At 39.8% G+C, this 60,948-nt stretch overlaps 1 protein-coding gene across 1 annotated transcript; it reads left to right on the top strand.

The window, feature by feature from the left end:
• The first annotated feature begins 1,191 nt into the window (after window positions 1-1,191).
• On the top strand, window positions 1,192-19,492 carry LOC124171012 (protein gooseberry-like). Its single transcript, XM_046550140.1, has 7 exons — window positions 1,192-1,600; window positions 4,122-4,435; window positions 6,204-6,339; window positions 8,832-9,003; window positions 11,892-12,127; window positions 16,096-16,513; window positions 18,468-19,492. Exons 1-7 carry the CDS (start codon window positions 1,546-1,548, stop codon window positions 18,688-18,690), a joined length of 1,554 nt encoding a protein of 517 aa, XP_046406096.1. The 5' UTR covers window positions 1,192-1,545; the 3' UTR covers window positions 18,691-19,492.
• Window positions 19,493-60,948: the final 41,456 nt, after the last annotated feature.

The following is a 60,948-nucleotide window of genomic DNA, read 5'->3' as shown; positions in this document are numbered from 1 at the left end:
AATAATTCAACTGTGCCAAAACCAAGATTCAAAAACAGGTTACTTACCATTTGAAATACACCCCTTTCCGTCATAAAAAGGCATAGGCATAATATATATTCAAGAACATATTCTGAATTCATCATATGAATGTAAGTTCCGTGTTCAAGTTTAAGTGAAGTCGAGAGATGTTTTCTAAGATAAGTGCTTCCTTTGGTTCACTTGATTTTAAACAAAATAAAGTCATCTCTACTAAAAATATGGAAACGAATGGTGCGAGAAATAACTAAAAGTGCTATGAGTGAAAATTGAAAGTGCGAAAAAGTTCAATTGAACAATCGTCGCAAGGTATGGCCGAAGCATATTGAAATAAATACCAGGCATCCCCGACAATATGTTGACAATTACTTTTATTAATGATATTTATCATCGAATTCAAATGATAATTTGTATTACGATTTTTAGTTTCCTAAGAATGTTTCTTACGAAACCTTTTGATCGATTTGTTCTGAGTAACGTGATAAAGCTAATTACAAAAGAAATGAACGATGTTTCTGCACTTGAACTAAATAGAAAAGCCCAAAATTCTGTCCGCAAATGAAAGTGTACCTATAAAAAATAATAATGACGGAAAGCTCTGGAAATCGCTCATATTTGTCTAATAATGGGTGATTTCACTATCAAACCTCTGAATTGAATGGATATCATCCCTAAATACTGACTTATAATGATAGAACGCTTTGGAAACTGCATAAGTTCATTCGTACGCCTCCATTAACTGACAATATGAATGATAAAACGACATTAGCCCACTTGGCAAAGATTGAGGATGAACGTTTCTCTCGTATATTATATTCGCTACATGAGCTTTCACTTTGAAAATATGGTATCATACCCCATTCACGGTGAAAAGTCGCATTTACCTCTTTCGTAAATTAATAAGTGTAAAGAAAAAGTAGTTTGTCTCAAAACTTTGCTGAATGGACAAATGCTGTTTTGAAAGTCTTCAATTGCTTCACCGCAACCAGCCGGAGAAGAGGGCAGGGCTGCACGGGAGTGGGAGGAGCCAGGGCGAAGCACCGCCCCTGGGGGCGAGCCAACCAATGGCGTCGCGTCCTCAAGGATCAAAGGGACCGATTCCGAGGAGGAAGACCTCCGGGGAGGTCGTGGGAGTGGGCCGGACGAAGCATGGATCAGTTGACGAGAGGACTGCAAAGCAGCCGGTCAGTCCCACGGCACCCTCTTGTACCACCACAGGTGTTCTGTCGCCCTCCGGAGACTTGGAAGGCTCCCGCGAACCCCGGAGGAGAAGCTGCGACCGCCGAGGAGTCGCCCGCCTGTTGTTGGTTGGATAGTTACGGGCAATCCGTCGCCCGAAAGACAACTCAGCGCGTGTTTCGCGTAAGGCGCAAGTTTCATGTGCTCTGGACTTTTCTACTTACTCTTCTCCAGGAGTAAAGGTGTGCTTTTTATCACGAGTTACGCATCGTATCCACCTCAAAGACATATCCGCAAGAGGAACCGAGCGACGTTGTACGAAGTTAATCCCGAGGGTGATACAATTTAATGGCAGTGTCAACTCTAAATATGGCGCCTTATTTTACCGGATATCCATTTCAAGGTAATTAGTAAATTAACTTTTGATTTTATTACGAGCTGGGATTACTATTTCACCGCGAGGATTTCAGGAGAGTTCAACGCCTGGGCTAACGAGAAAGCGAATAAAGATAATAGAACGCTCTTGTTTTCCCAGGATTTGGAGCATTTTTTTATTTACAGTAAAATAATAAGTTAACCTAGATAATGTGTTCCCGTGTAGATAATGCCAGGTTCAGATGAAATCATTGCCAGTCAAGGAAGAGTTTTCATGAGAGACTACAGTAAGAAATGCATACAACACTAAATGAATTAGTCGTTAGCTACGCATACATTGAGCAGCTTCTAGCGACTAATCTCATAGATACTATTTCATTGACCTTTAGATGCTCATGTCTCCGATACATAGGCTTTCATTTTTCACCTCAAAACGCTAAAATTGCCGATATATCGGCCCCGGGTTCAATCCAATGTAAAAAAGTAATTTATAATATTTTGAGTCAGTTTCACTTTTATGCAATATTATATAACTCTTTATCACTCCTGATGAAATTCAATTTCTCCTGCAGTATTAAGTGCTCTGTTCAATAAAGGAACATTTTATGTGCAATTCACGAAAATCTGTAGCGTTTTTCAATGGAGCAGTGAGTGAAAAGGGAAACAGAGTGCAAGGGCGAAAGCAATAGCCATCAACAATAACGATGTTTAACATCATCATTGTTGATGGTCATTGCTTTCGTTTACTTTTTAATTTCTGTCCATGCCATATTTTACTGGCTGCCTTAATACTCCTTCAATCCTTGGTGCTATTTTGAAAATTTCCTGTATCACAGCGCAAAAAAACTCGCGTTCTCAATGCCACTTAGTATTTCAGTTCACGTTTAAGTTGAACAAAAGGTTTTATAATGTGCAAAGGAAACTGTGCTAAGAGCTGAGACTCTATGGTAAACTATATGCCGTCGAAATATCGTTACCAGTCCGAAAGTAGGGGTAAAGCCGGATGCCTTACACCAAGTCCCTCACACCCCACCGCCATTGTGTTGAAGCCTATTTCAATTCTTCTTCTTCCAACTTCATTTTGCAATCTTCACTATATTAAGGTCCTTGGTAAAGGAAATGCTTCAACGGCTAGGCAAACATTTTATAAACAATTCCACCTTTATTATCACAGGAAATAAATGTACTTAAACAATAACTATTCCATGTTATACTGCGATATCTCATAGGATAGGATAGGAACAGTACCTTAAGACTGCATCTCGCACAAAACTAGCACTTTATCGGACCCAAGTCTCCATCAAGTCGCAAAAAAAGCTGACAAAGAAACTTCCCACAAGACTTCCGTCTTTATCCGTAATAATTCCGATGAAATTGATTATCTACGCATGAGAAGACTTGCTCAGTGTCAGTGAACGCCACTGATTATAAATATTAACAATCCACAAGTGCGATTCCTTAGTAAAATATATTTTTTATCGCGGAAATGCACGAGTTTATGAAATGAGATAAAGTCCTCATAGGTCTCTGAATTAAAAATAATGGGAATACTCCTAGGGCTGCAATAATTTACTGGATGAAAAGAATTACGTTTTCAGCAATTTTTCCGATTTTAGTTTGAAGGCGGTGGAATTTATTCAGTTCTGATGACTCAATAGTTACAATGTGAAATGAAATGGTGAGCTATAAGTTTTCGGGTAATGAAAGGGTACGGGTTTATTACGAGCATAGGGGTACTCCCTTTCATTCAACTTCAGTGGATGGTGTCCTCCATATGAATCCATTGTGCGTGACTAATAAGAAATTAACTAGTCGCCCATCTGTGAAAATAATACCCACTGATGAATGAGCACTGAACTTGGGACATGATAAATCAGAATCGCTTGTAGTAATGAAATCGGACAGACGTTAATATTCCTTATGAAATATTTGGATAATTCGAGGAAAGTATTAATTGCGAATTGCGTAATGAGGTATTTGAAAGTAGTGGAATAACGTACCTAGGTAGAGGTATTGAGAGTGAAAATATGTACCAATTTGAGCGAAGTACCTTAGGGTTAAAAATGTTTAAAATACTAATGTTTAACATATCACTTTACCCAACGAAACATACGATATTTCCATTCATTATAAGGGAGTAAGGAGTGACAACTGAAAACGTTCTATCAAATACCTTTGGTATGCTTTAAAATTGTTTAATTTGACGTTTCCAAATGACGATAATTCTAGTCAACCATGGAAAAAGTGTTGATAATAAGTAGTATGAATGACTTTTTTAAATTAATACCTTATACTCATATATTAAATCACGGCCATAGTCTTGACGGTTAACGTCATCTTCTGGTGACCAGTTGAAACCATGGTCATGATTCAATAAAATATTCTGTTGAAAAATAAATGTTATGTTATTCATTCAAAATCTTCAATAAATTCCACAAAGTATCGCCGGAAAACATTAATTTTCGCATGAATGACTTGCATACATGATGCCTAAGTGTTGTTGTGCTCAATGCAATGTGATAAAACCACCGCGCTTTGTCTCGGAGCAGGCCAGGGCCGCGTCAACCAGCTGGGCGGCGTGTTCATCAACGGCCGCCCGCTGCCCAACCACATTCGGCTGAAGATCGTGGAGCTGGCGGCGGCGGGGGTGCGGCCGTGCGTCATCTCGCGTCAACTGCGCGTCTCGCACGGATGCGTGTCCAAGATCCTGAACCGCTACCAGGAGACGGGCTCCATTCGGCCGGGCGTCATCGGCGGCAGCAAGCCACGCGTGGCCACGCCGGGCATCGAACGGCGCATCGACGAGTACAAGCGCGAGCACCCGGGCATCTTCAGCTGGGAGATCCGGGAGAGACTGATCAAGGTGAGCGCCCACTGCAAGCACGATTCCGCCCTCTGCTCCGAAAACAAAGGGACAGCATACGGAAGCCACCGCTCCGTTCCGTGAAGGCTTGATTCACGTTGACACTCTGCGCGCTTTTTAACCCATCATAACCCAACGATGCTTCCAAGCAACGTCAAAAATGTATTCGTTTTCTGTTCTATTGAGGAAATATCTAAACTATGCATTATTTTGTGACGTGAATTGTAAAGACGAAATATATAGCTGCCACGATAATTATTTATGAGCGCAGAGTTTTTAAGTTTTCAAAATGAAAAATCTTGAAATTTGATTTCCCCTTAAAACAGCTCTGGGTTAGAAAGGGTAAATCAGTTGTCAAAAATATTCTCAGCGTGTCTTTGAGTGCAAAGGAATGTAAATTCTTTACTTTTACAATAGGGAATTGGCACACGTGAGGATGATAATTAAGAAGTAACGAAATGGGGGAATAATGTTACACAAATATAATATCTGTTAACGGTCCTAGTAACAGCATAAGCTTGCGTAAAATTCGGATCGCTTAGCCGTCGGTTTCCTTAGTGCGACTTTTATAAACCTTTTTTTAATGCACCGCGGGTCAGAGCACATTCAGTGACCTATGGTAGAGTTTTCAAATGTAATATTAATGTTCAATATACTCGTAAAAATTCCTAAAAAATCTTGGATCCCTCCTCTTTTGTATTCCAAAAACGAGCAAAGCAAGAATTTTCCCCATGTTTTTGGACACCCCCATTATTTTACATGATTAATCCAGTCCTTATCCGAAAATACACTATGAAACAGTCGTTAAAATACCCGGACTACTTTCACCGAAAGAGAAAGAATCTACCCAGTAAACTCGGACCCTAGTCGATGCATTCACTCAATATGAGGATGTGATGGGATACGGTGACATGAAATTTCCATGATCAAAATTAATCGATGCGTAATGATGTTAATAATAAGCACAGAAAATGTAATACTGAATCCACATTCATTGACGCCTGTAAGCCCCCGTCTAAACGCTAGGGGTAGGGGAAATCTCATCAACAGAGACCAGCAGATTTCAATCCCGCAACATCAGAAATGAGTAAACGGTTTAGCGTTTGGAGGAAAAAAATTCGTCTGACCCAGGAATAAAAAAAACAATCTTTGTCTTTCCTTGAAGATTTCCTTTCCAACAAATTTAGAGAACTTGGGGTCCTAGTTATCTTACTGGTCTGTAAATTTTCCGAAAAATACGTATTCTACGGCTATACGCTCAATCCTAGAAATTTTCATTTATTTTAGTAATCATTCGAAAATGCCTTGACATTATAACCGAAATTTGTTTTATTTCCCCTCTATTCATTAAGCCTTCTTGTTGCTAAACGACACTCGGGGGACTTCACATTCTGCATAGATTGATAGAGTGATTCAGACAGTAATTTTATCCGAGAAAGGGAATTTATCATTTGATGCCACAATATATTTACAAACTCACAGCGGTGCGCGCGCCCCTTGGAAACCCCAGTTCTGACTTCGCCGTCTAATTTTGTGGGTTCCCAAAGAATATTTATTCGATTAATCTGACATTCCGCGTTGGGGGCGCCACGCCGCCCGGAGTGTACAAATAACAATGTAATCAGGGCTAAACAATCGCCGGATTGAAAGGTACAAGAAATTTTAGCTTTCATTGGGCCAGTACGTCAGCCTCTAGTCATTGGGGCAATACGTCGGTGCTTTAGCTTTTTGGTTTGATTAGGTAATCCAAGGCCTATTTTATTTTCAGGAAGGGATATGCGACAAAAGCAACGCGCCATCCGTGAGCTCCATCAGCCGACTTCTCCGAGGAGGCGGAGGGACTTCGACCCGCCGGGAAGACGGCTCCGACCCACACACTAACCACTCCATCGACGGCATATTAGGTAAGTTATCGGGAGCTCAAAGGTTTCGTGACATTTTAAGCCCAGAATTTTGCTCACTTCGATAACCCCTCTGAGCATATAAACACAAGAGCGATGTTCGGCTTGTGCGTATGCAACTAAAATTTTTAAAAATGCAGGTAACTGGTATCACCGAAAAACGCTTGTTTGGTGGTCATAATATTATTATTAACCGATCAAGTTTTCGGAAAACTATATAATCCTTACCTTGAAAATCACTTTTTCGATGAAACCCCCAAATCGTTTTTTAAAGCTTTCCCCAAACTTCAACTTGAAGGCTATTTCATGGGTTTAAATATATACCTTACCGGTTACGAAGTAATTAGAATGCGGAGTACGCACAGTTCCATTCGCGAATCCGCAAGTAAAGTGCAAATATATTTACAGAATCGGATCATGAACAAAATGTGAATGAATTATCGTCGTTTGAGTCTCTAGTCTACTAAGTTGGAAAAATAGTCGAATACAAGATTCGTAAATATATTTTTTACTAAGGAAAATGAAATTATCTATGACGTGAATAGAAAACATGTCATTTATAAAATGATTTATCGTAGTATTGGTCTGAGAAAATTCGAGTAGGTAACTTTGATAAAAACGCTTCGAGTAATAGTAATAGTAATATATATTCGAGTAGGTAAATTTGATAAAAACGCTTCACCAAACCAAGTATCGTCCATAGCTATATTCAAGATTTGATGGCGAGAAGACTGCTACTTCAGCAAAGGCTGTAAATTGTATTGGTCCGGTCCAAATGACGGGGGGCGTGTGTTTGACTAAGGCGGTGGCCACTTCACTCCGCTCAGCCAGGAGACGCAGCAGAGAATGGACTGCAAAAATATATTGCCCCTGGAGAATCAGCGCAAAATAAATGTCGCCTTGAATGGGAAGAGGATGGAATCCACCCGCCTGGGCACGCCTTTCTGAGGTCGACCCCACTTGCCACAGTCGAGGGGAGCCTATGCACACTTTGCCTCTTCAAGAGTATCATGAATACAGGGAAGTCACCGTCACTTCACAAGCTATTCAGCAAAATGTATCCCTCGAAAAAAAATATTTTGAAAACTAGCTTTAATCTTCTGCCTCTGAGATAATATCTTTAATTTTATTCGTACTCAAAATTGTACCATTATTTGAAGAACCGAATGAATGTTTGTCAACTACTTTCATTTCGCTGTAGTTAAAATATTATATTCATGTGAGTGCTCGTATTGATTTCGTTATAACCTTTGAATTCATATATTTCGTATTTTTCATTCTCCATATTTCGTCTGTTAGGTATTTATCGTTTCCGAGCAGAATATGGAAATGTTATTTGCCTTTTGCTCTAATAGATTGCTAGGGAGCACAAATAAACATTCATCCAATATTATATATGTCACTACCGTCGAGCCTGATAATTTGATTTTTATCATATCCTAGCTGCCTTGGTTCTCCTTGAATTCCTTAGCCAAAGGGTATCACGCATCACTGATCTAGCAAATCTTAATTATCATTCCATTGAGCGATACCAATTTATTTAACAGCCATCAGCAATGAATCAAGTATTTATTTTAACCACAAGTGGGATAATGAGCCATTTCAGGCAAGAAAAATTACTTAACCCTTGAAAAACAGTGGTATGCCAATCATATTTAGGGACTTTTCGTAAATTCAAGTCATAAAGTACGAAGTAACGGATTTTCTTTTCTAGTTTAATAAGCAACGATAGATATACGATCTCACAATAATTAACAAATCAAAGCAATAGGATTTGAGATTCAGGGTTTTAGCCACCTTATGTCTCCAAGAAGTAAGGAATAATAACCGTACATACGAAGAGTAGAGAATATAATGCATAGATAAACATGTACTAAGTCTACGTACCATTATAATTCCTTGTGTCAGGCGCAAATTTATGAAATCCCCTTAACATAATGAAAAGTAAAATACTTCATAATTCCACATAAATCAACAAAATTTCAAAACAATATCTCACAACTATATTTATGTGGATTTGCAAAGTTTTCATTACATATTTTTCATTAAGAAGTATAATTACTTTTAAGTAATCATCGGTATTAAGTATCATGTTTACAGGGTATTAAACACTTCAGCCTATGCGTCCTTTGAATGTTTTGCAATATGACCGCAATATACAGAAACGGAGAGGGAAATAAAATATTTCATTTTGACTCCATCCAAAGGGAATCACCCAATACTATCAAATAAGCTCATACATTTTGTACTGTATAATTAGTAGCCAGTAGAAATAATTTGATTTGGATGAGTACCTTATGGAGCGTGAGAAATTTTTATTCTTTGGTTTAGGCCAGGGGATATTTAAACATAATATGGGAGCGTTCTTGCCCTAGCTACCCTTCCATGCAGCGGCCCAACCCCCTGGAATGAAATTACATGTTTGTGTTGACTTGCTCATTTTTAGGAGTGTAATTCCATATCTCTCATTTTAATGATAACAGTGTCCTCTTCAGGAACCAGCAGCAATGAGGACTCGGACACGGAGAGCGAGCCGGGCATCCCGCTCAAGAGGAAGCAAAGGCGGAGCCGAACCACTTTCTCGGCCGAACAGCTCGAGGCGCTCGAGAGGGCGTTTGAGCGGACGCAGTACCCGGACGTGTACACGCGGGAAGAGCTGGCTCAAAAGTGAGTTGCCTCTCCGCCAAGAAAATTCACTCACCTGCTATTCCATTTTAAGGTTTCTAGACTAGATAGCTGTTACTCATCCCACTTGTTTATTTTTTAAGATGTAGCTGTTACTTTTACCAACTTTTTAAGAAGTGGTATCAGCAACAGTTATCCAACCAAGAAACTTTTACGCAGAGAGTTGTCTCAGGCTTAATCTGGTGGGATTCTAACAAGGGATGGTCGGATCGGATACCTCGGATCAAAATATTCGCGGATATTGCCCTTCATCGGATACATCGGATCCAAAGTCGCGGAAGACATCGGATCTGGATCCGAAATTTTAAATAATAGCTTCAGTGAATGCAACGCCCCATAAGGGTGGAAAGAGTTCCGATTCTATACTCGAATGCACCGTCGCATGTGATTTTTTTCCTACTCAGGAACCGTTTTGTTTGAAAGTTCTCGCAGAGGTTACGCAGAATTTCAGCCGTGGAAAATAATGAAGGCAAAATATGACTGGCACATAGTGTGACTTTTCCCAAGAGATTGAACAATTATCGGGGGAATCTCAGCGTCAGGAATTTCGAAATGCATTATGATCCGAAAATAACCGATCCGAAAGATCCGGCTCCGAAAAAAATCCTGGATCCGTCCATCCCTAATTCTAACTCACTCTTTCGTTGATTCATCTCGAATGTTGGTTTGGTTAGGTTAGGGTAAAGCTCACCCCAGACTAGGCCACAGGCGTATGAACTTCTCATATTCTGGCTAGGGAGCAGCTCCTTTCCCTGGGCCACCATGCACTTCGAAGATTTTTATTTGGGATTTTTGATGGCATCTCAGGAATTTGAACCTGCTCCCCTCGATCAGCAGCAAGTGATCTACCCAATAGCATATCATGCTCTCCGGGATTCTAACATATAAGTCAATTGAAATTCGTTTCACAAAAATTGCTACTTTAATTTCACTACACGACCGGTCTAAATACATTTAGTATTATATCGAATATAATAACAATTATTTCAGATTTTATTGTAATGCTGACTGATATGTTCATCTTATGCAAATAAATTTCACATTATCTCTAGGAGAACAAACTAACTTGGTAAAATATGTTTTTTAATGTCCCGAAGGGGGAAAAATATTGAAACCGGTCATCAAATTTGACTTAAGTATTTGTGGAAAACTGCCAGCCAACTTATATTTCACTAATTTCCTCCCTAAATGAAAAAAATCATAAAGAAGAATGCTTGCGTTTGGTTCCCATTTTATAAAAATAATGTGTGATTAAACTTTTTACTCACGAATAGATCAACATCAAGGGAAAATTATTATTCACACATTATCATAGAATAAGAACTCAGAGCCTTAAAAAGCACTATCGAACGAAAGATAGAAAATCGAATGAGAGCCGCTGTACACTCATCTTAATTTGAAAATACTCCGCATTTTAACAAAGAGCTACAATTTTCAAATTGGCGTGGTGTAGAGACAAGTTATTTGTTATTTCATTATACGAAAGCCAAAGAGAATATAATGTTATACTCTGTTATGACATATATTTTTTTTATTACAACATTAGCGTACTCCGTTGTCAACCAGAAAATAGTCCTTGATGCCCTCAAAATAATGCCAGGGATATGTATGCTTCTTTAAGTGCAACGGGGACATGATTGGGTGTTATCGACTACGATAAGTAAAGCAGCTAAGCTTAAGCCGATGCGAAAACAGCAGTAGTATTCTGATAACTGCCGAGCATAGTAGAGTCCTTTACATACAGATATAATGGTTATATTCATACTTTTACCCCTTACCTCAGTTAAGAGTCAACGGACATTTTGAATAATATCAGAGAAATTAAATCAGCAAGGTGACAACCTTGGAACGCTAAGAGCGTAAATAATGTCACTCATTACATCAAAGAGGGGATGTCAATTGTTGCAATGACTTTCAACTATGGCGATTCAACGCACGCGTATCGCACATGGTTTCCGTATTGTCTTTGGAACGGTGAACCAAAAGCGATAGTCAATCAAAGTCACAAGAGAGCTTACACGGTGAAGAGAATAACACTCACTTGGTAAGACGCTTAGGAACACAGAAACTTCAAGTCCCCTTCAAAGTTTGCCGAGGGTTTACATCATATTCATGGAGTTAGTGGTTTGAATTCCACATTCCAACCTTTCTGAGACAGATATTGTTAGCAATGACCGTAAATAAGCAAGCTCCTGTTAAGGCATCAACTGAATATTTTCAGTCTAATTTGAACTTATTTATGAATGAACGTGAATTTATTCAACGGAGGAAAATTGATCGATAATTTCAACTCCGCCGATTTCAAAATCGCATGAACAATCAAGAAAGGATATACAGAGCTTGGTACCAATTATCTGGATCCCGAAGGCCAAAAGTTTTTGTTCCTACCGTTATTCGTAAACCACAAGGTATCAGTTGCAAATATCAATGCATGTTTCAATATAGGTATCAGCACGTAATTTAGCTACACGGGGTGAATTGTGGTTCCAAACAGGATTTGGAAGAAATAATGCAGTCATTAGTAATAAACGACATTGAAAATATTATTTTTTCTAACGAAAACAAATTTACATTACATCAATATTTTAATGGGTACGTGTCGCCCTCAAAAGGAAACGATCGTAAGAACACATTCGGAAAAAGGTAGGTCATTGAGAATGATGGAATAGCGTGGAAGGGGTTGAGTTTAAAATATATTTCGTGGATTATTACGCATAGAAAATAGATACATTTTCGAAAAAAATAAATTTTCCCCACTTGCATCCTTTTTCAGCTCCATTCATTGATTTTCTGTGAAATTGACTGTATATAATTTTAAGTGTAAGTGATATATCCCATGTCATAATTTAACTTGATAATTCCCTCACCAGGACTAAGCTGACGGAGGCGCGGGTGCAAGTGTGGTTCAGCAACCGGAGGGCGAGGCTTCGCAAGCAGCTCAACAGCCAGCAGCTGAGCGCATTCAACTCGGTGACGTCGCTCCACCAGTCGGCTGCCTTCCCGCCCACCACGCAACAAACGGCCTCACAAGCCTCGCAGTACACTTCAACGCCGTCCACCGACACCGCCTCAGCCGCCGTCAACTTCCAAGCGGCCGCAGCGCACGGTAAGCTGAAATCCATATTCATATTTGTATCATTCTGCTCACTTCCCTAACACTTAAAGAGGTTTTCACAGATAGATGGAAGAGTTTCATCCTCAGGATTATACTAAAATGCTGGTTTATAGAATATAAAATATCAATAAATTTTTCAATGGGATCTTTTCGCGCCAGTTTCCAGTACCCATGCGTTAATGGCGATGCACATAAGAAAAAATAAGCCAAATTAAAATTAAAAAGGTTTCCGAGAGTTTAAAACATATTCAAGGAATTATTCCATGTAATTTTGTAATTAATTTATAGCATATATATACATTTATGACATAAATATATTGTTACTCTTTTAGCCGCGATGTGGTGGAGCTATTTCACTATTCTGAAGGAATTAGGATATCTATCCAGCAAATTTCATTTCCAATGCGTAATTCGTTGGATAAACAACCGTCCATACCCCATTGACAATTTTGCGTGCATTTAAAACGCAATAATTATCGCAAGGTGTGGTTCATTTTAAATCAAGGAGAAAATTAGCCAGGCATTTCAGGAATATGCAGTGCCGTATTCACCCTTTTTTTGCGCTTCGCTTCCGCGTTTCATTAGTTCTAACCGTGAATCATGGAAGATGACTCCTTGGAGCGAAAAATAACGTGCATATTGTCTGATATTGAGAAGTAAACTCTGGAAAAGATATCGACACAGCTAATAAACGACTCAACTAATTTCAAGACCTTTATCCGAAATATTGCAGTCGTAGTTCTGCAGAAGAATGAATGATGGCGTCCAGTCCATGGCAATTTATTCTATAAATGGCCAAAAGCTGTGTACTAAATGTTTTCGTCAAGAACCAATTTATACTTATTGAAGTATTTTTAGAAACTGGCCTTAAGACTGCTCTCCTTAAACTACTTAGTAGACGAATAGTAAAAAAATCTTAGGATTTCAAAGTAATTATTTCTAGAAAATTCATTATTAAATCAGAGTGTTATAAAGCCCACCATAGGTACCCCTGCCTAAAGAAAACAAGTATAGAGCTAGTTCCAAAAGGAATTATTTGTGTCAAAGAAACAAAAAATTATAGTTAGGTTGAATTACAGCCTCCTTCATTCCAAACAAGTCTAGAAGACTTATAAAATGATCGCCTATGCAAATCCAGGAGAGAAGTATATTTTTTTGGGGAGCCTGCGTCTTTATGAACCAGAAGAAGTCCTTTAGGCACGAAGCGGTTAAGCTAGTTAATTATTGTGAAGGAATTTCTATTTTTACCCACCTACTTTTATTTCTAATACGTAAACCGTTGGATAATTAACCCGTCTAAACATTATTGAAAATTTTGCGTGCAAACTGAAATATGTTCCGGATGAAATGATGAATGGTCAAAAACTCTCAGGAGAATATTTCAATTTCTGACGATCCCAGTCCAAGTATCGATGCAAATTAAACCTTTTTTTACTTTCATTTGCGTTTTCCGGGGCAGTTACATACCTTAAACACATTCATGGATGATTGTTTAACGTGTGCAATGCCATCATCGAAAGAAAACCATTTACTCATTTTCGTTCGCAGACGCCTGGCATCAGACATAAAATAATTCTAGCACATACTTTCACGTATAATCCAACATTTTCAGACTGCCTTGAGGCTTATATTCCGTGCTAAAGTGCTCGCAACTGTAGTTTTACCACGCAACGAATGAGAATATTTTATGGACGAAATTTTTTCCAAAATCTCCCAATAGACATCTCAGTGGTGCGCGTAAATCAAAGGATTACACGCCCAGTGGTCCTCATTAGGAAAAAATTGTCCTTCGGAAATCGGTATTTAAATTTCACTACATAAGTTCAAGCTTAGTTACCGATGATAAAAGCTAGAGAAAATGTTGCGGACTTTAAAAGCATTATTTTGGACGTCAAGTATGGTTTCACGGAACCACTATGTAAACATTATTGATAACGACTTCCGACTCCCAAAAATGATCATTCTTACTTCCTTTGAAAGACATAATTGAAAAAGGAAAAGTGGGTTCGTCCTACATTGCACACGTACTCACAGACTCCCCATCTCCATCTTTGGAGAGCGCATGTCCTCCACGAGAGAAAACCGGTTCACATTTGATACACAGACGAGGATGATGGGGTAATTGAATGGGTAGACGTTCATTGGGTGAAACAGGGTAGCCCTGGGTAGGGAAGAGGTTCAGATCACACCCGAGGGAGGAGCTTGGCAAAGACTTGACATCAAAGTAGCGCAGCGCATATGGAAGTGCAATGTAGTTGCCGCGCCCAGACGGCTGTCCACTGGCAGGCTTGATTCGCGAGTCTCAATGGAAAGATCCTCCTAAGAGCTGTGCGATACACGGGAGGATGGCCCAACCAAAAAAGGAGAAATGCTAAAATACGATGACCAGGATCTTTTTTGGAATGGGGTAGGGTTCGTCTCAGAAATGCTTGAATTTCACCTCGAGAGCCCGAGTTCACATCTCGTTCCGATTTTTAAAAGGAATTTCGATCTCTGCTGCAGTGAATTTTAGAAAGTACGTTTTTCCAACGGTACGTTGCACCGAGGTGGCTTTGACGCATTTGGCAAGAGGTAGGCAGGTGGTGACGTAATGTTTATATCCAACTCTCCAGTTTTGTCATCAGTCTCGATCATGTTCTTTCGATAACAGACCATTCTGTAGCCTAGCTTTGTATTCCGAATAAATCTTCGGTTCAAATGGATATTACACAAATGTAACTAGTTAAGAGGAGAAAAAGAAACCTACTTTGATTTTCATTCGCAATAATGTCAATAAATTACTTAGCAAGGAAGATATAAAATTTAGTTCTGTGGTTTTTCTAGTCATTAGATCTGACTTAGAAACGAAAAAAATATTGTAAGCCAGCTGCTGCCTGCAGAATATATTTATACCAGCCGAATTGACTTGAGTACAGGAAACGTGTGCTTGAATCGTTTAATAACGATTCCATTAAATGCTCAAGGATTCATCCAACAATGAAGAAATGAACATCCTGGATTATTGCGTGCTACAATAAATCTCGAACGATTTAAGCACACCCTCCCAGATCAGCAAATATCATTAACCCTCAGTATAATATTTGTAACTCGAAGAAGCTAGGATGATCTCTTTATAGTACACTCATTGAAAACATAATCAATGTTCTCTAGGCAGTTAATTCCTACGACAAAAGGAATGTTGTTGGCGCCTCAAGATCGCCAAATAATCCCTTTGCGCTGAATACCAGTGATGAGATTAAAAAATGGATCTTTTTTCAGTAATCATACTTCAGCACTTCACAGCCGAAAACTTACACTCTAAAGGATAATCATCAAACTACTCTGTGAAAGGCTATGGATGTGACCAGAAAGAGCCTAAACTTTATATCCCACTAATAAACTTTTAACTTCGTCAGAGAGAGGGCATGCCTTAAACTGTGCCAACTCTGGTAGCTCGCAGCATAGGTTTGACAAGTTTCTAACTGCTAACATGTTAACTACATGCATAATGAGTTCGACGTATTTTTTCTGTTTTATGGCATAATAAGGTCAAATTTGGTTAAATTAGATAACATGTTCTTACAAATAGTATTCCAACAAAATTCCTGGAAAAGTAAGTTTTCACAGTCCGGTGATATTTAGTAAAGGTTTTACCTCAAAGCTTTACCAAGTGTAGGAAGGATAGTATTTATTGCGTTCGACGCCGAATCTGTGCACGCACATTTGAAACTTGGTCCCAGCGCTGTAGCTTGACATTGCGTATAGTCGTGTGCAAAAAGAGACCAAAAAAAGCCTTCCCACAAAACAGGAGACAAACGGCAAGCCACAACTAGGCAACGCCCGGTAGCGCAGCAGAGTCAACCTGACTGTGGGTTCCACAGTCAGTTTGGCTCTATTAGTCGAGATAACGATGCTAGTTGTCAAATTCGCATCACAAGCATAGTGCTACATCGCTGAGTGCCACTCTCCTGTTTTCACAGCAGCGGCTGGCCACGTCTCCAGTTGGGGCCCACCGCATCACGCCGCTCACCATCATCAGCCGCCCCCGGTCGCCACGGGTGCCACTAGCGCCACACCCTACGACGCTCCACCGCCCGCGGCCCTCAGCTACAACGCGTACGCGGCGGCTGCCGCGGCCGCAGCCGCAGCGGCTGCTGCTGCCGTGGGCGACCCGGGTGCTGGCGGTGCGGGTGGCTCGCAGCTGACAGCCTACCACCACGCGCACCACCAATCGCAGCAGCCGATGGTGATGTCCGGACAGGCGCAGGCACCCGGCATGGCACAGTCCGTGGTGCAGGGCTCTTCCCAAGGCTCCGCATGGGGCCGGCCTGCAAGCGGCAAAGTCCACACGGCGTCGCCCACGGACGCATGGCCCGGAGCACTCACAGATAACTATAGGTAAGTGTGCGCAACACAGCGTAACAACAGTCGTTGACGTCTCCAACACAGAAAATATAAGAACGCTTGAGGCATTAGAGAAGAGTTGAATTTAAGCAACTTGAAGTCAATTCATGTAATTTCCGATACCTTGATTTCAAGGTAATAAGAAATGTTGGTAATCATTTCAAGGTTAATTAATCTGGAGACATTGTATGTCAAAAAATTAAAATTAAATTTAGTTATTGCTTGAAATGCAAAAAAATGAGCCTTTCTAAACGCTCCTTACCAACTTCGCTCGAGAAGTATTGATGGCATGTTTCACCCGCATTTTTTTACGCTTCCCAATCACAGATAAGATCAATTTCTACTCTCACCTTCTCAGATCTAAAACCATTCACGGTGAAGTGACGGGAAGAGTATGTGAACCCAGCTATGCACCTCACTTGTTTAAAATTTAAATAAGTATAATATTTACCACACGATTAACTTTTAGAGAACGTGAAGGGTAAAGAAATGCACAACATGACTTTTCCTATCATAATTTGGCAAGAAAAAAAACGAACGCACCTGATACATTTTGACTCAGAGTAGAAGAAGCGAAGTTCCTTAAGCCTAAATAAACCACACTTCAGTTCCACCATGTTTATATATGTATGATTATAGAGCAGAAAGAAGTATGCTTTCCATAAGTTGTAGACGCTCATTATAGCCCTTTTTAGAATAATGGAAACAAATTCGTCGAACCTGATACATTACCACGGTTCACTGAAACTTGTGCCTCTAGCTAAGAATAAGCGACTCTTTGAACTCATTTTGTTAAAGTTAGATGATGTCACTCGCTTGATCGGTCTTTTTCCAGTCACACTGCTTGTTGAACATGTAAGGTGTAACATAATGACAGAGAAACGTGTATATTATGCTCATATTTTTAATTTTAATTTTATTTTATGGAGGTAAAATTTTTATGTAAGAGAAACAGTTAATTTTTGACGAAGTGTTTTTATTAATACCTTGAAAGTTTCAACATAATAGTGGCGTTTAAGTGATGTTAAAATTTTAGAAAACTAGTACGTCAGGAATAAATATAAAACACGGTCAGCAAAAAAATGCATTCCCTCATGAAAAGCTTGAGGTTGTACAAGCTTTGCGCTGTAAATTTCCATGTTTCCGAATCCTGCACCGGACGATACTTGCCGTAGAAAACTCATTCAGGAAGAAAAAGTAACGTCGGTAAAGTGTACAATTGATTATGTCTTTAATAATAACATTACTGAGGTAAAATTACTTGATTTTTCAATTGGGCTTCATGAAATTTTTTAAAGACTTTTCTGTGCCCCATTAATCTCTGCAGATTTACGAGTCCATTAAACTTGAGATAAAGATAAATCTTAGTAAAGGATCAATAATATATGCCCTGAATATTCCAAGATGTTAGTCTTCAGACACTCTCACACCTGAACCCCGGGAATTTGAGTCGGCCCAGGAATTGATCCCTCCATCTTGATTACGTGAACTTTGCATGGCTGTGACTTAGACTGGGTTGAAATCTACCATCACCGACCCAACCCAACTTCTGAGTCAAATCACTTGACTCAGAGATCAAAAAAAGATTCATCAAGAGGAAGTGATACGTATTATTCACGATTTACAACCTTAAAACATATTCGACCAATTCAGGTGTGATGTAGTGGAAGTTCAACATATTGAAATGAAAAACAGTTGAACGTTTCCACAATAATTTTATGTGTAAATCGCCTTTCGGCTCACAGACCCGTTCTGGTTCAAGTCCTGAACCAGCTAGTTGCTGGCTTTGGTTCGTAGTTGTTTGTGTTGGCTATGTGAGCCGAAACGCGTTTTACGCATTTAACTATTTATTTATTTCCCACTTTTATTTATTGCAGAAAAGTGCCACTTCCTTTCATATAATCCGTCAAATGTCTTTAATCAAACTCCTTCTCTCCTTGCCCAGCAGTATATTCAGCGGCGCGTACGGGTCCAGCGGCAGTGGCACGACCCTGGCACCGCCCACGCACCATGGTCACCACACCCACAACCCTCACCACCCATCGCACCACGGCCACCATCACGCGCACCACCATTCACCCGCAGAAGCCAAGTCCGGATACCCGTACTTCGGTGGCCAGCTAGGAAGCGGAGCTGTGGACACTGGCTTCATGTGCGGACGCGTCCACTAACTCCGGTGTGCTACCTCGCCGACGCTGCGCAGTTGCAAACATTTCCGAACATGTTTAGCCACGAAAACAACATCTTTACCACAACATAGATTGCCGATGGATCAACCTTCAAGCATCGAGAGCTAACATCAAGATATTTCATCCTAAGAGGACTTGGGCTCTTCGCTATGGATTAATGGAATTCAATTACGGTGATATCAACAGTCGGCGATGTTTCACTAGACATTTTAAGTGATCGTGTTCTCCAAGTACCATATTTGGCAGCAGCATTCTCCTACTCTTTTGTGCAGCGTTTCCGATGTGTTACGGATTTTTAATTGTCACTTGGATTTCTTACGTACCATAAAAGAAGATAAGTGGCGTTTTTTCACCTACGATGCTGTGAAAAATGAAAAATATGAAATTTACAATTTCAGTGGGAATGACTTATTATGAAGAGTGCTTGAAGCGAAGTGAATATTTATGATAAAAATTATTTTTGATACATTGCAAGAAACTGCAAGATCTTTCAATCAAATTCGTTTAGAATGTAATTAATGTGTTTTGACGCTAAGTTAGAACTTAAATAGGAAATTGAGAGGCTCACAGACGCTTGTAAAATATGACGCGAGAAGTGCTTACTCATTTTTATGTGTTTTAATTCCTTATGTGGTACATATTTTCAGAATTAATAATCTTTTGTTTGCAATGATATATCAATTTAATTTATTCCTTGGCTGAATATAATCACGTGCTTTTTATTTGCGTTTATGTTATTTGTATTTACTAATATGTAATAAACTTGTTCAGTTGATGGAACGTAACCATGTCTCACATCATTTTGAAAACATGAACATGTTTTCCTCAATATTTTTTAAACAATAGTTAAGGGTCATTAGCAACAATCAGTTCACGTTGTATCAATTCCATTTCAGAATGTCCTCCGTCTAACAATTAAAATACTCTGTAAAATACTCTGTCTACTGAGATTTCCAGATTATCCAGAAGTTTTGTTTTGCTATCCTAGGTGCTTTCCGTCCTAAGTACGAGCATTTTTGGTAAAATATGGCTCTTGGAGTAGAAACTAATTTCAAAGGGAATTCAGTCCGGTTATGTTGATTTTGTAACGTCTTGAGATGATATAAACTATATCTACTCATGCATGTTAGCCAAATCACATGATGCCCAATAATCCATCTACGTATTCTTTATAAACTCGGCTCACATACAATCAAATAAAGAAAAAAAGAGCATAAGATTTATTTCATAATCCTGGTAATTACAAAAATGCCATGGTGGACTCTCTTTACTACTTCCTCCAACAGCTGTCTTCCTTAATTGTTCTCAATATGGCATCGCATTTAACACCACGAAATAATCCGGATAGACGAAGAACTGCATTCCAATACCCAAACAGCTCTGCTATCTAGTATCCAAATATGAGCTGAATGTAAATGAACAAAAAACGAATATCACGTAAGCCACTATCCTAACAGAATTTGATTTTAAGGGGAATTATAAAAAATCTATTATTTTACTCTATTATGCGAAATGTACTTTATGATTCGCCAGAAGCCAAAGCATTGAGTTAGCTTTCGTCGGTCGCTGTATGAGACAAAAGCCAATTTTCTGGGACACCCACCTATTCCTAATGTATTTCGTCAGTTTTTCCATAAAACCAAGATTCCATGTGAATTCCAGGTTTTTCCTGTTTTCCACATCCGTGGATAATCATACTTCAAACAGGCAAATTCCACAATACTCAGCATAAAACAAGCGCAAATTAAAAGAAGGATAAAGATGAACTTTTCGTACAAAGGCAACAACTAAAATGCAAAGCAGGAAATCAAAAAGTGAATGCGGTGTCCTAGTTTTGGTATGTAGTCGTCAATATTCGATCTCTTTCGTAATAAGATTCGAGACATAGACATGGTAACGAAATTATGGATGAAATGTACACGCAAACATAAAATTCATAAACAGCAGCTTGCCGACATTAAAAATGCGATCGTACTATTTCAAGCAACCATAAAATTTAAAAAATTATATTTCGTGATAATTTAAATAACGAAAAGGTTCAAGAAACAAAAACTATTTTTATTTCCTAAAAAATTTCATATTTTTCACAACAAGTAAGAAGGATTTTAATTAAAACCACATTTAAAAAGGTGGGAGGAATAGGAATACTAGAGAAAAACAAAGTGAAATCACCAAAAATAATTAGATAAAACCTAATGGAATACTGAAACTGGCACGAAATTAGAAGCGGGAGGTGACGAAAGTGTACTTCAATGTTCGCTGTTGCTGCAGCGAAATTGAAGTACACATTTGAATATGAAATAGCAGATAAAAGTTTCCCAAGAGAGCTGACATTTCGGATAGAGGTAGGAGAGTAATCTTGGGAGCAACAATTAAAAACTATTGTTGTAGTTCGAAGATCCAATTACGCTCCAATGCCATAATTTATGAAAATAATCGGTTAAGGATAAAATATCACAAGAATATAGGAAATAATACGTCATACTTCCTGGTGCAGCTGAAACAATAAAATAATGGAGATGTTATTCCGAACGGAGTTTTTAGGAATAGAAAGTCTGTCCCCCAAATAGTAAATTTATGTAATAAAGACAACGTCGAAATCAAATCAGTCATTTTTCTCACAACGTACACTATTTTTCTGTATTCACGCAGTCAGAGGTTAATTACTTAGCACCCCTACTATTGTATTAACCCCAAACGCTAACGCTTTACCGCTACAGTTAACGCTACACACCTATCGAGGTAGCTTGCGGGGTTAAAGCGGCTTGAGTTTAGTTGGCTTAAAGTGAATTGAGTAAGGTTATTTATCTGAAATTTTTGCATATCGTGAATGGCTCCATATGATGCAATTGCATTGAAACCCCATAAAATCGAGATCGATGACTGGTTCCTGATTCGATGATAACTCCTTATGATCTGCATCCTACCCCACAGGCCACCTCAAAGGCGTGTATCATCAAATCACTTATTCAAACCGAAGGGTGATGTGGATTGGTGAGGTTAGAGCTCATCCCAAACAAAGCCACCGGCGTTTGAACTTCACACAATCATGGTAGGAGGGAGATGCCTTGGGCCACGCTTGAACAAATACCCCTCGTAGTGCAAGATGGCCCAGGGCAAAGAAACAAGCTCAACAACCCTGACTGTACAACATTCATACACCAGTGCCTTGCAGTGAGTTGAGCTCCTCCCTCATTCCTCCTGAAGCTAAGCTTAGGGTTGAAACACTGAGCGGCTAAAATAAATTCAACGCGATCAGCAATATACGTAAAAAATATCTCATACCTGCAGGAACAACGAAAGGTTGGAAAGATAGACAAGTTGAAAAAATAGAAGATTGAAAAAGTGGCATCATTGATTTGAGAACAGGACAAAAAGTGAGGAGATCGTGGATCGCGTTGAGGTTACACCGGACTACGATCATGTATTACCTTTGTGCAGTTTTTTATCCGTGTGCTCTAACGGAAGAACTAGGAAAATCACCCTGTCAGTCTGCGATTGCTCATAAAATCACGTACAAATTTCAAACAATTTTTTCATGCGTATTAAAATTTGAGTTAAAAGAGAATAAAAAATCCCGACTTATCCAAATGGTTTTTTCGTGGTGAATTTATTCCTTGGTGTACATAGGATAATAAAGCATTTCTCGAAAGATTCAAAAATAAAATGTGTTCAATTCCCCTCAGTAGGCATCAAAAACTACCGGTATACAACTTTTCAGGTTTTTATCAAGAGGTGACATTACAAACGGTATTTCATTTTTTGTAAACTTGTATATTTTTTCGTTATGTAGCCTCTTGACAATGACCTGAAAAGACCAAAACCGGTAGAGTTCTTAGTATATAATCTGATGAATATAAAATAATTTCTTTAAATCTATCAGTTAACCATTACACGAAGAGAACTCACCAACCATTTATTTAAAATCATTGCTGGTTAAGTGCTGGCAAAACGAGTGGAAAATGAGATAGAAGTCACGGCCTTTTTGAGGAGAATGTAAAACTTAATGCATTTTATTTATCCGTTATTTCGTCTGGTCACCTAATTCGTTAAGAATTTTTGAGTATTCTATCCGTAGGCTTCAAGCGGGATTTGAGCCCGGATACCATCATAATTCCTTGGTTAGAAATTCATCAATTGGGAGGCTGGAGGAAGACTATAATCAGTAGTTTTCATTTTGTCAGAGCTGAAGGGTGTGAACAGAAAGAGTTCACGACGCTAAAACATGGAATGACTAAGAACTCCAAATGAGTAATTGACATGAGCATTGATATGGGCCCGGATAAAATGCTGACACTAAAAGGAAAATGGAAAGAAGAGCTGAAGGCATTGTGTCAGTCAAAATGTAGCGGATAACTGTAGCGGAAAGCTTCTGCTCGGGAAGGCTAGGAATTCATATCCAAAAATTGCATGCGTCTGATTCTTAAAAGTTAACAAAAAAGCCGATTTAAATTATGGTCTTAGAATAGTGCTGACATAAACAAATTCCAGTCACATCTACCTACGATAATATATCGCCCTTTATAATTTCATCAAACTATTGGGAAATTAAGTTACAATTGGGCTTGAAATAATTTCCTTTGAGTCAAAGACAAGCATCTGGTATTGAAGACGTAAAAGGCTATGTTGGAAAAACCTAGTAATTTGATCGCAGATAAGCCAATTTTTATCTCAGATAATCAAGGTTTACGTGTCTTTGATCATCATAACGCCTAAATGTGGGGAAATAATGAGGAGCCGAGAGCAGCATAAGGTGGTTTGATATATTAAACTTTTAATTACACTACTAAACTGCAAACGCAATCTTTGTAAGTACGAGCGTATTCCAGAAAGTCAGTAGAGTATTATGTTATCTCTAGATTGCCTCAAGGTGACGCCCTATTGCCATCAAGAACATTCAAATAGAAATTATTACAGCGTGGAATTACGCGGACAGTTATTTAATCTAATAAATAAGGCTTCAAATATTGCGTGGCTCAAATCACCATGAGCATCAGAGAATTTCAGTGAAAGATAATGAAAAAGATAACACTCCGAGCGCAGGTTAAAATCACAGCAATGATGCCACTGCTACAAAGTTGAGAACTTCATTCAAATAGACTTTTAATAAGTTAAATATTGCTGAATGTATTTTGTCAATATATATTTTGGAGGTATTACTACTTCAATCATTTGTGAATAAATCTGGGGTACATAGCAAATATTCCCAGTGAATTGGTAATAATCTAGGGCTTACACTCAAAATAATGCCTCAACGTCGTGTTTTCCCGTCTAAAGTAAGCAATATTTGGAAAAATATGTCGCAGAGAATCGTGTTCAAACTTCGGCCTTATCCTGGCATAATATAACATTATGCACAGGGTTCGTCTCCGTTAAAATAGCCGAATGTCTAGCGGTCGGTTGAACCATACGCTCCTCGAATTGCAAGCGAAAGCACCCGTTGGTCATCATTGATTTGAGTACCAGACGGTAAGTGAGGAGATCGTAGTTCGCTTTGAGGTTACACCGGATGATCGGCATAATTATGTATGGTGCAATATTTTGCCCGTGTGCTCTAACGGAAGATCCCGGAAAACCACCCTGCTAAACCACAATTGTGCATAAAGCCACGCACAAATATCCAATAGCTGTTTAACACCCATTCTAAGATAGTAAAAAGAGAATAAAAATCCCAACTAAGTCAAATGCATTTAAGTCAATGCGTGCATCTTTCATTGTGGATTACATCCTTGGTACATACAAGTTAAAAAAAGAATTTCTCGTAAATTTTTGGCAAAATTAGTGGAAAATGAAATTGAAATAGCAACAATTTTAAATGAGGATACATTATTTAAAGCATTCTTGTGGTCCGTGGTTCTATTTAGAGGCATAAAAATTGCAATTATAGTTAGTTGATTGGTTCGTTCTAGTGACTTTACCTTTGAAATATACAAACATCTATAGCCCTTGAAATGAAAATACAAATACAGTATCCCTCGATTGTATTGTCAATTCACCCACGAACATGATATTCAAGCATATTTTATGAGTAATTTTGAGCACATGTACATGTAGGAAATAAATCTATACGGGTTGGGATTTAAGGGGAGAAATGGTCATTTGTAAATGATCTTCCTTGACTGAAGATGCTGGAAATGAAAGATGTCAATAGAACCAAATCTCCGCTAAGCTAAATGATTTTTTCGTGGCAAACCTCATTCGTTGTTAAATACACCAAAGGATGAAGTTCGCCACGGTTTTTCACCCCGACAGTGGCTTAGTAAGCACGACCCTCGCCACATGTGCCACAGTGTGGACTTGTGACATCAACATCTTGGTTGGACAACTGTTCGGTAAAACACATCCCAAAGTTCGCTCTAAGAAAATGGGTTGGTGGTGGAACTTGTTAACATGCCTGACCGGCAATCGGGAGATCCGGGTTCGAATCCCTGCTAAGTCAAATATTTTTTCATGGCGAGCTTCATCCTTTGGTGCATTTAACTTTGCACCCGTGCGCGTGACTGCATACAAAGTCACTTGATCCTGCCGTGCTTTCTCATTCGTTTTGTATATAAAACTAAATGGTTAGTGTTTAAGCTAATACAATTATTAACAGCCTCATTTAAAGTACTAAGCTAAATTTGAAATGCAAAAAAATTTTCAAATATCATACGCACTGGGTGTTTTCACCCCTCGCATCACTAGTCCGGGGAAAACCCGTGAGAAAGGTACGTACGATGGCACTGACTCCCGCACCAGCAAAAAAATTCAAGGAGACTGCCGAGCTGTCCGCACATATCCCCACCACCCCACGGCACCCACACCAACGGTGCGACCCTGCAACCAAGCCACCCGCAGCCAACCACCCCGAGACGCCCCCCCGCCAGGCCATTAGCATACAGCTGCCTTGCGAAAATACCCCATCGTAATGAGCATGACGCCTAATTGAAAGGCCACGAGTGCCCGCCGCCCGCACCCTGCCTCGGGGCAGCTGCGAGGGCCCGTGCATCGGGACCGCCATTGGCCGGGCCGCGGCGGGCAGCACTGAAAACCCTCGCTCGATCCGCCGTGACGAGCGCAACAATTCGGCGGAACTTCCCTTTGGAGGCTGGGGTGAGGAGGAGATCATCTCTCGCTGCAACCCTCCCCCAAAGGAGGACTCCCCGGAAGCCCGTGAGAGAGCGTGGGGCCCTGGGAAGGGAGGGGGATCGGGCCCTCCCATACCCCTGGCCCCCCCACCACTCACTTTTGCGATATGGCACGGGGGCGATGTGGGAGGGGCCGGACCACAATTCGCCGGAGCTCGCCCCGCCCTCCGCGGGCGCCCGGAACCCAGAGGTCCGGGCAAAAAGTGCCAAGGACCCCGGCCCGGTGCCCACGAAAGAAAACTGATATACAGGACACATTTATCACGGCCCCAAACACGGCTAATGATAGCCATGAAATTTAATTGATAAAAGTTGCCGTGGGCTGCTGTCACTTTTGATTGACTAATAACTCGTGCTCTTAGGCGCGCTGGGTGAGGTCTGTGGGGGTTAGAAGCCGGGCGGTCGGACCCGGGACAGCCCGAGTACATATATCGCGCCGCGGAGTGGGGTGAGGGTTCGCTTTGAGAGCAAAGGAGCCCGCCGGGATGGTTGTATTTCTTTCGTAACTCCGTCGTGGAATAATAAAATCGTCCCGAAAGGTTGCTTTTTTATATCCCGGGGCCCGGGCCCTAAGGGCTTGCCCAAGCGTTCCCATCACCACCCCTGTGGCCTCGCCGATCCTCGCATGAAAACTATCAACCTCACAGCTCCTCGAATGCTTTGCGCCGACTTAAGACGGTGAGAAAACAACTCCCGAACGCTAAATCCGCGGATTGACTTTCCCGATCCGATTGCACTTTGCCTTCGCCCTCACGCTACTCATGCCGGGACATTTGCCTCATTCAACCGGAGCCTGTGGAAAAAAATGGGAGATAATCCAATATCGCCACGCCTGTCTGGCGATGATTTGGCACAGTTGGTACCAAAATGGCAGTAATACGCGAAAATTTTAACCTAAAAAAACTAATGGGCGGAGAAAAAAGAGGGGACATACATCAAATATACGGCATTTATTCATCCACTTAGGAACACGTTTCCGCCATGGTGAGTTGATCCCTTGTGTGAGCAATCTTAGCAAATATGAGCACAGAAAGTAGATGGACCAAATACAACCCATTTTTTTTTAATTCTAAAACTTTCAGTTTATCTAGTCTAATTCTTGACATTGATTTAATCACAATTGCAAGGTATTTTATTAGCAACTACTATTTGACAATAACTTACGAAAGAGAAAAAAAATCTTATGTAACATTAGCAATTTTGCCAGGGAAATTACTTAATTACCAGCAGAAACAGACATTTTTAACTGAAAATGAAATATTATGAGTCAAATTTCAAAAATTCATACCATCAAGTAAATCGTTTTATAAAAACATAATTTGTAAAAATAATGTGGCCAATCGTTGCTTATAAATGAAAGACTTAAAAAACTAGAGGTAGGAAGGTTTCGGTGACCAGCTCTTATTGAAACTCAACGCGTTATTCTACATCACAGCTTCATGTCTAGGCAAAATTCATACCCCCACTCCACCATAAGATATATGGATACAGGTGAAATTGTCAAACTGAGAAACCATTCGTCATGTTACAGAAAATTATAGACAAATTGAAACTTCCTTAGCGTTAAGACGGATATGGAGCAAAATTACTGTTATAAATTCAATAATTATGAAAATTATCTTCTCTAAATACCAAAAGGTTTGCATCAGTTGTAAGTGGAGCAAAATTAGTGAGTCACTACATTGAAATGTTATAATTTTATTACTTCTTTCAGTAAGAAGGCAGAAGTCCTCGTAATTAATTACTCAGCCTCAGTACAAATATTTAGTCAAGTAGCTCTTCAGGTGGGTATTGAATCAAAGGAAGCGAAGAAGAAAATTAATAACAAAGAGCAAAGCTCATCACAACCCTACCAAGAAATGAAGCAAAAGTTGCTATTTATTTTCCAAGATAGGTAAACAACACTAATTTTACGTTGCGAAAAAAAGGTACTTTAAACGATGACCTCGAAGTAAATCCACTTTCCGATCACGCAACATATCACCCGGTTGTGCTTGCTACATTTTTTTCTATGCACCTGAAGCTTAGGTGGTCAACCAAGGTTGACTCTTAGATGAGGTATCAGGTTGTTAATGGTAAAAAGAGAATAAGAAGCCCGAATCTACAGATGAGAATCTAAAAAAAAATGTCATTCTCCATTAAATCAGTAGATTTCCTCTCCAGTCCCCTTTCCCAAATAAAATGAGAGACACATTTGATGAGTCAAATAAGTCTTTGAACTATGTCATCCTTGCTTAGGATGAATGACATTAAATGACAGCCTCACCTGGAAAAAATTTCTCTTTTTCGCATCATCGAAATGTTTCACCTCCTCTGCCTCTACGTATTGTTAGCTTTTACCCCCGATTACCTCAAGCTTGCTTTGACAGGTAATGCGTAAATGGTGATGCTGGATTTATCTCCTAAATAAACTTAATCTCAAATCGTGCAATTTTACATTGGTAAACTATTTTAACCGGCAAATTTCTATCACCCAAAGCGCCATTTTCAAACTTAATAAAACTTCTCCAACATAACACTGATATTTCAAATCCCTGGGACAATAAGTATTTAAATTCCACGAACTCCTTCCCGGTTCAAAGTGTTGAAAATTAAAAAAGTCCTGCATCATTGTTATGACTCATTCCTTCATTTATCAAGTGAGCCGGCCGCAGTGAAGCAACTAATTCAAGGCGTGTGGTGCAAACGGTCCAGGATGCTGATCAACGACTCAAATCACCGGTTGAACCCGCGGAGGACAACGCCTTCCGCGAGCCAATGCCGCCGCCTCCTCTGAACAAACAGACGATCCCATTCCAACGCCCCATAAGACTCCGCCATCACTGCTAATTAAAGAAACGGCCACAATGGCGGCGGCGTGGACACGAGACGCCCACCTTGGAGCGACTGCAGCGCCATTGTAGAGCCCGGCGGCTGGTGTTTCCATCCAAGGATTTCCTCCTCCATTGTTGCACTCTAGAAAAGGAGTGCGGACGAGGTATTGCAAGGAGGTTTTGGAGGGGGGTGGGCTATAAGGCTGCCCTACCCTCACTGACCCGTCTTTCTTCCAGCGCGGACCCTTGCTAATCGCGTGGAACTAACTGCTGTGTAGATATGGTGCTTCGTGGTGCGTCAACCTCTTCCCCTCACTGCGAGTAGGCCCGACGTGTGAACGGCACAGAATTATGCGAATTTAAATGGCTCGCAGGGGTGCGGTACATACGCCGAATTCATGAATACCCAGTAAAGAGGTTCCCACCCTTACGACGATATTTATCTTTCCCATCGTGGAAATACGTAACGGCCCATTCTACAACTATCTAGTTTACACGAAGGCAAAACCGTTTCTTACTGCATTAGCCATAGGAGCTCAATGCCAATTTATTTCCTCGGGCATTCTCCACGATTCGTTTTCTTTGAATCGTGGATAGAAAGAAACCAGGGTGTACAAGGGAGACCTTTATGCCCCATCGCTTGATAAGTACTTTAGTTAAATGTTATTTTTCTCACATACATGTTAAAATTATCATAAAATGCATTTTGAAAACGCTCTTAATGAGAAAAATTTTAAAATGAATAATTCAATTTAACAAGTAAAATGCATGGTGATTAAAAAATGCATCTACACAGAAGGAATAAGAGAACAAACACTTCAATAGAAGGAAATACTTGCGCATGTAATAACATACTCACGAATGTTTTCAGGTTTCTGACAATATCTATATGTAAAAGCGTTTAATTCTGAACCAAGAAAAGCAAGCAATAAAGGATTGCATTAAATTTCTATCTCATGTCTCCAATTTACTGATCTCGGAAAAATAGGCGCTGAAAACACTCCAAAATTGCACACCTTGCGCAGCAGCCGAACTTACCACAAAAAGGCGTGTAAATTCGACGTGAAAAATTCATTTGGCGTGGCCAACATCCAAAACCGGATCCTGCTGTACACCTCGCAAAGCCAACTCACCAAGTGGCAGCATGTGTGACCAACCTTGGAAGGACGGGAAAACTAATTCTCACCATTGCAAATTACTTCTTCATGCACTTTATCAAATTCAAGCTGCGTACAAAATCGAGTTTGTTTTTTTAATAGCATTACAATACGTCTAGAGGCACGATTGAATCATAGATTATTTTCCATGCATCGCATATTAATGTTTTGCTGACAGATACTTCCCGCGTTAAACGCTTCCTCGTTTCCGGTAATTGAGCAAGAAAATCCATGCCGAGCACTAGAAAAACATAGCATTATTATAATGTTTAGATAGGTGGCAGAAATGCATCAGATGTATGATGCATTTCATACCTTTCCATTTTGAGATACTCCCAACCAAAAATGCCTTTCATAACGAGAGCCAATTTCAAGACATTTACTATCGAAATAAAGATTGCATTTTTCCGTAAGGAGGCCGATGGTCGCCAGCTGACTTTCGCAAGAATATGGGGTTACTCAGCCGAGAGCCAGATTACCGCATCGTCAGAACGCTCGGATGGAGGGATCACTACCTGAAGTACTTGAAGTTTCAAACATTACACTTAGCGAAAACTTCCCCAAAGGCGGCAAAGATACGATTCACGTGTAATCCCCATCTCTTTATCAATTTTTAATGGTGATCCTCCAAAATTGAAAACTTCTCCACCCGCCTGCGTTTCGTCCAAAAGAGCGGCCTCTTGAAAGGAAGGAGGCTGATGCTATAATATGAATTAAAAATTAATTTGTAATTAATAATAATTATTATTACTTAATAATGGTTATAGACGCCGGTACTCTCTGACCCTGGAGCTATGAATGGTGACGTCATTATCCTTATGGGTCTTTAACTCCTTTGGTTGGAATGTTTCCCTGAGGGAAAGAATCACTCACGGGAGCATAAACAACAGCGAACCACGCGAGACGCGTTTACAAGAACAAGGAGTAGCTATGATGCGGAGATCATCTCGGCATGAGTTGGTGATGTCCTCCACTTGATTGCAAAAGGGTTGTGGCCGTCGATTTTTCGCCGCGAACAGCTCGAGAAGTAGGCAGTCTAGTAAGCCATTATTATAACAGAATTGGATTTTAGGGGAAATAAAAATAAAATTTTAACACGTATTATTTTACTCAAAGAATCCAGAATGAAAGAGAGGAAATGGAATACTCGAAACTGGTTTTTGACTCACTTCAGCTGGGAAAAAGGTTAAAACAGCGTTGGCCAAAAGAGAAGAATAATTGTAGACAGCAAAGGTAATATGTGCAAGTAAAGGTGGCGGAGTCTTTTCAGAAAAAGGATATGGATCCCTGCTTAAATTTTGTGTGATGAACATTTCAAGTATACCGTCTGTCTGTTAAATGGGACGTTAAGCCGTGGTCCCCTCGAGGCCTTCCGTTAAGAGCAGATTAATGCCGACGCCGGGTTTCTTTCCAAACCTTCAATAAAAATTTGTAAGAAACACCCGATTGAGGAGACGGCGCAGCAAAGTCTCCAAAATGCCAATACCCATTCATTGAAGCGAACGCGCGTCTTGAGAAGTTCGGCGCGGGTGGCAGACGGGCGGTAAACGGCACGCGATCGGAAGACAGCGGCGAGCGTGAAAGATGCGGACGGATGCTGCAAAGCAAAACCTCGAGTGGCCATTATGACCCGCGCGCCGAGGAAAAGCATAAGAGATCCGTCGCGGTGGGGGTGTAGGGCAGCTGTCCCGAGAGCGTTTGTGGCCACCGCGATATGAGGGCACCCGGCGTTGGCCCCTTCCGCGGCCAATCGCAAAACCATCGGCCACAGCGGAGAATAGGACGTCGCGATCCATCTAGCAGGGGCCAGAGAAAAGCTTGGCACCCGTGGTAATGCCGTTGACGGCGGAGCAAAGGACCCCGGCCTCCCCTGACGTGGGGCCCTGAACGGGGGCCGTCGAGGTTCTCGCGGAAAATCCAGCGTGACGGAGGCAGGAGCGTGAGGGTGGGGACGGGCTCACCGGAAGGGCCCCAGAAGGTACCTAGCACCTTGGCATTCGAAGCCGCGAGTGAGCACAACCAGGGGTGAATCGACCCCGCAGTGGGACGCAGTGTCGCAGCGAGGGGGGGATAAAACCCCCCGGAGCACAGAGAATTTTTAGGTGTAATCTATTTTACTTAATTGGATTGATATAAATAATAGAATTGTGTAAGGATAATTAAAATATCCCTCAGAAAGCCGTAAAAATCACCATTTTGAACCATTTATCTTAAAGTTTCGCAATTTATTAATCTCGCACCTACCACTTATCCTGGTGGGTATTCCATACCCTCACACAGTTTAGTCGCACTTAAACCCCCCCCCCCCGGCCTGAATTCCTAGCTGCGCCCCTGATGGGACGGAGGAGCGTGGATGACATTGTCGTTCGAAACGGCGGGAGATCATACGGGTGCGCTGTGCCCCGGGTACACTCCTGAATGACGGTCACACATGTGTGGCTTAGGAATGTCTTGAAAATCTACTCTCATCATCATATCTCCAGACCAATGGTGATGATTCATTTATAAGCCGATAGAGACTCGGTAGCTGAGCAGGCTTAGATTGCTTGAGGAATTTTGAATCTGTCGGAGCGATACGGAGAACGTCATATTAGAATCCAACTAAGTATATTTCCAGATACGAAAGAAGCGATAAATTTATTCACAAATCGCCGTCCAAGATTTATACTCATTGAAGAGAGAAGAAAAGTCCCCTCGTCCGGGAATCGAGCCACGGAATTTCAGTTTTGCGCTCATTCGACTCGCCTGTGTTGCCATCCTTGACGGCCGGCCAACGGGAACGGAGCTAGAATGCGGTCGTCCCCACCGAAGTAATGCACTAGTCATTATTGGTAATCTACATACAACTCTAAAATCCGCCTCAATATTCACTAGGCGAGGGATTTTAATACACTACCTGTTAGCAAGTAAAAAGTAATTGTTCGAAAGAAGTTCTACCTAGCTTTTATTCTATTAGCTATTGAGAGATCTTCATTGACCGTGGCAACCAACGAATTACAATAGTAATGAAAATTTCTCTTGTTTTCCAACGAGTAAAGTCCTCCATATTCCCACACCTATACGTTCCGCTAAATATCTCCTCTAATTTATCGCTCCCGCCAGACCTGGAAATATCGTCAGGTTCTCATATGATGTTGTCCGTGTTGCCCTGAAAGACTCAATTGTTCAAGCAGTCCAAGCCTAGTGCGCAGCCTCCGAATCTCCAGCAGCTCTAAACCAAATTTGTTTAACAACTGTGCAAAGGCTTCTCATTTAAAATTAACCGTCTTTCTTTCAAATTCGTGAAAATTATAAGAAATATCTCCAAAAGAGTGAATTGTTATCATACTCGTCTCTCCATTGCCCATATTATAGGAATTACCTTAGAAAGTTAAATGTGGCCATTTTCAAAACATTCAGTTAGGTTTATATCATATATTTTTATCATAAAATCTCCGAGAGTGATCAATTTTCATGGAACACAGACGAATTTCAATGGAATGACCCTATATATCATGTATTACCCTACCTTTCTCTCTTTCCAAGATGGCTGAGTTGACGATTTCAATAGCGTCTCTCAACAAGTTGTTCATTTCGATTGAAAATTTTATTTACATTGAACTGAAATCTCACGGATTTCCCTCAATATGTGGAGTTGGTGGCTTTAATATTTACCGAACCTCTGGTCTAAAGCTTAGCCACCTTAAGTGCCGGTTTTAAATTCAACTTAGGGCAGTGACAAAGATGAACTATATCATCTGGGGGAGAGGGTAACATACTGATAATAAAATTATTAGCTCCTAAAGCGTTTTCAAAAAATTATATATATATATATATATGCAAAACCAGATTGGAGCTTTGGGTGTTACCAGACGCTTTTGTCTGTTGGTAGGGTTACCATGAAAATACAGTCGTAATACTTTGTATGTTTGGAAGGTACAAATGCCTTTTATATGAATCACTGATGCATAAATAATATAAAGTAGTGATATCTAAGTAATTATGTGGTAGATAAAAACAATGGAAATGAAATTAAATAAAACAAAAGTAAAGATGGAATATGGTTTGTAAATACTTTGATACATCCAATTATATTTTATTGGTAAAAATTCAAAGTTTCACACGTTTTAGGGACGCATAAATGCTGCTACTCTCTTTGATTTTGTTTGGAAAAATGTTATAAATTTTTGTTCCCAAGTAAAGAATACAGAATCTAATATACATTTGGTTTGCGGCAATACATATGAAGCATTTGTTTGTGGACACAAGGAAAGGGTTAGTTTAAGTTATATGTATTAGGGACACCCTTTGATGGTGTATATTCAAAACGTATAAATTTGAAAAAATCATTATGTTATATTTCAAACGGAAGTTGATTGATAAGAACTACGGCAGCTCAAAGGGGTGGTAGTTTGGCAGCTTAAACAGTGAAGATTTTCCTTGTTTCAAGTATATTAGCCCATTAAGACATATGAAATACGAAACCAAAACCGCACGGCCCTGGCCTTACATATGTTACGTTTCCACTGCACTGTCGTCTTCGGGAAAAATTCCTGCAAAATTCTATCTACTCTCCGCACATCATAGTTTCTGAGGTCTTTATTTGTCATGATTGGGGATGTACCAATAGTAAAATGCCCATTCATAAATTTAATGTCAATAGCTAATAATGGCTACGCGGCTTGCCTCTGAAGTTCAGTTATTAGTCAATCTTCTGGTTTTTTCAATGTTGAAACCGTGTGGCGTGGAGCAATCATAGAACGAATAAGTTACTTGCTAATACAAAGATGAAGTAAACAATTGACAGTGACTTTTACTTAGAATAAAAATTCAAGCAGGAGCACTATCACATATTGTTTATCAAGGGACCAAAAGGGTTCCTGGGATCATTTCTCTAATTATAAACAAAAAATTGCTAGAAATTTATATTTAGCTAAATGATGGTAACAAACATTCAATTGAAAAAATACGGGAATCTATCTAACTCACGTGTACGATAAGTTCGATCAATATATCAATTATCCGCCGATTAATGAACGTAGTCCAAGTCCAAGGCTAGATACTTTTACCCCTGTGGCTATGAATGCTCGCGTAGCATCTCCGATTGGTTACCATACGCTCGAGTTGAATTCAAAGATGTTTTCATGCGTTTTTAACGATGAAAAATGATGTGTAGGATATAATCAAATAATGGTCTGGCACACCAATATATCGTAATCGGCGATTGCGATGGCTAGAAAATATGAGACTCGTATTTCCCCGTGTGAATTCTCCTTCTCTAGTTACACGCGGCGAAAAGTCGACAGCTTTAACCCTTGGGTAGGCGGGTTGTTGACGTCACGAACTCTTGCCAAGAGGCTCACGTTTCTAAGGCAAAACTCTCTTTGGCGCCGCGTGCTTCGTCGATGCTTCGGCTGAACTAGTTCATAAATTCGATCTAATGAGCCACCGATCCATTAAAAGAGAGTGGTAGCCCTCGTGTTAGGTCATTTTTAAATTATGAGAGAATGACTGCATGAGGATGGCAGTTTTCGATCGCCTTATTACTTATCTTTCTCTTCCATCTACCGAATCCTGCGATTCAATGATTAGAATTGAATTGCCATTTAGGAAATAAGTGAACTATAGTGGGACCAAATAATATAACTATATGAGTGAACATTTATATAATTATTTGTGCAAAAATACCAACTTTAAACCATTATGTGAGACACATAACGCTTGTCTTTCGGTATCTAACCATTTATAAAGCCATTGAAGTCCTCTGTTAATGTAAAACATATCCAATATCACAGCATGAAATTGTGGGTTAATTATGGAGAGATGCCGCACATTACTACAATAACTATATTTTTTCTATTTTACTTTTTCGATTAAACTAAGTATTAAATATGGTGGCTAGTCTTATTTCTGATGTACATACAGAAAAGAAAGCTTATGTCATTATTCTCTTAGCTGTATAAATTATTTTTGTAAAACATTACCTCGCGGGGTCTATCCCGTATATTGCGGGTGACACGCCGCACCTATTACGGTGATACACTGCATGTTACTATAACCAACTAAAACTGATTTCTGTATTCTGCAGTTTCATTAAAAAAGAAAAATTGTCGCATTATTGAAATTTATGACGAAAAAAATGTAAGTACTTTTAACATATTTTTACTAATTTTCTAATTAATAGTGAATGTCTACGATTACAATGCAATTGAAATGCAGGTTGTAAAACTAGAGCTATGTTTATATCATTACATTGAAAACATACACATGTAAAACCAAGGAATTTTACAAGCATGGGCTATGTTTATCCAATTTTTATTGAAAAATGCAAATTGAAACGAAGAAGTTCAGTTAATAAAAATTTAATTTAGGAGTTTTTTTATAATTCCAAAATGCCAGTTTAAAAATAAATAAAGTCAGTTAATTTAAATTATACCTTGCTGAAGTCAAACTTGCTGTTGCTTACCAACTTAGCATTGTAATTTTCAAAATAAGCGTACAAATAATTAAATGGTGCACAACACAAGAAATGTTTAGTTTTATAATACACACTAAAACAGATATAAAATTGCTAAATACGTGTTATAAATCACCTGAGATGATTTTTTTATTTCTCCCTTCTTCCTCCGTAACTGCCTTAAAACCTAGAATTAGTTTCACCCCTCTCTCTGCACAATTATTTACCACTTGAAGGCCCCGAATAATCTGTATACCATTCTTGTAGTCAGGATGTTCATCCCATTCTCACATGGGCACATCAAAGAATGCAGTGTATATTAGGGAGGTTCGGAGCAATCGATTTTTTTTCTCAAATCTGTCATGCCCAGTGAAAAAAAGTTGTGGGACGGATCAAAAATAAGACCTGAAAAATTTGAGACCTCTAGTTGAACCCCTGACCGTCGCTCCAATGCAATTTAGAGGGGGGGTCAAAATTGGAAAAAAAATTAACATTTTATGGTCATTCCGTATTGATTTTGCCGAGTTACTGTCGTTTAGTTGCTGTCCTCAAGATGCCAAATTTGAGTTCACGCCCGGAAGAAAATATTCCAACGCCCACGCAGCGTCGCGGATACAAGAGCAGCAGGCCGCTCCCATCCCCTACCCGCTACCTACTTCCCCTCCCACGCCTAGATTACAGCAAAATTCATCCCGCGTGTGCTGCTAAGAGGGCATTTATCCCTTATAATATCTATCGGAAGACGGTATAAATTAGAAAAAAACGCACATTTCCAATAAACCCCGCACTGACAAATATTGCTCCCCTTCCCTGCTCACCACCTTCTTCCCTGGCGCTCACGTTCTACAGAATATATTGAAGGACTTGTGCCGCATCTTTTCCAAACACAAATCCACCTCCCAGATCTTCCCCATCTACTCCTCGGATCAAGAGACCATCTAATCTAAACACCATGTTTAAAGCCATCCGCCCTCTTCAAAAAACGCAGTTCCGCTCTTGCAAAGTGATAACCTGCAAAAACATAGTACTGCATATCGCAGTTTTTTAGAAAAAATCCACCATAAATAAAACATTTAAATAAACTGGATGAGGAAAAAGACAATATATTTTCACAAGATTTACATTTTAAAGTAATTTAGAATTTTTTTTATTATATTTTTGATGTAAGAATATAAGTTTCGTATAACACGAGGTCCTTAATTTACTCAACAGTTTGTCTCAATTGCATATTTTGTAGTCTGATGTAATGAACAACGTACGTTGGAAACCGCTGCGTAAAAACAAAAGAATCATGAGAGAAAGTAGCAGCAGTGTTGGATCAATGGCAAGCCTTTTTATGTGTCCCTGAAGAATAACTAACCGTGTATGCAAATTGATGGGAGGCAATTACCATCTAAGAAAAATATACTGTCCCAGAGGACTCATCTATTGTGCTACTCGCCTGATGACTATAAAATTTCAATATGTTGTACTCTGGCCATTTCTAATACCAATTTGCTTTTAAGATTAATGGACCATTAAGGGACCAAAAAAAAGAAAAATTGACAACAGGGATATAGGTGCTGTCTAAATATTATACTGCCTTCTTCCAGGCGCGCTGATAAAAGCCTTAATGAGATGAAAGTACCAGTGACTGAAGTACGCGGCACATAGTGGAAATGCATCGTAATATAAATCAAGCAAGAGGTAATTACCCCCGAATGGCGCCCGACGCGTTACGACTTTACGTCATCATCGAACACACTGCACACTTTACTTGACGGTGTATTTATCGTCGAAATGGTACAGTGTCCTTGTATTGAAATAGAAGCTTAAACGTGAGTTTCGTCGAGAAACATACTGATTGCTAGTGACAACGGAGTAAAATTCGAAAGTTTACAGACCTTGGTAATGTAGCAAAAGCCGAAACTGAACAGTACTTCATAATGAAGTTTAAGTCGAAACAGCACACTACTTGATAATAACGTAAAAGCCGAAACGCGTCATTCACCAAGAGACATACTATACAGTATACTTGATAGCGTAGTTTAAGTCGGAAAAGTACAGTGTCATATTATTGAAATAATTGCCAAAACGCGTCTTTCACCAAAAGACGCAATGTACGGTACACTTGACAATCGAGGAAAAGTTGAAAGTATTCAGACTTTGATAATAAAGGAAAAGCCAAAACTGTACAGTATGTGATAGTTTGGTTTAAATCAAAGCAGTACACTATACCGGAAAATAATATAAAACGCCGAAATACATTATTCATGAGAAGACATACTGTAAAGTGTGCTTGACAATTTTACCGTCAAAAATGTACAACACAAGATGATGGGGTAGAAGCAGAACTGCGTCCTTCACCGGTTAAGCCTTGTGGAAGAGTTTCATCGCTTTGAGATTATTGCGACATGGGTCCGCTGCGATGCTGAGCGATATATTTTGCCCTCTCGCGCTACGCTACCCGCGTAGCCGCAGCTCCTCCTACCATCGACGTACTCGCTCACGGGGAGCCAACCGGATATTGAGGCCTTTAAAAGTCGTCGTAGGCAAGTCTTTTGGAGGCTCAACTTTAATAGATAGGCGCGTTCCAAATCTTCATCGATTTTTGAGGGCGTACTCTCCAAGGGCAGCTACCGTGCGTGCTTTTAATTGGTGAGGCCTTATTGGCAAGAGGCCAATCACAATATTTCCCTCGAGACCTCAGCTCGCATGAATCATCTTCAGGTTATTGGAGAGACAGAGACTATGATATTAAATTCGGCGCTCGATGAGGAGGTAGCTACCATATGCAGCCTGCACGAAAAATAATTTTTTTTATTAAAGAAGGCCATTTTTAGACAAAGATGTTCCATAGAGATAAAAAGAATTTTATATTGATCAGGAAGTATCATCTTCATACGTATAGCGCTATCAGAATCTCAATTTTCATCGGAGATGAGCAAGTGTGAGATCAAATATTTAAATATTGAATTTACAAAGAGGTTTACCGCATAAAATGCAATCATTCACTCAAGAAGTGATTAAACGTGAGGATTGGTTTAAGTAGGTGAGGATAGAGGGCTAGGCCACAGCGTAAATTGGCTGTAATTGAAAAAAGCTGGCCAATAGCCACGTATCATGTTGGTATGTAAAGAGCTATGAGAATAACACTTCTTATGCTTACGAAGTGTAAAATCCATATTCAAGGTCATATATCTGTGGATCAATAACAGACTACATAAAAAAAAGTTGGCGACAATGCGCGTCGGATGACATTAAACAAAGGATCAATTCAATTTCATTATATCAGTGTTATAGTATTTAGAAGAGCTGAAACAAAATTAAATGGTAAATCTTAATCTTTGTTCCCCGTTATTATGGATTTGCTGCGATAATATCGCTATAAGTTCCTTAAATTGTAATTTTAACTTTAAACTAAGAAAACTTTCATCTCTTCTCATTCGATTTCTTTTACAGTATTTTAGTGGAAATAAAATATTTATATTCCAGTAAAATATGTGTTTTAATTGTTTAAAGCATAGAAAAACTGGGATACTACACAATATCACTATCAGTATCATTTCAGCCAGGTTTCTCTTCAGAACCAATTATCTGGTATCGACATATCGGAACTAGAACCTTTCAATTTCTAGCAGAATCAAAATATGGTACAGGTTAGTTCAACGAAATCAAAGTTGAATTGATGCTCTTTCCTCTGTAAATTTAACTTTAAGTTAGCACATATAACTGAGTACGTTAGTCTCTTAAAAGTTGAAGGTAATATGTCTTTTGTACATGCATTTTCGGGGTTATCTTTTAAGTTTGAGAAAAAGGCTATTAATAGTAATAGTAAGAATATAGGTAAACTGACTTTGCGTCGATTGTATGTTGTTGACGAATATAATACAGTAAAGCTAATATTTTATGCAAGGAGAATTTACTAAATTCTGAACTTCCTCCGAAGCATATTAAAAGCAACTTTCTTTCCTGCTTTACGCGTACACCTTTCTCATAGTCCTTTCCATTTGTTAGTGCTTGGACTCGATTGATACTTGATTATTGTTAACATGTGGGGAGTATTGAAGCCCTAAGAGTGAATAAATAGAGCTTTGTGTAAATAGGAGTATTCTTCACTTTGCAACCCACTCAAATAAAATAAGTATCGGCTGAGAGAAGCAACGATAACTTGGGAGATACTGGCTTCATAAATGTTCTCTACGGAGACTTGGCTGGTATTTGCCGTACAAGCAATATAATTCTCAAGTAGTCACTAGAAATATAAAACAAGTTTCTTTTTTTAAGTAACACCGGATGGAAATTTTCGGAAAACACCTTATTCTTAAAAAACAAAAAAATACTCTAGTGCCCTCGAGTGCCTATATTCTTGGGCAGGCAAAGTGTTCTCTATGTGAAGGGGTTATAAAATATTCCCCGCCGTACTTCAATACCTGCGCAATTAGATCACCAATGCACCCATGGGAAGAGTTTATAATTTCGTTATTTTTACGCCATTACACTCAGGGAATGAAAATTTCTCAACAGGACTAAACTTATGTTCATGTTGATAATGTATCCGCGACAACAAAAGCGATAGATTTCTTTGCGAACCCTTCAATATGAAAGACACATCTGGATTTTTAATAAATATTTCAGTGGAATAGAGACAGTTCGACATCATCCACTCAATTTCTAACTTAAAAGTGAAAAAAGGGAAAAAAAGTTCGTTTAAATGTCTAATAAATATCAGAAAAAGAAGGTATTTGATATGGTTATTTCACTTTCAGAAGGTAACTTAAGTAGTAAATTGTTTGAGGCGCAGTATGAGAATTTCATTCCATCCATTCATACAAAGAGGAAAAATCGGAGGAGAGTGAATCCGGTGTTATCGGCTGCTATTTTGTGTAACTATCTTGGCCAAACTTTGAACAAGGTCGTAAATTTTATCTTTAAACTTACAATAATGTGCGAAATAATGGAAGTTTCAGCAAATTTAACCTGAAACTAAAGATTTGCATCAAATGATGGTTTGGGGGCAAGTCGGGGAAAGGTTTAATTTTATGAAAACGCAAAAAATAAATTGTACTTAATATATGCATAAATGCCATTCGTTTCTTTTAATTCCCTTTCTACTGTATTTCTAAATAAAAATAGAGAATTGAAATTAGGAAAAAACAACGTTCATTTAAATGTTTAATAACTACCAGAAAAAGAAGGTTATTGATGTGGCTATCACAACAATTTACTGTGATCACAATCATTTACTGTGGATTTTTTCCAATTCCACATTAAAAATAATCATAGCTACTTTCATGTGACGTCAACGGCCAGGTGAACTAACGTGGTGGCGCGAAAAAGTGGGAGATTTAAAATTGGACCAGTTTTATTCCACTTAATCGGTCTTTCCTGATCATACTAATTGCTTTAAAACAAGTAGAGTATTGTTTCTATTTAGTAATGACCCTTAGTAACCGGAATATTGCGCAGATAAATTCCAGTTCCACAGAAAGATTTTTTTAATGTTGACCAGCTATTTTTGATTTCAGCACACTGCGGCGTGTGACTTTCACAAGGTCAGGATATGGGGCCAGCTCCATTTCCTGGAGTTTCTCGCACTTTTTTTGGTAATGTTCGAGGCTTCATCCGGATTTGAACCCGAACAGCTTCCTTGAATTCAAAATCAATTACCATCATGATTACCACTGAGAAATCAAAATAACTACTGAGCAAAATTAATAATGTATTTTCTGAGAGTTCGACTGAATGCGCAACTGAACGCTTCTTGCCTATATTCCGTACGTTGTTTCCATATTTCACAGTATTGTTCTGGCAGCCATATTATGCTTGGATAACGGTAGGAAGCTCAGTTAAAAGTAATTTGATTAATAGAACCTAAGCCTATTTGAAACCTAAAATTATACCCTATCGAGCATTATGAGCATCAACTGAATGTCCTCCATCATTGTCATCAAAGCAAAACTGAGATTGTACCTCACCTTCTTGCAAGCATATACTAATTATTCCTTCGCCCCCAATGTTAACCGTGGCAGCCATAACTATCGGGTTGAAAATATTAGGTAATTGAGGTTTGAAAATATTTCCAAAACATCTGGAAACTTATTCGGCTAATATCTCTTAAAATTATATTCACATATATAAATATAATAGCTTGGTAACCTTAAGCAGCGACGAGGGAATTATATAAATAGTAATGGGAGCAATAAGGACTTACTTAGTATTTTTCCCCGCAAAGTTCATTTGAAAGAACTGGTTATAACACTCACTGCGTCATTATAAATATTCGACGGGTTGGGCTGAAAACGTTGCGTGGAAAATTACTACATCGTCATTACACTCCCATTCCCATTATGAGATTCCACAAAGTTCCAAAAGCAACAACGATTGAATCATTATATGGAATAAATTTTCATCTTATTACAAAGTTTTATACTGCGAGAATACACGACCATTTGTACTGTGAACACTAGGATTTTACGCCGTCAAACGGAGATGGGAGTGTAACAGCCATTCGTTACGTTTGCAATACGACTCATCCATTTAGAATGAATGACGTGAATTAGCAACACATCCCGCCGTAAATGCGCTGAATAAATACCGCGTGCCACGAGAGCATTTTTCCCAAGTGGACGTATCGTGGCGACACTTGTGCAGGACGCGACGCCATCAGCCGTAGAGCATCGGTTTGGTACGCTGGAGTGGGTCTCGGAGCACAATGACGACGGCACGATGCCAAAACGGGACCAATCGCGTGACGCGTCCGCGTCCCACAGGGCTGGGAGGCCGCGTTGAACCTTACGTGGTATATCCCCAGCTGGAGAAACTCGGGGACCGGTCCCTACCAACAGCGAGCCAGGGATAGATCCAGGGGTGCGGAGGGATAGCATGGCAATCTTCATTGGCTCCGTGTATTTAGCGCTCACTGTACCTTCCCCCACTACTCTCCCCGTGTCGAAAGGGCCGAAGCCCCCCACCCTATCCCAAGCACATCTAACCGGCTCCCAAAAGCCCCCCTCCTCCCACGGACCCTTCCTTGATCACCACTTCATCCATCTTGAGAGAAAGGAATCTCCAAATTTCCCCTCATGCTTCGGAAGAGAGAGAGGAGGTGGCAAAAATCACAGCTAGTTCCCACGAAGTGAGTGGGACCCACAACCGTCCCTTGCGGTACACGCTCGGAAAAAAAGACAGGGCCGATTCATCTCGCGATGCCTTCCCCGCTCTCCGCCGAAATGAAATATGAGTCAATGACGTCGCATCTGCCTCTTTCCAAGGGCACCTCATCGCGGAAGGGAGGCGTTGAAACTGGCAGAGATGTTAAAATGGCTTTCGCGAGAGGTGGTTTAAATGTTTAGGATAGGCGATGTATTGGGAGGAGGCAAATGAAGCCGATGGTTTCTGCATTGTGAGATGACTGGTATAACGGCCGGGGAACACCCGCGATGAAAAGCAGTGAGTAGGTGAGCTTCGAATCTTTACTGAAAGTAATTTTGAAAAAAAGTTAAATAAAACCCTTACTAGGAGTTGGTGGTTTTTGGCGATACTTTGAGGAATTTGCCGAAGATTTTAATTGAATAAAATTAAATTTTGTCTTTCCACAGAATTGTTATCAAACATTACCATGATTTTGACGATTAACGCCACCCTCTGGCGAGGAGTACATTGGTACATCATCTTTAACTATAGGCATACAATTAGGCATAGACAAACATAGGCATAGACATACAATTGTAATACATAAATACTAGAAATGGAATTGTATGCCTATTATTTAAGTATTACAATTGTATGTCTAGCATTTAAGATGAAAATTGTATGCCAAAGTATTTACTTAAGTTGGCGTGTGGTCTTGATTGCTATGGATACTGAAGTATTCTGACTTATTTTCATCCTTATCGTCTTTGTTTAACGCCCTTGCTTTCGTCATTTTTTTTATTGTTTATGTATTTAAGACATCCTCTGGTCTTCGAAACCTATCTCTCTAGGTGTCTTTATATGATATTATTTCTTGAATTGCTTCGTTCTCTTTTTCCTCCAGATCATCAAATACCTTCGTTATTTTTCGCAACACCTCTTTGGCTGCAGCCACTTGACTTTAAGCGTACACCGATTGGTTACACAAACATTGCCTTATTTTAAATATATATCGCAGGTGTCGTCTCTCCATTCGTAGTATTTAAGTTGACATTTGTGAGCCTAGCATTTAAGATGATGCACTAACGTACTCCTCACCAGAAGATGACGTTAACCGTCGAAACCATGGAAGTGTTTTAGAAAAAAATTTGTAGAAAAACCAAGTTCAACTTCATTCATCCAAAAAAATCTCTTCATCACTTCATCTCAGCACTTGTTCTGCTTTGATCCCCATTTTATATCTGATATAAGGGTGGGTACTTCACATAAAGTTACATTAAAATAAGTAACCTAATATTAAAAAAGGAGCTCAACAGGCATTAACATAATTTAGAAAAAAGAGACCTCTCCCATTATCCACATCTTACATTCAATAAAATTTTACAGCCGTGAGACAAAAATTCGTTGCCTACAGTAAATACGCTTAAAAAGAGATTTCCCATTCTTGAATATAAATTAATAAAAAATGGTTTTCTAGATGTATTGCTGGAGCCAGGATGATCCCTGCCTCTTAATTCGATGTTTATGGCACAACTAATGGTTGATCCGTACCAAACTCATTAATAGCGTACCAAACCGAAGCACTCCAGCTGATCTTAATGGCGTCGCACAATGGTCATCCCATTGGATAATGATTTCGAGAGCAATTTAGAAAGAGACTCGAGATTGGAGAAATGTCGAGTCTCTCTCTAAAGATCAGAAATAAATAGTAATAATGAACTAAACTGAAGAGCACGCGTATGTACTTATTGAGCACAAACGGGTGAGGTTGCCAGAAAGGATCACTATTGTAAAATAGAGCATCTGAGGAAACTCTCAAATGCGCTGAAATTTTTCTTTCCAAATCGGGGTATCAGGGTATCGAATGGGATACTCCATGAAATATTGGAGCCCTTCCCAATTAATAATCGGATATTCATGACGAGGATGAAAATTGAATCGGGAGATATTTTTATTTCTTGCACATGGTATTTTATTTTTTGTGTTAATGAGTTATTGTGTATGTTGCCACCCGACCAATTGGTCAACTTGTAATAATTTGGGTATTCATAATAATAAAAATTATGGCTGGTACTGAAACTCTTGGGAAAGTTTACGATATTTTATAATATTCTCTACGCTTTCGGCGAAAATACAGCTTCCACGAATCTCTGCCCACCTGAGTTTCGCTATTATCAAGGAAGAAACCAATATTAACTCCCATATGAAATTAAAGTCTTTATTACAACGCCTACCTAATCATTTTCGTAGGAAACTAATTATTCTCCAGAATATCAGCCATGCCTTTAAACTCTAAACAATGTGGTCATTTTCACTGAATTGCAATTCGATCTAAAATTCTATCTCGTAAAACCATCAAGTGTATAGGTAAAAGCTGTTATGTTACTAAACATTCACTAACTCACTGCAATTTAGAGTAACAGAATGTCATATATGCTCAGCATTTGATTAATTATACAATGAAACAGCTATTATAAGTCATTTTATGAAATTTTTTAAGAGAAAAATATGGGAAATCAGCTTATGATTAACCTACCTAAATTACGCCGTAAAGACTTATGACCGTGAAAATAAATCACGTCGAAATATTAAAAAAATGTATTGCATGCCACAATAAAGAACTAAATTTTATAGAATAAGTTGTTGGCATTGGATACAGTTTTGTAGACAATTGTGGTAGGGAAGTGGCACCAATTTTCGAATGCCGTCCATTGAAACCCGAAAAACAGGCTCGCAGGCGGATACAGCCGTGACAGACGTTTCCCAGGGTTGAACGGTGGCGTCAAGCGGGCTGTGAGTTCCACGGGCCTCACCACCACAGCCTGCTCCTTTGCTCGGTGGGTTGTTTTTGCGATGCCGTGTTAGTCTACCTCTGGAAAGGGACGTACCGTGTCGGTAGCTCACCGAGTACGGGGATAATTGTGTTTGAAATCGATTACAGAGCCTCGCCATGTCGCTATGACGCCCAGAATCCACCTTAAAATCAATTAAATACCCCTTTTGAGTCGAAAATTATCCCGCACCCAGCGATTTCCGCGGATAGGATGAATTTCACCACGGGAATATGATACGCTCCTCTCGGTGCCAGCGAGCATAAGCATGCCACGTACACCTCCCCACCCCTTTTCAAGAGCCCCGGCCCCCCACCCCTCCAATCCCGTCGCAAACGTCCAGTAGGCGAGATTCATGCTTGCCCTGCCAGCATCCGCCGAGGAATAAACCGTAAAATTTACACGATCCTCTCATGATTCGCGGTTCTAGAAATCAATCTTCTTTGGTCTCTATGCGGTGATAGACAGAGATATTCTTTTTATCGCACACGAGACACGATCAAATGCGCTCGTGAATGACTATTCGTTTTCGTTCGTTTGCACCAGGGTACAAGGGCCCATTCATGTTGAACACAGACGCAATGACAGCTAGAATTGCGGGTTTTCAACGTGGTAAAATCGTTGGCTGCTAATGCAGATTGTCTAGGTTCGAACTAGAGCCAAGGAGGAGGTTTTGGAAAAAAATACCGATCACTACCGAGTGAGATGTCATTGCACTATCTCTTGAATATTTCAGTTTCTTGGAATGGTATTTGGAGGAGGCGATCGAAAAATGAGGTCATTTGTGCCTTGAGGGAAGGGTAGGGAGAGATGAGTTGAAGGAAACCCGGTGTCGACATTATCCTGCTCTTCACGGAAGGTGAAGAAGGAAACCAGCTTAACGTTTTAACCGACGGACGGAGTACTGTGCTTGAAGTGCCCTCCAAAGGACTCCAGCAGCTATCGGACATTCCGTGAAAAATACCCACTACTGCCTGGATATGAACCCGGACCCACAGACTGGGCAACATCCCCTAACCCCACCCCCTTTCAATTTTCTTTCACTACTAGTTTAGGTAGGTTAAGGTGAAGGCATAGGAAGTTATAACGGTGATGTCATCTCCTAAAATACCAAGTATTCCATAATCCTAACTAAAATAAATACACATTTTTCTTCGACATAGTGTCAATGTTATTAAAAGTCACAACCCATTTTGAAAAGAACTACAGGAACTAGGGGCAAAGGAAATGATCAATCTGAAGATGAGATTGAAAATTCAGATCTCACAACTGAGCAGCCGGAAAATGAGAGTTAATTTCTTTCAGACGGATCTCATTGTCTTGTCTACTCTCCACTGAAAACTCTCTCAAAACCTCCTCATCATACGCATAAAAATCTAAGTAGCACGGTAGCTAGTCAACATTTTTATTTTTCCACAGCTGAAGATAGTCATATTTTTTTAGAAAAACGAATAGTTACAAAACTAACAACTGCACATCAATTTTATGAGAAAGATTAATCCACTTTTGTTTTAAAACGCGCAGATGGATGGGGGCGCGCTAAATTCGTTTTAAAGCATGTTGGTTGGTTTTCCAAAAAGGTTGTTGCAATAATTGTGAAAAGTTATATCAGAATGATGACGAAATTATCAGTAATATTTTCATTGAGAGTTTTAGGCTATTTTTTCACATCATTAAGTAATTAACTTTTAGCAAATGTAATTTGATCTTTTTGTACCAAAATAACTAGAACAATGCTAGTGATCGATCATTTTTCAACTATTTACTCAGTCATCATATAGGCTATAAATCAATCACTGACGTTTGAAATTGAAGACATATCACAAATACATTGGTGCATATGTCGAGGGCCTTCCTTTGGAACCAGATCATCTCATATTGGTACGCCCTGCCTGTGCGGAAAAATATTTTCCCAAAGATTCAATTACGTCTTATAAAATAACAATTAAGTTGACGATAGCATGAAATAGCATTACTATACTGAAATGTTAACTGTGTGATGTGAAAAAGCTAGAACGCTTTTTAGAAGTTTGGTTTTTTTAACTTTTTAATAGCCGTTCAGGCTCCATCCTAATTCGATTCTAACACACTGCTGTTTCAATTTACGAATGAAGACTTCACTTTTATTAAATTGTACATTGACACATTAAATTCATAAATTTAGGGTGGGATTAAATATGAAGTTGCATGAAAATAAATAGAGGCTAAAATCCAACTCAAATCCGACCATTATAATGAGCCTCGCCAAGAACATTCATAATAAGTACCCTTGATTTTTGTTTTTCAAGTAGGACATATCTTTATTTCGTTTCCTCCGTATTAAACTACTCATTCATCAGTAGCTTCTACAGCAAATCATACAGATTTGGCGATTCGATTGGCAATTTCAACACATTTAGAAATACCTTGGGCCATGCCAGCGATTTCTACAGGGGACAGACGAGAGGAATGCAGCTTTATAGCTCAGTTGTGGTCTTGGGTATTCATTATCACACTTATGAATTATATGACAACACATAAATTAATATGAATTAAACTGGGATATTAATTTAACCATCATCAGTCAAACCATAAATAACTAATAGTTTAACATAATAAACTGTTATAAAGCATTGCGCAACGAACAAGTTGGACAGTTAAATAAAAACATTTTTCCGCGGTTTCTTTATTGTCAATTTCACATTTACTGATAAGGAATATTCCCGTCGATTGATAAAAAAATTATTGAAGAATAACACTGAAATGCCAGAAAAATCTCACAAACATGATAAATATGTAGTGAAATTTCAATTTGAAATCCATTAAAATATTAAACTACATACTTTTATGACCAGCCTCGACAAAAGATCATATCCTGCCAAATGATCATAAAAGCATTGAATTAGCTACTTGCCAAACACTATCAAGAAATTATAAAATAAGACGGGTAAGTTGACAATACTTGGATTTATGTTTAAAAATATCAATGCATAAACTCCTCGAGGAATGATCGGATTTATCCTCGGGACTACGGCCTGTATAACGTCTATCAAATTTTCCAAGTGATAACGGACACCATGGCAGCCAAAATGACGTAAGCATCCGTTGCAAATTCCGAGGTAATACGAGGCATGGCCCACTGGGCCATTGGCCCAGTCAAGCGATGCCGGTACTCTTGTTTTGACAAATATTTTAGGAAACTGTATTTACTCTTTATTAAAAATATACGAAACTATCACCAAAGCTTTGATTAGTCAGCTAAGGATACAGCCACCAGAGACAGGCCGTCAACTTAGTAATCAATGAGGGCAATACCGCTGTTTCACAGGCATCTCCACAAATTTTGCTAAACCTTCTGGTTATTTGGTAATGGCTACAGTGGCGTAGCGCTAATCTCCATCCAAGAGACGGCCCGCCGTCAGCGGGGCGATAGAATGGCGGAGTGGGCCGCATCACGGGCTGAGATCAAACGCAGCGGGGCCCGAGGTGTTCATTGGTGGTCCGCGGGGGGTCCCGTGAGGCATTCAAAGGGGGAGGGGGCGGCGGCGGCTCAAAGGAGGCCTCCCGGGAGGCGAAGCCACGCCCCCCCCACAGCCCCGTTTGAGCGGCGGAGGCCGACCGGGGCGGGCCGTGTCAGAGGTGACAAGGGGAGGCGGACTCGGGCGGAGGGACCACCCGGTGCACGGCGAATGCCACCGCGGAGAGCGTGGAGTGCGGGTAACGGAGAGGGTGCGTAAGTGGGTGCGGAGAGGGTGCAGGAGCAGAAAAAGTGTCGACTGTGCGGGATAGGGTGACCAAGCGGGCGCGGTAGCTGGTGTGGTGGCGGGTGCTGGAGCGGATAGGGGGTAAGGAGTGGGCGCGCGTGCGTGAGTGAATGCAGGAGTGGGCAAAGGAGGAGATGACGTCGATGGTGCGGGGGTGGGAGACAAAAAAGGCGCGGAAGTGAGTGCGGTTGCGGGTGAAGGTGTGGGAGCGAGAAGGAATGACGTCGGTGTCGCGGGAGTAGATGACGTCGGTGGTGCGGGAGTAGATGACGTCGGTGGTGCGGGAATAGGCACGAGAGTGGGTGCGGGAGCAGGAATGTGAGAAGGAGCGGGCGTAAAAGTGAAATTGGGTGCGGGAATGGGTGATGGGTGTGGGTGGCAGAGTGGACGCGGAATTGGAACTCATCTCCGGAATAAAATCAGAAATAAACGTTTAGAGGACTGTCAATGTGAAAAAATATAATCTTAACGACACTAACATCATGGAGGTGGTTATGATTTAAAACGTAATTGAAACATTTACGGAAGTTAGGTGAGACGCAGATGAAACATTTAATTCTCTAGGGAAGAACTCTGGCAGGACATTACATTAACAAAAGCTTGGATAAAATTTATGTCCTGCAAATGACCTGCTTCCCTTCTGCTGGAGGTGTTTTTCGAAATAAACGTTAAAGCTACAGGGTGCCACAATTTTTCTTTGTTAATGCAGTACAGCCTCCACAGTTTTGGAAATGGTTTTTCACGCTCAAAATGTTCTAAGGGATAGAAAATAGTATTTCCATTCAACAAACTATCGATTCTATTAAAATAATGGAAAATTGCTCACGTTGATTATCTAGGAATTGGAATCATTTATTAGGGATCTAAATTGAAGACATTACCAGCGCTTATGAAATACAGGAATACATACGCTTAAAAATGTGTGCACCACATCAATACATTCCCAAGCGTTTGGAGAATACATAACTTATAAGTGATAACTATGACATCCGAAATGCAGTCTTCAAAGCATTTCAACGGAGTACCGCCTGCTCCTATAAACTCGTAGCAGGGACGAAAAATTCACCGTAGAAAAGTTTTGAATTACATACTAAGTGCTTACAATACATAAACGATCCTTAATAGGGAAGGTAAACATGACTTGAGCCTGGCTACAACGAATCTGGGCAGAAAAATTCTATCATTCATCGACCCATTAGAATTGACCGGGGAAAATATTCCGACGGTGATGAAATAGAATAAGATAAAATCCTAACACACTTGTATTGCAATCAACGATTGGCAGTAGAATGACGTTCTTTCTACGAGGCCAGCGCCTATGAAACCATTCAAAGAACAGCATAGCTTGGTTGGGATGCAGCATGAAGAACAAGCATGGAAAATGCCACCGGGTGTGGATTCTATCAACAGAGGTACTACGTCACGTCACACGCATACCTACGATGAGTGAAAATGGTCTTATCAATATTTTCATAGGGCACACAAAAAGTAGACCAACATCGCCGAGGTGAACGATATCTAGATGGTCAATTTTTCCGTAATAGCAAAACGATATATATCACGTAAGTTCAAGAGCAACCACCTCATTGATGGCTGAAACTGGTCTTTAAAAAATTTTAAGATGACGAATTCCTCCTGCTGTACAGGTCTTTTCTGATGACTTGCGTTAAACTTATAATATCACTTTGAAATTATAAGAGTTTAAAAAGTAGGCACCAATCAAAATTTGCCGGCATCTCGACTTCGAAAATCTTAATATACTATTTTCTCAGATACAAAGTTTTTGCATTTGAAAATTTTGTAAAACGTCCAAAAATGTCACCGCCGCTATGCGGTATATAAATGAGTAATATGTCACATAAAACGATCAAGCACATCAGGTAGCGAGGAAATGGGATGGACCGACTCAATAGACGCACGGACTGATGGCGATATGTAAAATTTCCATGATACCTACAGGTCACCCAAAAAAAATCCAATTAACGTCGAATGGCTTGCTCTGTGATACGGGTTTCGGCGTTGCTTTGGAAGGCTCAGTGTCAAGAGAACACAAAACACTAGTGTGGGGAGAGCGTTTAAGAGAAAACTGCGCGCAGCAGTGTTTAGCTCGCAGGCTGCGAAGTCAGTGAGATGAATGGAGCGCCCTTGGAGATGCTCGGCCGGAGGCACTCAAAAAAACAAGGTGGCCCTGCTTTCCACAACCCATTGAATTCCGGAGGGCCATCCTTCTTCTTTATCCCGTGAGGAACCATTCTTCGTGAGGTGTAGCTGAAAGCTCACCGGTAGCCTTTAAGAGGGTTAACGTTGTACGCTCTTTTTTCCCGAAAGAGAGGGAAGTGCTGAGGTAAGGGACGCGGAGCCTTTCTTGCGTTCAATTTAGCGTAAAATCCTATGTTCCTCCGGTCTGGAGGGAAAAGAAAAGCAGTTGCTCCGCCAAATGAAACATTCAACAAAAGGAATGAGAAAAATTTCAGTTTCCGAGTTGGTGTAAAAAAACACCGGGCCGCACCATAGGTTACGCATCTTTGAGTCGTAATTTGAGAGGGAATTCTTACGTTTTCTCTTCTTCCGCCAAGTTTGACTTGAAGGAAGTCATGCTGTTCTTTTTTCAGGCCAGTACAAAACAAACCGGGCGGGCATAGGAATGTAAATATCTCTCTTTTCGGAGCAGCAGCCTATGTAAGGATGATGTTACACACGCAATTAAATTGGAAAACAAATATTCAGTAGGTCAATTGATGCCCACATGCTGAAATTAAATTGATTTGAACTCAAATAGGTGCTGACTGGTGGAACACATTGGCGTCAAAAAAGATTATTTTCCATACTTTAGGTAAATAACTAATGAAGCGACCCACTGACCCTCGACAAACTTACCATGTCAACATGTGTAACCAGGTTCGATTAAAGACTTTTTAGTGCTAAATTAAGCAAGCTTATTTCATTCGTCAATAAAACGCAAACGATGTAAAAAATAATAATAAATTCAGTTTACCTAAATACGTACAAATAAAACCCATCCATCCACTAATCATAATCAAACAGCAGTAACTAATCAAGCAAAATTTAAAGTTGCACTCATCTCACTGTAAAAAGTACCTCCGAAATTTAGTTCCACGCTTATATCTCACGAAGCTTAACGTCTCCCGGGGGCAATTTAGCATACAAAAATTAAAATGGAAATCATTCCCGATATTACTGCACAATAAGCAGACTCCACAGCAGATAAGGTGCGTTATTGCAAGAGCTATGTCATTGAAAACCACACTGTAGTCGTTCTTTCCCAACATTATTCTTTAGAACCTACCTCATAGTGATTTAAACCATGGAAAGCTGCTTCCAAGGAAGAGCCTATAGACTATTTCCACTTCATGACCATTTAGTACATGAAATCCTCGGTTGACACCTCGGCTGAATTATTTTCAGTAACTAGGTCTTGGAGTTCCGTTTATATCTTGATTGCCCTTGTTTGATTAGGTAGAATCTGGAAATAAAAATTACAGGTTGAAAAATCCACATTGCATTGCAGGTAATTTTCCACATAATTGCTTAAGACACACTGCATGGAAATCTTTGGCATGCCCTTTTTGGTATCGTAGCCATCAATGTAGTAATTAATTAATTTCATTAATATAACTGAGAAAAGCTTTTTCATAAGCCACATTCATCCCCCATTCAAGAGCATCACCATAGTAGAGCGATTATTCTACTACAATCTCCATGACTCGATAGAAAATGATTCATAAATTGATCTTGTATATCTATACCATAGCATGAATTTCTAAAGAGTTCATTGAAAAAATGGCTCGTTTCCACACGAAAAACTACCGTGGGGACAAAAATGTTCATGATTATGCATGCATTTAATGATAATACATGTCCCGTCATTGAGTGGTTAAAACACATTTCCAGGGAAAACAATAAAAGTAATCAGTAGCTTAAAAATGTTTATTGCTATTAAAATCGTCATAAAGCATCTATATTATCCGTGGGTACTGCACTGAACTATTCTGCTGGCTGAATATTGTTTTCAGGCTCAAATTATATTCTACTGTCCATGAAACTGCCGTGGGCTCTTCTAAAATATATTACATTTATTCAATTACACTACATTAACTACCATAGAATTCAATTCGGCATTGGACAAGGTGTAGTGACAGTTATAAATGTAATAAATGTAACTTAGCGTAATTTTACAGCCATGACAAGAGTCCCCTAATTATACTATGGATATTCTTTCCTCCAGGCTAAGGGCTTGGCATCCTCTCTCGCCATTTTAAATATTTTCCAAATTCGCTGACTGCAACCACATATTAGGTCCGCATCGGACAAGGTGCTAACGAACAACCAAAAAATATTCAACAGCACTTACGAACGCAAAAACTTCTCATTTCAAGAGCCAGGCATCATCCACATCTTCCTAAAGTGACAGTTCATTAGAGAAAGAAGACGAAAACACTATCCACCTCATCAGCCACCGTCAGCCGAAGAATAGTCCTTCAGGACTCCTCCTGCTGGGGACAGAATGGCCCTCGAAGGCCACTGAGGGGTGGAGAGACCACGGGGGAGGGGGTAGATGAGCCATCCCCCTTCCAGCCACCAAATTTTGAAACCTCGTCCGGGCAGGCGGTCGGGGTAGTGGAGGGGGCGGCTCTGTTAAGATCCCCAATGCACCTCGTGACGGGGGCGAAGACTGGATATAAAGGAAGGAAGGGGTGGGCGACTCCTCGGATGACGTTTACCAACGGCCCCCTGTCGTCCGAACGCCCTAGACGGCCAAGGGAGGAGAGGGGGGCTACTTTCTTCTTTGCCGGACCTCAAAAGGCTTTCCTGCCCAGAACACCAAGCTACGGACGAGAAAGCCCTCATGCTTGGCAATAACACTGTCAATCACGCCCCAGCTCGGGTCACTAGCGCAGAATGGAGAATGGCAGCAGCAGAACAGGGAGTCAGTATCATGCATTGTGTGTCGATTGCAAATACTGGGGTCAAATAACGATACGTGAATGGGTCTCAGGTAATAATAAAAATTCAAGTTGTATTACTTTCGGGCCGGCGAAAATATGGCCACATTATGTCACATCCGCATCTATATCAATGGAAACTACGCTACGGACGAGAAACTTTTTTTTGCATAAGTTTATTTGAACTGTTGAGTAGGTACTTCGAGCCAAAGATACAATTGACTTTTACGTCGCTGGAGGATTAGCAAATAATTTTTCCAGAGCGATGACCTGAGGTTTGTGAAAAGGCGTGAAGAGGATCAGTGACTGTAAATAAAGGAAGAGTATTGGCTAACAATGGCAAAATGAACAAATTGAAAAGAAAGCATGACACATTTTATGGCGGTCATTGATTTCAAATGATATATAAAATATAATTTTAGAGAGACAAAGGTAACACGGACACAACAGGCCATAGTGTACCGATGTGCTCTATCATGCAACTACTGTCAAAAATATTGAACGAGGCAGGAAATTGTGTTGGCATGAAGGTTGCCCACAAAAGACAAATTTTAAATTCATTGGTTCTTACAGGTGGTAAATGTCATAGATTTTGCCTAAATTTTCAAAAATTAAAATGTTACCAACAATTTTTTTCCATAGTGCTTTTAGAAAACGCCTTCCAAATGAAAATTCTCATCCAATTGGATAATTCTCCATGTGCTGCAATTATTTCAATGGGAATTCAATTGCGATGAATTAAAGAATTACTTTTGTTAACAAAATTTTCCTGAAGGGTTAAAAATGTGAGAATATCAAAATAGGGTAAAATTTTAAGTTTATTAACTATCGGAGATTAGATTATAATTATCTATTGAACAATACGAAGCATAAGACTTACACTACCAGTAGGACTGTTCATACGAGCCTCGTATTCGCAGGAAAAGATAGAAAAAAAATGAAAAATTGAAAGTAATACCAGAGAACTTACCCATATTAAATAAGCACGACATATAGAAGAAGATATTCCCATCCTTAATGATGAATCTGAATAGAAAGTGGAGTTTCAAAGAGAAAGTCACGCTTCAAACACGATTACAAGTGGTGAGATTATTGGTTAAATCCATGCTCTGCGATAAAACGAAAGCCTATGGCAAGGAAATGAAATAGCAGCGTTAGAAATAGCTTGGACGTGAGAAGGCATACGGAAGAGCCGAATGACTTATTCAATGGATACTAAGGAGACAATAATGCATGCTCAAGCGCCGTCAGGGGAAGAGATTCAATGCTGAACAAATGTCTAGTGATTTAAAGGCAACAAAAAGCTGTCACAAGAATACGCAAGAATATCAACTGAAGAACAAGAGCAAAAATAGAAGAAAGGACTGAACATTTTCAAATCTGATGGCATTACTGCAATGCCGGAAAGAATGTAAAACTTGCTAATGTATGGCAAGAAAAAATTTAGCCGGAAATAAGAGAAACTCTAATGGAATAAAACGCGCACTTACTCATTGCTTGAGCCCGTTACGTTACATGAATAGGTATGCGTAGATTTCATCTCGAAATATGCCACAGGTGAGTTCATACGTAAATATATTGGGTTTATTACATCACATAGAGATGAGGAATAGTTATGAACCGGCCTCGGTGGTGGTGGGGTAGAGTCCTCGCCTGCCAATCCGTAGGTCGTGGGTTCGAATCCCGCCTGGGTAGGTGATCCCTAACCAGGGCATGGATGTTTGTGCTTTGCTTTGTTAATGTTGAAACCCCGTTGTAAAGGCCACAATGTGCTATTAACGGGAAAATTGGAAATAAATAAATGAACGGGCAGTTGAAGTTGAAACGGCCGGAAAAAAATAGATCGTTTGTTCTGAATCGTCACTGTATGGAGGAGTGGAAATTGATGAGCAATAGAATTTTGGAGGGTAAACCGCTGGTGTTTTATTGTTCATCGTATCGTAATAGGTACGCTCAAAAAACTGATATCTTAAGGCTAGTACATTGATTTGAGGAGAGTTACACGGCTATATGCGGATGCCTTCAATTTCCACAGTCAAAGGTCTTCCCGTAGCATAAATATGTAGATCTCATGCGCAAACTGATTCGCCCCTTTACAAACTTAACCATTGAGGCAGTCAGTGGCAACATCATCCCAGACCTCTCATGTCAAACTCTTCATAGTCTCACCTGAGGAGCCCATTCATGGCACGGCTTTCGGTAAGTTATCATGAATTATGTGTTCCCAGCACCACCCATAAGGCGTGAGACGCGACCGGTCCATGACAGACGCCTCCTGACTTCTCAAGAAAAGGTGTTGAAGTTGTGACCAATATTTTGCCCTGATACGCATTTGCTGATTAAATAATGATTTCCAAGCGCAAAATTCCCCAGGAAAAATGATCCGCATAGTTTAAACCCGATTCTCTGGTGCAGAATTTTTTCCTTTAATATGATCCGGTATTCCGGTACCAAAAATAAGCCTAACAGTGATATGTGATATTCTATGTAACAGTGATATTCTATGTACAAGGGCGCTGAAGGAGGCTGCGAAGTAAATAAAATCTAATGGCTAAATGTAGACCGTCAGTATTAATGCAGGAAAATGGATAAAAAATTAGAAAATGAAGCAACAATTGATTTTTATTAACATACTGATGTATATCATTTTTTGACAGAGTCCAAATTTTAAAAAAATCATTCTAAATAATTAACACGTAAACTAACGCCCGCCATCGTCGATATTATCCAATCCTCGAACTACTCAGACCGGAGAGGTTGAAGGGAGAGGATTCACGTGATCTCCAAGTTTTTCATTCTAACATTGGTCGCATCCGCAGATGACGGAAATCACTCGCATCGTTTAACTTTTGGGATTTCTTTTAAAATCACTATTGATCTGGAGTTGTAAGTAAAGCAATCACATAAAATACCAATAAAAAGATTTAAATAAAAACCTGATACTTCAAATAACTCGGCATTGTTTACTTTAATGGAAAAACGTTTACAATAAAAAAAATTAAAAGTAATCTAATATTTGAAACATATGAGAAAATATGCGCGATATTTGTGGACAAATTTGACCAATTACGTTACCATGGATTTGCAAATTCAATATTTGTCACGAACGTTTAAGAAAAATAACACCCATATTTACATTAAATCTGAGAAAAAACTGAATCTCCAAACCTCCGTGGCGGTAGTGTAACGCCAATGTTTGTCGCTTGTGGGTAACGGGTTTGCATTTAACCTGAGAGGGTTTCAATATCCAATGCATCGATGTTCGTCAATGAGAACTCGTTGAACGTAAGGAAAACCATCATAGTGCTAATTTCATGAGTGAAATAAATACGATAATTTTTAATCAGTGATGGTCCAATTGCTGAAAAAAATTATTGCGGTTACTCTAGCTTAAATATCATAGATTACAAGAATGAAATAATTTTCTAAAAAGTAATTCATTACAAGTAGATAATATATAGATTACTTTTGAAATGTGCCGCGAACTTTTCCAAGAATTACCATGTCTATGCCAATTTTTCCTGCAGTTGAAATTATCAAATTTGAGTAATTCTTCCCCTCAGTTTCATGCGCATTTATAATGCATTAATTAATGTATATATTTGCTAAATATTTCAGCTTTCATGTTACGTTTTCTTGCGACCGTGATATCCTATGATGTATATTTTTTTCCCTCGTTTGTTATTCTGCTAAATCGAAAAGAGGATTCTTTTCTAAGGTATAATATGATATAAACCGTCTTGAAAATTTACCATTTTCTTCCGCGTCGGGCCAGAAAAGAATGATGGCTATGACCAATGGTTACAATTTCTTGACGATAGTCACGGAAATAGTACTGGGCGCAATCATTTTTCACTACAGGAATATACCGATACCTCGACGGTAGTGAACGTACACACCGATTAGAAGCGTTGGGGAAAAAGGAAACGAATTGATGTGCTGACAGTGGAAAATTTAACAATTACGGAGAGGAGTAGATTACAGGTATAATTTATTTTCTCGTACAATTTACGATTGCATGTAAATGATACTGAGAAAAACTCGTCACAGTTGCTCGTTTTACTATTACTCGACTTCCGACCAGCAACGATTAATATTCCCTGAACCTGTGCACCGAAAAACCACCCATCCTTGCTTTGCACCTCTCGAGACGTCTTCCCAGGGAATCGCGGAGTGTCCCGGGGGACCACTGAGGGAGGAGCGGGGGCAAATTCGCGCGGAGGGCCCGGGAGGAGCTGTCGGGCGGGCCGGGGGCTGACCACCACTCGAGGGAAGGCACAATCCGGGACCGCATGACAGGCGCACACACAAGGCCAGCCGACTCGAGTGGAGGCTATTGTGAGGACAATCACCAGGGGCGGTTGGGGCTCGCGCTATGGGTGGCCCTTGTGAAGCACCATCCATCGTGTTATGCCATTGGATTTAGTTAAGTGTAAACGCGGGCCGGTTGATCGCGTTTGAGCTACCTGCGGTTATCTTTCGGGGAGTTTTCTGCGGAGAGAAAATATGCTCAAGAGCACTACAAAGAATGTGCTTCTGGACCGCGCAACTCAGCCGAGCAGAGGAGCTTTTCAAAACCACTCAATCACGCTTTGTGCTTGCGAAATTTCGCGTGTAGTCTTTTGTGCGAATGTTTGCTACTTTTCACCTAAAGTATCTCATGCGAGCCTGAGATGTTTGCTATCGTGCCCTGATAACAAATCATTCGTTATTTCAGAGTAACCTTCCAATTCTACAGTCAATTTAAGGAGGAAGCACTTTAAATATATTCCATAATTCTTTACGTGATGTTATCCTCAAGTTTTCCTCCTCCTTCTATTCGATCATATTTTGTACTGTAAGAATGAACTTAAATACCTATGTAAAAGAGCCCTGGCTCGGGGGAAGAGGGGGCTGGATTGTGGCCTCATCCGAGCCAGGTAAAATAAAACAAAAGCCAAAAGCCATGTCAAGTTTAATGCTAAATCACCTCAGATTACCAAGTTCATTTCCACGTGGCGAGGTTTGGCGGAATGGCGATGAATGAATTGAATAGTACTTTTTCCTACAGTCCACTATTTATAGCGAAAATTAACGGTTCATTTCGATGCACAGTATCATCATCTCGTCGAATCAATAATATCTCATTAATCTCATTAAAAAAAGTGAATAGTACGAAAAAGGTTTATTCATTCATTCATCACTGAAGTGGTAGAAGCTCTCCTTGACGCCAAAGAGTCAATATTTATAATTTTAATTCGAAAATTTAAGAATCAAAGCAGTTTGTATATGAACTGATGCTTGGAATAAGCTGGCTGCTGGAATTCATTTTTAACTTTTTTTGCATTAAAACACTGACGACAATCGAACGCCATATTCAGTTTTGTACTAAAACTTAAATGGACGGACCAAATATCAAATCAAGAAATACTGAATCAAATGAAAGAGAAAAGAAGCATATTGAAATGTGTCATATAAAGAAGAGTCCTAAGTATTGGGCGTATGATGAGACATAGGGGGATCCCCTATAGGCAATAATAGAGATTATGAAAATGGAAAAAGGCCCAGAGAAAGACCACGGCTCCAGTTTATAGACCAAATAATGAAGGGTGTTTGAATCAAACACTGTTTGATGCAAAAGCTAAGATCAAATGAAGAGGAAGGAGTGGAGACGAGAAGAATGAAAAGTGCAAACCATTCAAGCAACAGACAACTAAGCTTCGAATTGAACACCAGCGGAAGAGGAGGATACAATGCTGTACTTATAATAAGAGATCGAATATAGCCAGTGAATGTCGTAAGGAGTGCAGATGGACAGAGAAATCCTTTGTCTGCAAAGATGAAATAAGAAATGATACAAATTGGGCAACAGTTCCCTTTTCCATTGGATGAATCAAGTTCAGTGGTTAAGGTGGTTCTTTACGAGAAAAGTAATTATAGACGCTGCTAGATAAAATCCCAGGCACAGTCGGGATCAAAAATCAGGCTTTCGCGATAAAAAGTCATAAATCAAGTCACCACACCATTCCTATACGTATCTTTTTACAAGGAAAATATCTCATTCTATTATTAAATAA

Source organism: Ischnura elegans, chromosome X (assembly GCF_921293095.1).
Source record: "Ischnura elegans chromosome X, ioIscEleg1.1, whole genome shotgun sequence".
Taxonomy (NCBI): domain Eukaryota; kingdom Metazoa; phylum Arthropoda; class Insecta; order Odonata; family Coenagrionidae; genus Ischnura; species Ischnura elegans.
The sequence above is the reverse complement of the archived record's forward strand: the minus strand, read 5'-3'. Positions and strand labels throughout refer to the sequence as shown.

Bases quoted from the DNA above. Each gene is read 5' to 3' on its own strand.
- LOC124171012 (XM_046550140.1), top strand. From the start codon at position 1,546: ATGGCAGTGTCAACTCTAAATATGGCGCCTTATTTTACCGGATATCCA. The intron at 6,340-8,831 runs GTAAGTTATCGG...TGTCCTCTTCAG, and splicing joins CTCCATCGACGGCATATTAG to GAACCAGCAGCAATGAGGAC. The intron at 9,004-11,891 runs GTGAGTTGCCTC...TTCCCTCACCAG, and splicing joins CGGGAAGAGCTGGCTCAAAA to GACTAAGCTGACGGAGGCGC.